Source organism: Triturus cristatus, chromosome 1_1 (genome assembly GCF_964204655.1).
Source record: "Triturus cristatus chromosome 1_1, aTriCri1.1, whole genome shotgun sequence".
NCBI lineage: Eukaryota > Metazoa > Chordata > Amphibia > Caudata > Salamandridae > Triturus > Triturus cristatus.
Window position 1 is genome coordinate 355,568,252 of NC_140579.1, and position 72,089 is coordinate 355,640,340.

A 72,089-nucleotide genomic window follows, 5' to 3' on the forward strand; every position below is an offset into this window, starting at 1 on the left:
ATGTATAGCCTTCTAATCATATGTAAAAAGAGTAATGTTTCAGAATTATGTCAATGAAACTCAGGTGGTGTTCAGATTGTCTTGCGCCCCCTAATCACAACAGCTGATTTAATCTAAATTATTCTAAGACATCATTCATCATTTTGAAATTGTTAATTTGAAAAAAAAACTTAACCTTTTCAGATTTTTGACTGAGTATATTTAACACTTGTACAACATGGGGAATGCAAAATGTTTCCTTTTCTCGCAGAGTGTCAGAGGGTCTTACCAGACTTCAGGATTGATCTTTCTAACTCACTGCTATTCGGAACAGCAAAAAGCATATATACAAACGCCAATTCATTACTGGTGTCCCAGACCTTCAGCTTCTGTTAAGCACTTATTGAATAAACATTGGGTGCTCTTTGTATACTTGCTTCTCCAAGGACAAAGAGTTGAACAAACCGGGTTTACTTCTGGAGGTGGAAGAGAAAAAAGGTCTTTGTTTCCATATGGTAAGGTAAGGCAGGTCAACTCAAGAAGTACATAAAATCGGAGGCCTTTTTCGACTTCTGTGATACCGATATGATCCAAAACGCTTTAATAGTAACTATGTATTAGGGTGATGTACTTAAAATAACTTTCTGGGACTTTATGGCTGATGTTAGTTTAAGGCTTGGGTGTCCTCGTCAACTACTGTGGGTAGTCAGCTTGACTACAATCTGTGTTTACTTGAAACAGTCATTGAAACACAAGTAGCACATAAATGCAGTATTAAGTTTACTATAACATGTCTGATCCCTATTCTAGTTTCCAGGAGATAGAGATTCAAACAGAACAGTTTAAAAAGGAACAGCAAAGCCAAATAAACTACCACCGAAACGAGTATGCCACCAGGTTCAAAGATTCAACAAGCATTGGCATAGCCAATCGGTCTCGCCTTTGGGACCTTATAAGTGTTTAGCCATGCAACAGTTAATGTTGTTGCAGTAAGGATATTGTGCTGCATAACTAAATACTTATAAGGTCCCAAAGGCGAGACCTATTGGCTATGCCAATGCTTGTTATATGTGGTTTGATCACTGCTCCATTTCAGCTACCAGATATAGTCCTGTCACAAGTATTTCCTGGAATAGGAAATGAAACAAGCTGGACCACCAAGAAGTATTTGACTTTATTGCTACTGTTGGTAGATTGTCTGGGCACTGGACGATTGTGGCACCATTATTATAGGCCTCCTCTAAAAACAATTCTCATGAGTTTTCTCTCATGGAGCCGGTTGTTTGTCCAGGGGACATTCCCATCCCACTTTGTACCATCCTCCCAAATTTTCTAATGTTTTTAGTTTCTGTAGTCTCCATCACTGCTTGCTGACATTTTGCATTTTTTCCCCTCTTCTTCTTAGTGACCAGATTTTTAAATTCTTTCTTTAAACTAAGCAGACGGAGCCCCCAACTTTATTTCTTGAGTATCTAGTGTGTCTTTCTAGATTTCGTATATTTCTTTTAAAAAGTTTACATTCATTATTCAACTAACTGTTTCTGGCCTGCTTCATGGATCAAAATTCATTTTGTGTAGTATTAACGGTTGACACTTCCATTTTTAAACAAGCGGCAATCTTTTTTATTACTTCATTGTACCAGGATAAAAAAATCAGACGGGACCATCCCGTGTTTTAGTCCTTCAAACTTGTATCGAAGGATCCTCAGTAATCTTAGCTGCTTCTCTGAGAGACTTGTTCTCAGACACTTTGAGCAACCAGCCTTTAAAGGGAGGTCTCTTGTCTGCCGAGGTACCATATCTAATCTAAGAATTGTACTTAATGGGTAGTGATCACTCCCTTTCATCAGGAGAACCTCAAACTGTATAATTAGTTCAAAAGTCCATACCTGTACAAAGACGCAATCAATTGAGCAATTCTGATTACCCTGCTGAAACGTTTTCTTTAGGGGGATGTCCCCGGGCACTCGCCCATTTAGGCTCACAAAGCTATTTGATAATAGGAAGTCTAACAATATTTGCTGTCTTCTAATTGACCACTGTATTATGGTTTCACTCCCTCTTGTTTTGTCTGGAACATTGACCAAGTTCTGATTGCTTCAGCTTAATTGCTGTCCTTTCAAATCAAACTGTGATAGAGGCACTACTAGTCTTTATTCTACCCTGTCGTCCATGTTGAACCTCTTGCCATTTGAAGCTATGCTTTACTATGTCACACGTACTTGAAAGTAGCCCCTTTCTCCTTTGAAATGGATGTTAATTGTGATTACAGATGTTATCTACTTTTATTGTGGTGCAGGTTATCTGCTTCCAAATATAAGACATGGGTGCAATTGCTTTCTTTATGTGGGAGGATTTCTTTGCCAAATGCCATATGCTTTTGTTTTTTCAAGCATTGGAGATTAACTGATTTGCTCAGAATCACAGGGGTGTTGTGCCAAGATCTAACAAGCATGGATAAAGCCAACAGCTCTTGCCTTTGAGACTATTGGCTCTGCTATTGCCTTTATTCATGCTGTAGATTATGGGCACTGCTGACTTTGGCAATGATTTGTAGCTGTGCTGTATAGCAGTGTGGGTGTTGTGAAGCAAGGCTACAAATATTAATTTAAAAAGGACTACGATGCATCCTGCGCTAATAAACTTTTTAATGATAAAAAAGCGCATTACCCTAGCTGTGTCAAAGGGCTTTTTTAAATTAGTTTTACCCAGACTGCAAAGCATCCGCGCTGCGAAACCTATTGCCAATGCTTGTTTTACCTAACAGTGTTTACCAAGAGAACTGGCGGTAGCCCTGAGCTACACATCAATCGTAGACATAAACTGCCCACCCATATTATCTTTATCCCCCCATGCAACTCACTTTGGGAACGGTTAAAGTGTACTCTGTAAAGTTTTAATTGATTCCAGCAAAATGCATTTTTGAGGTGGCTTATAAGTCCCTCCTCCTTCTCTACTCAAAACCAAAGCTGTGGTTTCCTATCTTGAAAATGTGGAAGCTGCTGCATGTCATGCTCGCAGACATTTACTGAGAGCTTTCTACGCTGGACAGATACCTTAAGAAGTGATGCTAACGCGCTAAAGCTGGCACACCCTTGCATTTCAGAACCCGTGCTTCCGGCCACATATCTTTTTCTGTTTTAAAACCCATCAATGCCCATTTGTTTGAACCGGCACCAAACTACAGAAGTCCATATTTCTAGTGCAATTGTTGGTGGAAGTTACAATTTACAAATCCGTTTGGATGCAGCGGTTACCACGTGGGTTCCTGACATCTGCTCAACAACAGCCATGGAGAAAGTTCCAGTTGATACTAGTTGCATGATGGCGCCGGCTATTAGCGTCTAAAGATGTCTATTGCGTTCATTTGGGATTAATGCCGAAGAGTGAAGCATCCCACCATTTTGGTGTGAGGTGAACGCCTTGTTTATTCTGCTCGTCCCCTAAACTCAAACATCCAAAAGCTCACACTCGGCACCTGCAACTGGGCAAATGGGATTTCCACCTGCCTACGACTTATTTCGCAATCTGGCTGCTACAGCACTCATAGAAAGGGGGCGCTAGTACGCCACAACAGTGCGCTGTAGATGCTTCAGACTGTCGCGTGCTCTCTCGAGGGACTATTTCTGACTGTTACTTTTAAACCCAGCATCGCTGTTGAAAAAGGATGAGCACAACAAAAATGTTAAGTTCTGGTGTTTTTTCTACACTTTTCGATGGGAATAGAACAAACACACTGTAGTTTCCCTACAGCTACGTGTTTTTTCTCAGTTCTGTCCCAAGCTTGCTGTGTTGTATCCTCTTTGAGCTGCTCTGTACCCACCAGCCATGGCCAACAGCACGGCGACCGAGAGCACGTATAAAGCGGCCTACATTACGGTGGAAACCATCATTGCCGGGCTCGCGGTGCTGGGCAACGCAGTGGTCATTGGGGCAGTGAAGCGCAACCGGGTCCTGAGGAACGTAACCTTCTGCTGCCTCGTGTCCCTGGCCCTGTCCGATATGGCCCTGGGGCTCGTCGTTATCCCGCTCTTCTTCGCGGTGGACAGCACGCTCCAGACCAACTTCTACGCCTGTCTTTTCATGTGCTGCAACCTGATCATATTCACCAACACCTCCATCCTCTCTCTCCTGGCGAAAGCCGTGGACAGGTATTTAAGGGTAAAGATACCCACCAGGTAGGTTTATTAAGCATTTTTTGTGTTATATTGTAATGTAACGTTTGGATAGCTCTTTCCTGCTCCCGGAGAGGCCGCACAGCGCTTTCAGGTGGTCGAGTAAGAAGCTGCTCCGTTTATTGCACACTGTCGGTAAATGTTGCATCGCCTTTCTTTAATATTTTGAGGAAGCATTCTTTCTTTTTAAGGGGCATATTATCAAGACAGGCGATAAAATTATCGCCGCTTTAGCGGCAGAAAACTGCCGCTAAAACGGCGATAATGGGCTTGATAATATGCTCTATGGAATTCCAATTGAAGCCCATCAGGGCCGGACTGGGAACTGAAAGCAGCCCTGGCAAAATTTGCTAGACCAGCCCTCGTCCGGCGCATAGTGAGCGAGCGCAGCGAGCATGCCCGACCGCTACTAGGGGGGCTTGGGGGGGTTTTGGAAAACAACAGACCAAAATGGTGAATTTTAAAGCACATTTTTCATTACATATTCAATTGTATCAACTTTCGAAGCACAGTAAATAGTAGATGATGACCTTAAAGAGCACCAGGTTACCCATTGTGGTCCCCGGACCCACGAAAACATCTGGCAGGCCTGAGAATCTGTGCATTTTATAAGGCCTCTACATGTTGGTGCATGCAGATAGAAACAATGCAGAGCTGCTGTGCAGTTGCGGTTGACATGCATGATTCGCTTATATTTAAATCAAAATATTACGAGGACTGCATGTCAGAGATTGCGAAATACCTTGCTGTGCGTGCTAGAAGTTGTGCTCAAGTTGTAACTACGATGCACACATTCCGAAAATTTCAATTGGAAACAACAGCAAATAAAAATGTGCAAGTATGTGTACAAAAAAAGCAAACAGAGCAGAGAAAACACCAATGGCACATGCTTTTGGGTTGTATATTGCTTTCAGTGGCATCAGTGAACACAAAAACTAAACCTTTAGATTAATTGTTCAGACAGTCCCTTTATAGCAGGCCCCAAGAGCCCTGGGTTCATTAGCTCTCATTACTTCTTCACTCTCTGACCACACTTCCACCCAGGAGGAATCGCGTTAGCACTCAGAGGCTGCAGAACATCGATCTCCTCCAGAGATCTGAAGGATCTGCCAGTCATCTTGAAAAAGGAGGACTGTCTCCCACATGAGGGAAGCTTATGTCTGGAGAAACTTTAAAGGGTGGTTCGTCATTCTCTTTCCTTGGAGAGATACTATGAAACACAGTAGCATCAAATTCCTCATAAGAGGAATTATTTATTTTCTCTGGGATTAGATGCGAAGGTGGTATGTGTAGAACCACAGCACCCACCTTTAGAAAGGTTTTCACCTTTTTCTTATATTTTTTGCCCGAAGGGAATATGTTCTGATGTCAATCGTGAAGACTATTTTGATTTAGAAGATTTCCTCTTTAATTTCATCAGGGGTGTGGAGGAGTAGTTTCATGTGTCCTGCGGTAGCAAAGCACCTCTGCTGCGTACCCCAATACTGATTGCCTAATACTGTAAACAAGGGCACAAGCTTGCACACCATTGTACAGTATTTGCCAAAGACTTGGGCTGTAGGTGCAGGATCATTTTCAGGACAGTTGGAGAACAGTTTTGAGAAAGGAGCAGTCGCCTATTGTACTGCTCAGGTTCAGTTAGACATGAATAGGCCATCCAATAACATTAAACCAGAACTTGGGAGGAAGTATGGTGGGGGGGGGGGTTGTACGATATTTACTAACAAAAGGATGCTCCCAGAGGTTTCGCTCCGAATCATGAAGTAGAAAGCCCTGGAACATGTGGAAGCTACCTTCTTAAAGGGCCAGACGTGTTTACGGCTATGTGACTGTCCCTAGTATAGAGTCTTCTTACATTGCAAGTTTTTGGAAGATGCAATCAACAACAGAAATGCCATTTAAAGAGTACTCTTTTGCAGCCTGAAGAATAACAAAAGAAAAAATTAGTTCTACTCAAAGCGAGGGATCACTGGAGAAGCCAATTACTATGTACTGATCGATCGATGGAGAAAGTGGTGAAGTGGCGGGTGACACATGACTAGGACGCAAAGCTCAATTGTCAAAGGGGACTTGCACTTTGAGGGCACATTTTTTTTTTCAAATTAACAGTGTTCATTATGGGGACTCTTTTTTCAAGCCCAGTCTGTTATTGCTGGTTATGCCCACACAACATTGAGCTTCTCTGTTATTGTTTTGTCTACATATGACTCTAAGTGAATCACTAGTCCTGTTCCTTACATCACTCTTCTAATTAAAGCACCACTCAGCCCTTTTACAATGTTACTATCATCCACACTGTGCACATGCACATAGGTATGCATACAGACCTATTTCCAATCACAGAATGTCCCAAATACGCTTAAAAGTGGAAGCACAAGCCGGGGGGTTACTGACAGCTGGGGGGGTATCGCGTATGTATGTACAGTCTATGCTGCCATTGTTAAAGTTCTGTTATGTATAATCTTTGGGAATTGTGGGTAATTTGCCTGTTTTTCAATACCTGAATGGGGCGGGAGGCACCCGCGTACAGACACGGAGCCTGGCTGAGGTACGGTTACTACTGTCACTTCTGATGTGACTACACCGGGACTGTCAAAGAGACTGCATCTGGCTCCGATGTGGGCAGTGATCACAAATTAGTCTGAATACATATCATGACGTAGTAGCTATTGATCCTGATACGGGGTGATCCCCTGCATATGTTTACGACTCTCTGCTTACCTATCGTGTCAAATGCCAAGGAATGTTCTTGTTCAAAACAATAAAAACAGATTTACAAAAGGAGCGAGACCGAATGAGAGGGAAGACTCGGAGCCTTAGATGCCGACACCGTGGCGTGTGCGCGCACAGCTTAATTTATGGGGACTTGGGGAGGCTGAAGAGGATTGCTTCCAGGCGCAGCCGTCTCCCTCGCTTAGAGTGAGGGGGCCCCTGGAGCGTGGGGGCCCCCCGCACCGCTGGGGCTGCGGGGGCCTGTGTTACGCCCCTGTGAATATGAAGCAAGGATATGAGAGTGACAATAAAGCCAAACAATGGTAAGCATTGGGTGGGATCTAAGACCACTGTGAGTTGTTGGTAAATCTACTATAGGTCTTTCGGAACCAGACAACTTGTGCTGTCTAGTAGGTGAAACATAATAAACAAAGGCTTACCGACAGAGAAACTCAAAAAAAAAAAAAAAAAAAAAAGTGGAAGCACAAGCCATTTGTCTGTGATCCATGGAGATTCTGTTATCATCACTCCTCCCTTTTTCCACAAGAGCAGTTCAAACATGAATGGGAAAAATATCCTAGTTTGCAAAAGTTTTCTATATAATTATGACTCTGCCATATTTGCCACATAATACAACATCTGCTACATTATCTGACAATTTTAACTTATAAATAGTTTTTAGCTCAAACGGATCAAATGTTACTCAAAAATGTGACTTGTGCTGCTGCGAAGTGGAATGCGCTTTGCAAAGGTTGACTGATCACCTTTCTCACTGCTGTAGTTTTATGTTACACTGGTACTAATAAGGCAAAATCTTTCCAAAGATTGTTAGCATGTGTAAAAATATCAAAATAATAAAGTGTCAGAAAATATACTGCATTACGTTGCAGCCTTTTTTTGCTGCATAATTTAGTCAACACTGCGGTGTCATTTTGTCTTCTTTTGCTGCATAATTCCAGTGGCCCCAATGCAGGCAGCACATCTTAAAAGTGCTTGTGCATGAAGCAGAGAGAATGTGAAGTTTGTGAACTTAGTTTAGTGTGCGTGCAAATCCTGTTTTGCCAATCACTGGTGAGTTCCAGCTACTACTGCTGAAACAAGGCCAATAGCGATACCAATGGGTGAGGCAGACTGGCCTCAAGGGCAGGGCCGGCTTTAGCGCTGGTGGTGCCCTGTGCAACAGTGTTTGTTGGTGCCCCCCAATGACCACCTCCGCCACAGAGTCCCTCAATTCCACCCTTTAATAGTGCCCCTCAAGTCTCCATAACCACACTCTCTCTCAGATGCAATTAATTTGATTTACAGCGCCACTCAATCCAGTGTAGAGTTTCAGAGCACTTTACATCACACAGAGACAATCAATTATATATGTGTAAATCACTGTATTGGAAATGTTAGATAAGACAAAGGACTACAAGGTGTAGAAGTCACGTGCTAACCATACTAGTGGGCAGTATAGTTTAATAGTGATTGGTCTGGACAAACACAAACTCAGAATTTAAAACGTAATACCATGGTTGGGGGTTCTCTTTAATAATCAGAATTGATTTCTATTCAAATGAACACTTTTTGCAACATTAAGATAATCAAAGACTGGGGGAAAAAAAACGCTCTAATTTGTACCTTGCAGTTTGGATGCAGCTGTTAGATGACAATAGCTCACTGTTCTATGTTAGGATTTTAACTTCTAAACTACAAGCAACCAAAGATCTGTCTTTCAAAATCAGTAACCCACTGACCTATTTACATTATTTGCACTTTGTGATCTGCATAGTACATGTTCTTTGCAGCAGACATATTAACTTTCTGCGCAACCTTTCCATGAATCAAAACTTCCACTAGACAAAACTCCGATCTCTCTCTAGGAAGAACATTAATCAACGTAGTTATCATAACATTTGTATTGTTGCCGAAAATTGCTGGAGGCCAGCAGCAAGCACTTTTAAAACCATAATATACTTGCCACCCAAAGTCAGCACCCGGTGCAAACACACCGGTTGCACCACCCTAGAGCTGGCACTTCTCAAGGGTCCTGTGACCTCAGTAACAAAGACACTGTTGCTCTAGGGTGTGCTACTTCATAAGCCTGCCCGCAAGACTAGATGTGAACTTCAGTATGGATTGTGGTGGACAGGCTGCCAAGGTTAATCCACACTTGCCCCCACTAGGGTAAACCTGCTGGTGGTAAGACACCGGGGCTTCTATGGCCTTGCGGGGCCTTCTTAGGCCCAGCATGGGAATGTGCTTCCTCAGGAGAATGGTCTGGGGGACTGGTCATGAAGGCAGAACCTGGTTCCTCAGTTCCAAATCCACAAGCTCCGACCATAGTGCCACATCCTCTCCCCACTGAACACCATTACTGCCCCACTGAGAGAAACTCGCTCTGCCTTCAGCTACAACCTAATTGTGCCCTGCTATAAATACCTGGATGTGACTCAGTTCAAATTACACACTAGACAAGAGCAATATATGCTGCGTAAAAAAACGTAACAACATCCGGAAAAAAGCAAACACCCATAGGGAATGCAAGATTAAGTAAAGCACGTAAAATGTAAGCAGGAACAACATAGATAACTTAAAGCATTTACACTCACTATTCAGAAATCAGTGTGTGCTTGTGCCTGAAAAGTTAAGGACATGACTACAGGGCCCGGAAGGGACCTGCTTCAATGTCCATTGCTTATAGTAGAACACAGGATACCCATGCACACATCAATGATTCAGTTCTTTAAGTACAGAATGTAATGGAGAGAACACAAGTTCAAGAAACACTTAGTAAGTCCAATGAAGACGAGTACGCCACCGGTTCAATGGGATTCCGATCGGAATCCCATTGAACCGGTGGCGTACTCGTCTTGCAGGTCCTGTATCAGAAGGGGTACTTACCCGTGTTACACGTTCTGAGTGTTCATCACTCACTTGTTTTCCCGCGCAGCCGGGACGGAAGTATAACCGGCGGAGAGCCCTGAAGAAGTCGTGGGTTCACACCCAGACGAAACACGTGTTGGCTGGGCAACGGAACTTTATTAAATCAAGAAATATTCACTTCATTGGACTTACTAAGTATTTCTTGAACTTGTGTTCTCTCCATTACATTCTGTACTTACAGAACTGAATCATTGTAGTGTGCATGGGTATCCTGTGTTCTACTAATTGTGACCTTGGTCTACTTGGGGGGTTTAGGGTTGTTTCCCCTCGCCCTTTTGCACCGTTGTAAATTTCATCGTAGACTAATTACGTACACACCGGTGGGCGCCACCACCTACCGTATACCTGAAATCCATTGCTTATAGCCTTACAAAACGCAAGCAGTGTGGTTTAAAAAGACCACATCCATGACCACCGAGCTGCAGTACGCATTTTGTTTTCCAATCCACCCATCAATCCAGCATTGCAGTATCTCCAGGAGTCTTGCACTTCCTCATTCAGGGAAAACAATGCTGTTCAAAGAAAAGATAAAGCAAAAGTAGCGCTTCACTGGCAAACTGTATAGTGGCGCTAATGTGTTTGGGTGTGAATAAAATCAATCTGGCTGTTTTGTGAATACTGTCTTGCTTTATTTAGTTATTTATTTATTTTTCATAGTTGAACCTTTTATTTCTCTCACTCCTGAGGCTGTACTTTGGAATAGAATAAAGCCAGAAAAAGACAACATTTGCAGCAAAAGTATTTTTCGTTTTTGGATCCATTTCACAGTGAAACAAATAAAGTGAAAGGAGGAAAGAGAGCGTGAGAAGTAGGCCAGCCCAGCCACCACCTCGCTCCCTGCTACAAGTGACACAACAACAAACAAAAGTCACTGCTCTGCTGAACCGGGCTGGGGCCCCCCTTGCCCCTTCCTTAGGCCCCGGCCCTTTTGCTTTTGATTCTGTCCCTGGCCCAGTTGCGACACCCCCTGCCCCCGACCCCAGACTGCGCCACCAGTCACCCAATAATCAGATCTGGCCAGGAACAAATAGCACTCACCTGCAGACTGGGGGAATTAAATCACGGGGTGCGATTCTCTTTCCCTGTTTCTGACGGTCTCCCTCTGGCCTCTGAATGCCTGCCTCGACCTCGCCTCAGAGTCACGTCACATCACCCGACCATGATGATGCTGTAGACGTGCACAGCGTGACAGGTCAGGTGGTGTGGGGGGGGTTTAATAACATTATAATGAGTAGGGCGGCGGGCGGCGGCTGATCATACTAGCCTAGTAGCAGAGAATCCTTGTCCTGCTCACACCAGGCCTCAGTCAGACAGGCTTAATGTAAGCACTGTGTTCTGTTGTTGGGGCCGATTTGGACCGACCATGACTCATGGAGTCACGTCGGTCCAAATCAGCCCCAACAACAGAACCGGCCCCCTGTCACAAAACCGGCTCCCACCCCATCCAGCCTACCGGGGGATTGCCCGGTGACCGGAATCACCAGTCCGGGCCTGAAGCCCATGTTAGATGTGAAGGACATCTAACCTGAGCTTCAATTGGAATTCCATAGAACATAATATCAAGCCCATTATCGCCGTTTTAGCTGCAGTTTTCTGCCGCTAAAGCGGCGATAATTTTATCGCCTGTCTTGAAAATATGCCTCTTAATTGTTTTTTGGAGAACATTCAACACTACAGGAACCAGGTTGCAGTGCAATTGTGCATCGAAATTTGCAAAGGCCAACTAGTTCAAAAATACATTTAAGACAACTTCGAAGTGTAAGAAGGCGCTTTTGCACTGGTTGGTGGAGGTGTACGTTCGGTCTGTGCAATGATTATTTTGCGGAAATACCATTTGTTCACCCTTTGAGCAGTGACTGTCTCTATGTACAACCATAAGGCACTGGTGCATATTATTGGCCTCATTATAAACATTAGTTATAAGACTGGATCACGCTGAATGAGTGCTGTTTTACTGTTTACCAATAAATAGTGGAGTGATATATGGTTTTCAAACTCACTCCTATTTTTTCTACTCATTACCTTTCTACCAGTGCTTAATTTATGTTAAAAAAAATGGCAGAGTCCTCGTCAGAAGGCCACTACAGCTTGCATCACCCCTGCCCCTGCAAGTGCTGCCAATGACAGCAATACCAACAAAACTACGAACTATGGGGCATATTATCAAGGACGCCGTTAAAAATTATCGCCGGTTTAGCGGCAGAAAACTGCCGCTAAAGCGTCGATAATGGGCTTGATAATATACCCTTGAGAATTCCAATAGAAGCCCATGTTCTGGTGTCAACATGGGCTTCTATTGGAATTCTCTGCGGCATATTATCAATCCCATTATCGCCGCTATAGCGGCAGTTTTCTGCCGCTAAACCGGCGATAATTTTAACGCCGTCCTTGATAATATGCCCCCAAGAGCGACAATACAGACTATTCCAACCCCCCCAATAGCTGTGTGAATGGCTTGTTCGCCAGGTATTAGTGCTGTTTATATCTATTGGATTGATAAGCAAGTATTGTAGTTCTCATCTCTAAGTTAGTCAAACAGCGCCACCGAGGGCATACTGTCAGGAGTGCCAGTTTTGACAATTACGAGCTGGCGCTGAATACCAAAAGCCACCGGCTCAAATTAACCGCTGCTTACTACATGAGCTTTAACTATGGCACTACATTAGATGTTTTCCAGTCCAAAATATTTATTTTCTACTCCATGCCAAGTTTGGGGGAACACCCTGTTTTATAGCAATTCGCCGATTATAGAAGCTTTAACAGTTGAGTAGTAAGGATTAACAGTATTATTACATAATGTGGCCACATCCTTGGAGGGGTGGGAAGATACACATGGCAGACGCGGTCTAAATTGAGGGAACAAAGTGTAGTGACTACTTTGCTATTTGTGAATCCAGAAGTCCCCAACATCATGGCTGGTCTGTGATCCTGCCAATTTATTTTTTCCTCCTAGGGCTTCATTTAGTTTATGGGGGCCATCTGCTAAATGGTGAAATGAAATGAAAAATTAATGAATGAAGCGCGTTAAACAAGAGGTATGTCACACCTGATTTCAAAACCCTAGGGGACATCATCAAACTAACATTCTAGAATGCCTATTGTTACCAACTGCTACAGAAGCAGGTCTGGGCACAGAGGACATTTTGTTCTCTACACTACAGAGGGCCCTTATTTGCCAAAATTAAGTAGGAACAGGCTAGTCCCCATTAGGCACAGCATACAGTGTTTAGCACTTGCACAGTGAAATGCTTTTTAAAAACGTGGTTTAATTATCCAAATTTGGTTAGAATTTCACAGAGTAAGACGTTATGTAAGGTTCCCTAACTTGTAGAGAATACAAACGGAGGGCAAATGCAACAGATATTGCTGCAGTGTGAGCTTTTTCAGAGGAGCACGAGACCTACATCTGGGCATGGTCATGGCACTCAGGATGTCTCACTGAGAAAGGCAACTATGTGATGGGCGTAATACTTTCATTAATCTCAGGCCATCACATAGTTGCAAGGGGTCGGCACCATCTTGCTATAGATGCCTATTGTGTGCCACTATCGGAGACCATTATGCCCAGGTCACCATTATGCGAGGGTTGGCTCTGTCATGCAAAAGATGCTCACAATATGCCAAGAACGCCCACCATTATTACAAGTGAGGGTCCATTGTTTCAGAGATAGCTTTAATATATCAAGAATGGCACTATTGTGCGAGGATATGCATTATTATACCAGCTGCGGTCACAGTTGTGACAAAGACTCGGATGTAGTGTTTACTGGGCCCCAATACTAAACATACAGAATTTTCAAGGATAAAGGATTTCAAGGACTCTCTTGGCCTTCCGATGGACCTTGCTGGGTTTCGAGGGGGGTTAGATAAAAAGGGTCGCAACAGTCATCCAATGAGGACAAGGAATTGGACAACTAAATTGCAACCTTGATATCAAGTTCATGTAGATTACTTTCAAGCAGTGGTCGAAGTGGGCAGGATCGGCAGGGCGCGGCGTGCCCCTACTTCTTTAATTTCATAGAGTCCGCTCCCCTACTTTCTTGATTTAAACATGCCTCCCGGATGGCAGAAATCGCCAAGGCCGATAGTTAAGGCTCGGCATTCGGAGACAGGCGGAACGGGCAGAGAAGGAAAAGGACTCTGTCTTTTCCTTCATGCCCAGAGAAGACAAGGACAGTGTCCAGTTCTCCTGCCGCTGGCAGCTGCCCCCACCCTCTCCCCTCTTTGTTCCCCCTCTTCCCTCTCTTTCTGTCTTGCTCCTCCTCATTTAATGAAAACCGAGACTTAAAGAAACAGGTGTTACCTTCTCTTTCCTACTTTCGTTTATTTGCTCCCCAGTGAAATGGATCCAAAAAAGAAAAACACTTTTGCTGGAAATGCCGTCTTTTTCTGATATTTTTCAATTTCTAAGTGCAGTCTCGGGGTGGAGAGAAATAAAACATTCACACTATGAAAAGTAACTAACTAAAGCAAGACAGAGTGGTTGCAAGGTGAACAGATTGATTTATTCACACCTAAACACCTTAGCGCCACTTTACAGTGTTTGCCAGTGAAGCACTACTTTTGTTTTCTCACCTCTCTTTGAAAAACATTGTTTTCCCTGGGTGGGAAAGTGCACTATTCCTGGAGGTACTGAAATACCTGCTTTTGCAGTTCAAAAAGTAAGTTTATTGAGGTAAGGGGAAAACAACAATACAGAAAATATAATAACAATGAAAAAGGAAAAATGTCAAACAATAAAAACAATCAATTATCGATGAACACAAAGGTGAACAATGTAAGTCATCCAACTGTGATAAAGGAAGGAGGAGCAGCAGTGACTTGTAAAAATACAGTGAACAAAAAAGAACTGGATTTTATACCAAAATGTATACTACAAAGTCAAACATCAATAAATCACATAATGCCAATATGAGAGAAGTCATGGAGGTTTAGTCACTTCTTGTTGAAAGGGGGTGAGGAACAGAGAGCACCGAGCCCTTGCATCAATAAATAATGTAACAGACGACCATAGGTGCAAACGCTTGGATGCCATATGTAGTGGGTAAACAAAAGTAGTGTCTAATCTGTGGTTGTAACAAACAGCATACCACCATGCTCGATATGACAATTGAGTGAGATCTTTCCAATTCTTAGTTATTTGCTGAAAGGCGACCGCCAGCAGTAAATCTAGTATTTTTACATTGGAACTACAATCTGCCCAAATAGAGGATAAACTACCTAAAAAGATATGTGTGGGAGAGAGGAGGTGAGAAGAACCAAAAATCAAATTAATTTGAGACCATACCTTTTCCCAGAAACTATGAACAAATGGACACGTAAAAATTAAATTATATAAATCAGCATGGGGGGAAGAACAAGTCCAACACACATCCGAGAGGTCAGAATATCTTGCAGCGAGAATGAGAGGGGAGAGTAGGAGTCTATTATATATGCAAAAGAGCGTCTGTGTAGTATTCGCAGCTCTAGAGGATTTCCTAAGTTTAAGCCAAATTCTATCCCAAAACTCCACAGACCAAGAGACTTCTAATTATTTTTCCCAGGATAGTTCCACTTTAGATTTTTCTCTCAGAGTGGAGGAGCTGTGTAAGAATTTATATATGGTTGAGGCTTTAGAGTGTTAAACTAAGAGAGTGCATAATTTCTCTGTAAAGGAAGGCTCACAAGGAGCGGATTGAGAAGAGATTGTGTAATGCAGAGACGCATCTCGGAGAGCTTGCGATAAAAGGGAATACTTAGAATGGAAAGATGCAGGCAAATGAAAGGAGCCCCTGGGGTGAGAAAAGGACATAATCTCGTTCCGCACATATTATTGACTTACCCAAATCAAGCCCCGGTGTCTCCAAGACTTCCAAAATATAGGCTTATTATTTATTAAAATTTGAACGTTGTGCCATATGGTAGAGTTAAGAAATGTGGTCCAATCATTAGAATGTGAGGAGGAAATAGGTGACAGAAGCTTAGAGGTGTGCTTAATTACAGGAGTGGATATAGATTGTGGTTTACGTGTAAAAGATAAATATCCTTGGAAGGAAAATGGGGAAATGAAGGACTAGTGTGGCCCAAAGAGGGCAATTAATGGGAATTTCAGAAAGCCATTTCGAGGCCGGATGTAATAAAAAGGACTTATGATAAGTAGGGAAATCAGGGAAATTTACTCCACCCTCCCATTTTGGACGAACTAGTTTAGAGATAGACATACGTGACTTCTTCTTATTCCATAGACAAGAAGACAAAATGGAGTTTAATTTCTTAAAATACTTTAAGGGGATAGACAGGGGAATATTAGAAATTGTATACAAAATTATAGGAGACAGCATCATCTTTATAGTGTCCAGACGACCCCACCAAGATGAATATAAAGGATGCCATTTCAATGTCAATCTAAAAGTGCAATTTTCCATGCAACGTGATATTGTTGCTGAAATTGAGGGGGTAAAATGCAAACCTAAATATTTGATGAATTGGGGACTCCATGTGAAACCTGAAGCAGTAAAGTCAGCTTTAAAAGTATATTTTGTTAGAGGCAGAATTTCGCATTTATCTCCATTTAATTTATAACCAGAGACTGATGCAAAAGAATCAACCTCTCCCAAAAAGGCATGGAGGGAGGTTTGGGGCTGCGAAAAAAATAAAAGAACGTCATCAGCATAAGCTGCCAGTCAAGGCACGTGAAAGATATTGGGTAGGGGAGCATCATCACCAAACCAATCTACTACTGATCTACACCTGCAGTGCTCTTCTTGCGGAAGTCTGTGACCACGTCCATTGCAGCATACTCAGTACGCAAGACCGGGGCATGCCTGACTGAGGTGGGCCCAGAGGCGGATCTGGTGCCGGAGCTCCGCTGTGGTCTGCGAAGGGTGAATGGCCGCGGGCGGCTGAAATTATCGCGGACGGTCTGCTCGATCGCCTGGGCTAAATCCCCCAGGCGTGCTGAAGTGAGGACCATCGGCAGACTGCCGAGCACTGGCCCGCGTTATACTTATTATGCGGTTTCAGCGTGTGGCCTGAGAGGCGTGGACCCGGGGAGAACACCTACGCTGGAGTACCTGGTAAGAGGCGCCTGCTACAGACAATTTGTGGCGCTTTCCCTGCAGCCCGCGTCAGCCAAACTCGCCAGCGAAGTGAAACAGATGTGGGGACTCAACGCTGCTGCTGTGAGCCGGTGAAAGGCAGCGCTTGCTTGTGGCCTGCCTGGGAGTGAACACACATGCTGTTGACGCGATCGTGATCGGTTTAGACGGCAGGGGCACGGGGAGCGCTGCTGGAGACCTGGATCACATGACTGCCCCCCCAGGCACTGACTAGGTCACAGAGGGGAAGTGTGGGGGAAAACAGCCCAGGACTGCAAATTTGGCTGCCATCTGCAGAATTTACACGTGGTATTGTAACACGTAAAGGGACACAACGATGCTGATCTCAGTATGTGGTAGAGAGGTATGATCAAGGCGCAGGTATACTACATGCTATCACTGCCACTATCCACCACAGCATAACTTACGTCCTGCTTTGGAACCATAGCCCTGTGGAATGAAAGACCAACATTTTCCCACTGCCAGACGCACGTGATCATACTGTGCCTCTGCAGAGCTGCACTTGCAGGTTAACCTGTACACGATCTTGCCAATTGTGCAGAGACTACGTGTTGTAACTGGTGCTGGCCAAGCCCAGTGGACTATGGAGGCGCTCTGCAATCACCCAATTAGAGTCTGATTGCGTACTACTGTGCCTAAGTGGGTGAGTAAATACCCCTGGGACTGAATGGTGTCACGATCCTCAACTGTCACTGCATCCTAGGTTATTGCAAACTTTGTAGGATATCGCAACTTGCCAAACTGCAGCTAGTAGAGACTCCCTGAGTTGAGTCCTTCCGGTTCCGGTACAGGATCGTCGGAGAGCCGTGTCGGAACTTTGGAGCGTTGCTGAAGCCTGCCTGCCTGCTGTGTGGTTTGAGCGGCTTGAACGATTGAAACCCAAAGCCGAAAGCCGAAGCCGTAAGCAGATTGGGCGGCGTTGAGCAGATTGCAGGTTGCAACTGAGCGGGTGAGGAGCAAGGAGCAGGCGGAGTGAGCGTGCGTGGAGGTACCTAACTACCTACGACCGCGACCTGTGCCCTGATGTTAAAATCCCGCAAGGAGCGGAAGCGAGTGCCTGGAGGTACCCGCGACCTTGACCGTGAATCGTGAATCCTTGACCTGTACCCTGAATCGAGACTGAGCGGGTGAGGAGCAGGTAGGCATAGCGAGTGGGCAGTGTGACAGGAGGTACCCGCGATCGCGACCTGTGCCCTGAAAGTTTGAAATACTGCCCTGCCCTGAACTCTGTCTCAGTGCCGAAGCAGCTGTGTTGAGCGAGTGGGCAAGAAATGGGAGCTGCCCAGAGTCCCTCGCAATCTGTGCTGATCTCTGTACCCGGAAAGAGCATGTGTCTGCGCCTGCACCTGCACCGGCGACTGTGCCAGTCCCCGCGCCCGGATCAATTCCGGACTAACTCCAGGTTCTCTGTCCTCCACTGGTGTTTTCCTGCCCTCACTTGGTTTCCTGCTGCCGTGTCTGTGTACGGGCTTGGTTGCCCCCCTCCCCCATCCATCCAACGAACAACTCGGGATTGAGGGACCGGCTGGGCTTGGCTCCGCTGGTCTCCTAAACTACATCACCCAGGATCCCCTGGGCCAGGCCGCCACCTTAGCGCCAGGAGGCGCCTAAAGGACAGCCTGCTCCCTCGCCCCAGGACAAGGGCGGGGCCGTCTGAGTCATTGACTTTTAGACTCGCTAAGTAAGACTTTTGTTAGCAGTTTGATTAAATGTTTATGTCCATGCTAGAACTACTCAGTGCCATACCATAGTGTTAATTTTAGCAATCATTTACACCGGAAAATGTTTTTTGTAACTTTATTAACTCTTTTAGGAGCATGACTGGTCGACGTAGTAAAACTAGGAAATCTCTGGTGGGCGGCTCGGTTCAAGGCACTCTTGATCTTTTTATTACAAGGGCTGCCTCCGTGCTCTAATGTGAGATCGAAAACACGGAAAGGCGTTTATCTTTCGAACTTTCGCATAGTAAACGTTCATCCCTGGGTAAAATACAGTCAGCAATAACTCCAACGGCCCAGATCCTTGATAACTCCCAAGAGGCTGACACCAGTATCCCACGTCAACTTCAAGATCAAAACTCCCTAACGCCATCATATATGAATGATACATCTTCTGACATGACTTTAGATTCTACCCCAGAGGAGCTAATTACTACTATTTCCTCTAAGGATTCCACGTACAAAGAAATGCACCGCAATACAACTGCCCCATGGCAAATAATAGGTAAAAGGAAAAGTGGGGGGACACATCAGGCTCGTAAACACACAAAAACGCCTAAATTAGCTAGGAACATCTTCAAGAATATCGAGAACACTGTGGGAAAGGGAACACAAGATAATCACATTCAACCTACCACTCTTACTAACGATTTAGTGGGCACAATGGAGAAATTAGTTAAATCGCTAATATTACCATTAATAGAGCGAATTAAAAGAATGACTGACCAATTGTTGAGCATAGAAAAAGCAACCACAATCAATACAGATCTACTTAATGAATTTGTTAAGGCCAGGCCCCACCAACAAGATCGCATGATACTAAATGTCCCAAAAATAGCGGCGAAAACATCTTGTAATATCATGTCAACAACACAAGTTAAGAAAACTGTAGTTTCCCCGATAATAGATAAAAGTCACTCTAGACTTCAGGAAGTGAGCTCGGAGAGCCAGGCAACACTAAAAGATAAGTCTAAGCTCAATGCCCTCAAGAAGTTTTCCCATACTGACCCACAAATGACGAACAGGGACGATAAAGCGGAGCAGCCAATTTATATGACACACAATACTCAGACTAGTGCAGCTAGGAAGCCCCTTGCCACTGAATTTCATATGTCACATCAGCAAAAAATTGACTTACCACCAGAAGCGGTACCCTACGTCGTGGTCTTAACTGGGGTCCCGGAACTACCAGTGGGAAAGACTGAGGGCCAACAGGGACTTAAAAATAAAGTCATATTTTGGCTGAGGAACAACAGACCGCTGCCCCCTAACATAAACGGAGAAATTCTTCATGTTAGAAGGTTAGGGTGGGTAGGATGTAGACCAAAAGACATTAGAGGGGACATAGTCATAATAAATTTTAGGGACCGTAGGGCAACTAAACATATCGTTGACTGGTAGTCTAAATGGCCTTGGCCTCGATGTTCCAACATTTAACCATTTCTCCTTGCTCTCAGGGCTGGAAGGTGTTGATTGACTGTCCAAACGAGATATCGGGGAGAACTATGTTTTAAGATGCACAGAAACTTTACCAAATCTAAAAGTTAATTCAAACCCCGATAAACAGTCCGAAACCCCGAAACCTATTTTAAATAGATCGATTAGCCACAATGAAGTAAAAAATCAATCTACCTTGACAGTAAAGCCACCATTGGGCATTAACACGCATGGTTTAGAAGATGTTGTGGAATCAACTGAAGAGTTCTCAACGCAACAAACTTTGGAGTTAGTGGAAACTTCCCCACCCAAGATAGACTCCTCGATCGAATTCCTATTTTGGAATATTGACGGATTACGCCGGAAATTAGAAAATGATACGGGGATAAGTCTCCTGGAGAAATTTAATATTATATCTCTCCAGGAGACCTGGTTAACAACCGAAATTCATCTGGTAGGTTATAAAACCTTTTTTTCCTCTGCAATACACTCAACTTCAGGTAGAGCAAAAGGTGGGTTGATAGTATTTATTTCAAATACCATAGGGGGCTTGGCCATTATTCCACTAGCTTTGGAAACAAATTATCAAGTCTTGCTCCTCCGTTTTAGTAAAGATGAGCCCGTCCTATTAGTGAATTTTTACAACAATTTGTCAGATAGGGAATTTCAAACTGTTATGCGACAGTTGTATTCCCAATTATCGACTTTGACTAGGGATTTTGGAAAAGGGGCCACTATCTTATGGGGGGGCTATTTTAATCAACATCCCTGTGAATTCTGTCACCACAACTTGTGTGGGCTAATGGACGAGAATGAAGAACCATTGGTCCATTTCTCCCACTCAAGTACTGGAAACTGCCTAAATGAATCCTTGCTCAATCTGGATTTAAAAATTGTAAATAAAACTAACGCTCTGACTCAGAGGTTAGATCCAACTTACATTGGAAGAGGCTGCCAAACTACCATAGATTTTATTTTGATTTCTAATTTCTCAGGGAACCGAGTTACCAACTTTCAAACCCTCGTCACCACACAAAGTGACCATTGTGCCCTTACCATTAAAATCCATCTTTTGCGAGAGGACAGTTCCCAAACTATACAAAGTGCACTGAGAAATACTTTACACTTGGATAGACTTAATGGTTTCTCACTAATATGGGGAAAAATTGATCCTCAAAAAATTATAAGAAAAGTCATTCAAATGGCTCACAGCTCGATCCTTTAATGCCTAGATCTGTCAGTAAACAGTAAAGAAGTAATAAGCAACTTTGAGGAGGTTACAAAAGTAATAAAAGCAGTACTGTTTGTAAAAATACATAACGCCCAAAAGAAGAAAGTGGGATGGTTTAACCACTGTTGTACTGTGGCGTATTCTAAATTGAAAGTTGCCTTACAAAACCCAAATAGGGAGCCCCACGAAATAGCAATCTGAGGCGGGAATATAATAAAGCTTTAAAGGATAGGAAGTTAGAACTCAAACAGGCCCTATGGGACCAATTGCACAAAAGCTGTTTACTCAAAGATAGCTCTGCGTTTTGGGCTGTGGTAAAATCCACATTTCTGTTAGAACAAAAGAATCAACCATCCATTGAGGTGGCAATCGATGAATTGACCTGGGTAGATTACTTCTCAAAAATATTCGGAGAGGGCCGAGTAGACATAAGCGCAGACTCAACTGCTCTTTCGTCCAATACCACCTATCCACTAGAAATAGATATTGACATCGGCAAAGTTCAACGAGTCATTAAAACCAGTAAAAACGGCAAAGCCCCTGGCCCCGACTGTGTCCCGATAGACTTATTTAAGTCAAATGAAGAGCTTTGGGCACCACTACTTACAAGGGTACTTAGGGCAGCCTGTGAGGTGGGATTACTGGACTCATGGTCCAAATCAATTTTGGTCCCAATTTTTAAAAAGGGAGGCATCGTGCTACCGCCCAATCTCCTTGTTGGATTCTCTGGGTAAAGTTGCAGGTAGGATCATCTTGGAGCGTCTCCATCAGTGGGCGGAGGACGGCGGGATACTTTCGGATATCCAGTTTGGATTCCGTGAGGGTCGGGGGACAGTTGAACAGGCCCTGAATCTAACCTTGCTCCTGGAGAAATACGTATGTGCAAAAGCAGGCAGTGTCCACATGGTTTACGTGGATCTGTCCGCTGCTTTTGACTGTGTTTGCCATGCTAAATTGTGGTCAGTACTGTTGGATATGGGGGTGGAACTATCTATAGTAAATTTTCTGCGTGAAATGTACACAAATGCATCAGCGAGGGTGAGGTACGGGGCAAATGGGGAGTTATCGGTGCCGTTCAAAGTGGAGAGGGGTGTGAGACAGGGATGTGTCCTGGCTCCCTTTCTCTTCACGCTTTACACCAACGGCCTGGAGCAGGCCATGTTGAACGGGAGCCAGGACCTTCCCCAAGTTAACAACCGTCCGATTCCAGCGTTGCTCTATGCGGATGACGCCGTGATATTGGCACGCACCCCCCTAGAACTTCAGAAGGCCCTAAACAGGTATTCCCATTTTATGGGAGAGCTGAATCTACGCATCAACATCAAAAAGTCTTTTGTTATGAGTGTAGGTTTGGCGAAACTAAGGTCAAAGAGTATATTTCTATATAATGAGAAGTTGGATGTAACAGCGCAATATCTCTATTTGGGCATTACTATTGACCACAAGTTAAATTGGTCCCCCGTAATAGAGTCTAGAAAATTTCATCTAGTAAGAACTACTATGGCTCTTGTGAACTTTTCGGAAAAATTGGGCAGAAGACCACCAGCAGAGCTCATAAAGATATACAGAGCTAAGTGTCAGTCAGTAGCATTATACGGAGCAGGAGTGTGGGGGTATGCAAATATTAAAAACTTACAAATGGCAGAAAATGCATTCTTCCGCTTCCTCTGAGCGGTGCCCAAAAGCACATCTACCTTTGCATGCCACACAGAACTGGGAATTTCATATTTAACGGACCTAGTAAAAATTCAGCCACTTCTTCTTTGGTATCGTATATGGTCCGGGGATAAAAATACACTCACCCAGCAAATTATTGTAGATTGTATGGCTTTAGATCACTCACTTAAAATTGGATGGTTGGCTTATATTAAAGGGTTCTTACTTGATTTGGGATTGGAAAAATACTATTTGGCCCCCGCTACAATCCGGTCACTATCTAGAAAGGCATTACAGGCGCTTTCACTTGCAAATTTAGAAAAAATTCGATTAACGAAAGACGACTTTAAACCACCTGTGCAACATTGTGTTGCTGTCCAAACAACCTTATCAATTCAGCCATACTTAACCTATGATCTTACCACTTTTGAGAGATTTCTCTTAATAAGATTTAGGTTGAATATTTTCCATCGTCTGGTTGCTTTTCCGGAAAGGAACTAATGGGCTACAGTACCATTAATGTGCCCGTGTGACGAGACCTCAATTCAGACCACTATTCATACCTTTTTCTTCTGTAAATTCTACAGAGAGCATAGAAAGATCTGGCTAATCCCGCTATTAAAACATGTTGGAATAAGACAATGCCGTCCGGCTATGTTATTGTTACAATCATTGGGTGAGGAGTGGATGTCGAAGTGCATAGTTAAATTTCTGAAATGCATCTTCCGACATCGACTAAATTTGTAAATGTGCCCACTCTAGGGTAACCTATCTGAGCAAAGCGATAGTGTTATCTCGCTACTATATTGTACATATTAGCAATGAACTTTTGCTGACACTAGAAATATAACATGGTGAAGCAATTAAGCGATTTTTACGTTTTTTTATAAGGATAATTGGAGATAGTATTTTTATATTTGTATTTTTATAAATCGTCAGTATTTCGTTTTAAAATTGTTATGAATTGTAAATGTTTTTTGTGATTGCTTTTATGGTTTTCTATCTGTTAAAAACCAAATAAAGAAATACTTGACTTGATAAGCTGCCATCTTTATGTGAGTCTCTTTGAAAGTGACACCATGGATATTGTCATTTTGACGGATTCTTAAAAGAAAAGGCTCCAAGGCGAGATTAAAAAGAAACGGAGAAAGTGGACAACCTTGTCTAACACCCCTACCAAGCGGAAAATAGGAAGACATACCACCATTTGCACAAACAGCCGCTCTCGGATTAGAATACAAAATAGAAATCAAAGCAATAATTTGTGGGCCAAAGTCAAACCATTTAAGTGCATGAAAAAGATAAGGCCATTCAACTCTATCAAATGCTTTCTCTGCTTCTAAAGCTATTGCAGCTAATGAGTATGAGATGTGTGAAGCCTTGGAGAGGACGTCAAAAAATAAACGAGTGTTATCTGTAATGAGTCGACCCTTGACGAAACCAGATTGTTCTGTTCCTAAGAGATTGGGTAATTGAGGTTCCAAACGTAAAGCTAGGGCTTTTGATTTTTTTTTATAATCAATATTAACCAAAGAAATGGGTCGATAATTTTCGCAGTGTTGTGGATCTTTACCATCTTTAGGTATATGGCAGATAAGTGCATCAGAAAAAGAGCCAAAGGATCCAAGTGATTGTAAGAAAGTAGTTATGAGAGTATGTAATTTGGGTATTAGTAAATGTGCAAAATGAGTGAAAAACTCAACAGTAAAACCATCTGGACTAGGTGCTTTGTCCTTTTTAAGTGTGTGCAAGGTAGCAAGAAGTTCCTTTTGTGTGAGGTCTAATTCTAAAAGTGAAAGATCTGGGCGCATAACAGAGGTGTGGTGAATGCTAGAAAAGAAGTGCGCAATAGAATGGTCAGAAGAAGAAGTCTTAGATGTGTACAATGTTTTGTAGAATTGAAGAAATTCATTTAGAATATCCTCGTCCTTGAACTTCAATGTGTGAGTATTATCAAAAATAGAGTCTATATTAAGTTTATTATGTTTAACCTTCAAATAATTAGCTAAAAGTTTTCCAGCTTTATTCTGGCTACCATAACATTTTGCACTGGACTTCAACAAAATGTTGGAGGCATTGTTAGTGGTCTCCTTGTTAAATAGAAATTTAGCATTTATAAGTTCAGACAAACAAAGTTTTGATTTGGAGGAATAGTAGGAATGCCCCAATCTCTTTATATTGGCAAAAAGGGTGTTAGTGATTTCTTGTGCTTTTTTCCACTTTGAAGAGATATCTAATAATAACATCTCTAGCAGAAGCCTTGAAAGCGTCCCAAATCACACGAAAAGGCAAAGTATCCGCGTGATTAAGGAGGAAGTATTCACTAAAGAAGGAAATGAAAGAGGTCGTGAATGTCGAATCCAAAAGTAGAGCATTGTTAAAGCGCCATTTCCGAGGGAGATTGGGTTTCTGCAAAACATCCAGCTGAATAGTGGCAGGAGCATGATCAGATATTAGAATAGAGCCAATATCTGCTGCCACCAGTGATTGAGATATGTTGTGGGATATAAAAAAATAGTCTTGATTGGGTGTGATGAGTCGGAGAGTAGTAAGAGTATTCTCTCAATGTAGGGTTGCGAAGCCTCCAAGCAGCAACAAGTTTGTGGTGCTTAATGGTATGTGTGAAAGATCTATGTGATTTACGAGAAACATAAGGGATTGACGAATGTCGATCTAGAAAGAGATCGAGGACTTCATTACAATCTCCTGCAAGGATGAAATTATCATCGAAACAATGTGTGATCTGTTGGGCTAAGGAAGTCCAAAAAGAGGCATCTCCAGCTGTGGGTGCATAAATATTCAACAAAGAGACTGGAGCATTTCCCACCATTAATTTAACAAATAGCCATCTATCCTCCTTATATGCACACTGCGATAACATTTTGACAGGAATGGGTTTATGGCAATCAATCAATCAATCAATCAATCACGACATTTGTATAGCGCGCTACTCACCCGGAAGGGTCTCAAGGCGCTGGGGGGGAGGGGTACGATACTGCTCGAACAGCCAGGTCTTGAGCTGCTTCCTGAAGGAGAGATGGTCTTGGGTTAGCCGAAGGTCGATGGGGAGGGAGTTCCAAGTCTTGGCTGCCAGGTAGGAGAAGGATCTTCCTCCGGCGGTGGCTCTACGGATGCGTGGTACGGTGGCGAGGGCGTGGCTGGTCGATCGTAGCTTGCGGGTGGGCGTGTAGAAGGTCATGCGGTCGTTGAGGTACTTGGGGCCCAGGTCGTGGAGAGCCTTGTGTGTGTGGGTGAGGAGTCTGAACGTGATTCTCTTGCTGACGGGGAGCCAGTGCAGGTCTCTCAGGTGTCTGGTGATGTGGCTTTGTCGGGGGATGTCCAGGATGAGTCGTGCGGAGGCGTTCTGGATGTGTTGGAGTTTGGCTGTGGTTCCGGCGTAGAGGGTGTTCCCGTAGTCCAGTCGGCTGGTGACGAGTGCCTGGGTAACGGTCTTCCAGGTTTCTGTGGGGATCCATCTGAAGATCTTGCGGAGCATGCGCAGGGTGTTGAAGCATGATGAGGAGACGGCGTTGACTTGTCTGGTCATCGAGAGGGAGGAGTCCAGGATGAAGCCCAGGTTGCACGCATGGTCCGTTAGTTTGGGAGTGGTGCCCAGGGCAGGGGGCCACCAGGAATCGTCCCAGGCGGAGGGGGATGATCCCAGGATGAGGACTTTCATCTTGTCTGAGTTCAGTTTCAGACGGCTGTTCTTCATCCACTCGGCGACGTCTTTCATCCCTTCGTGTAGGCTGGCTCTGGCGGTGGCGGGGTCGTTGGTGAGGGAGAGGATCAGTTGGGTGTCGTCGGCGTAGGAGATGATGTTGAGGTTGTGTTGGCGTGCGATGGCTGCGAGGGGGCTCATGTAGACATTGAAGAGGGTTGGGCTGAGTGATGATCCTTGAGGTACGCCGCAGATGACTTCGGTGGCCTCGGATCTGAACGGGGGAGGCGGACTCTCTGGGTTCTTCCGGCGAGGAACGAGATGATCCACTCCAGTGCCTTCTCTTGGATTCCGATGTTGCTGAGGCGCTGCACTAGGGTGCGGTGGCAGACAGTGTTGAACGCAGCAGAGAGGTCCAGGAGGATGAGGGCCGCTGTTTCCCCGTTGTCGATCAGGGATCTGATGTCATCGGTGGCTGCGATCAGGGCGGTCTCGGTGCTGTGGTTGGCCCGAAACCCGGACTGCGAGGAGTCGAGGGATCCGTTCGTCTTGAGGAAGGCGGCGAGCTGTCTGTTGATGGTCTTCTCGATGACATTGGCAGGGAAAGGAAGGAGCGAGATGGGACGGTAGTTCTTGAGGTCGGTGGGGTCCGCCGTCGGTTTCTTCAGGAGGGCGCTAAGCTCGGCGTGCTTCCAGCTCTCCGGGAAGGTGGCCGTGTGGAAGGAGGTGTTGATGATGTCCCGGAGATGGGGTGCGATGATGGCGTCGGCCTTGTTGAAGACGTGGTGGGGGCAGGAGTCGGTGGGGGATCCGGAGTGGATGGTGTTCATCGTGCGGGTGGTGTCTTCGGTGCTGATCGGGGTCCAGTTGCAGAGGGTGGTGGTGGCGGGCGTTGGTTCGATAGGGTGCGTGGTCTGTGCGTTGAAGCTGTTGTGTATGTCGGCGATCTTGCGGTGGAAGAACGAGGCGAGTGAGTTGCAGAGGTCTTGCGAGTAAGAACGCCATTGCGTTTGCCATCACCCGGGGAAAAAAATACCTCCCCCACCCAACCTTTCTTTATCTTAACAGATTCCTCAGCCGTCAGGTGAGATTCTTGTATGCAAGCTATATCTGCTCCCAATTTGGCCAAATGAGTCAAAACTCTCTGTCTCTTGATAGGTGAGTGTACACCTCTGACATTCCATGACACAAGTTTTAAGGACATTATACAAAACTGAAGATAAATGGTAAACAAGAACTGCAGCGAATCTCTAAGCAAGTCAAACCGCACCGAACATTGAACCAACTATGAAGACATTGAGTCAGATACGAAGAAAGATGAAGGAGAAAGGGAAAGAAATAAAAACGAATAAGCATCATTTGAAATGTAAAAGAGAGGCGTAGCGAGAAGAGCAGTGTTAAAGTAGAAGGATATTGAAGGAGAGCTCTCGAAGCAAAGGGAATGCAGAAAAGAGAAAATGCAATACAAAATACATAAAAACTTAATACAACGAGAGACTTACATATAATCCAAGACAAACGAAGGGTGGGGGGGGGGGTGAGGCCACACGGAACAATGACGTGTCCAGGACCCAAGCAGGAAGGCGGGAGGGAGGGCTGACCCGACTTACGTTGGAACATGAGGAAAAGAGTGACACGAAGACATAACCTGTATGGAGAAAAGAGGTGATTAGTTATGTAAACGAAACGATATGAGTGAAAATTTGCACTAATGCCAAATATCAACATGTCAACAAACCAGAACTAAATCTAAAACATGCAAAAGAACAAAGGCATTTCAGAAACCAAAGTGTCTATTTGGTGCGTGATGAGGAAGTATCCATGAAGTCAGCGTGATAAGAGTAGAAGAAGCTCTTAAATTTTACTGGATCATCATAGGAAGTGGTTTTGTTGTTGATAGTCACTTTAAATAGGCAAGGATGAAAGAGGCCATATCGTGCGCCTGTGGAACGGAGCTGTGGTCTCAGCATAAGGAATTCTTTGCGTCGATCTGCAGTTGATTTGGCATAGTCTTGGGAAAAGAATAGGGAGTTCCCCGACCAGGTATGCGATCAATTGCCCTAGCCGCAGATAAAATTTTGAGCAAGTCAGTATACTCCAGAAAATATAAGATCACTCCCCTGGGTTTTTTTGCCGTAGAGGAAGACGGGAAAGATGACAACGGTCCCAACCGATGAGCTCTTTGAATGTTAAGAGAGGTATCATCTGGCAACTTGAGAATCTTTGGGAGGAAGGATTTGAAGAAGACAATTGGGTCTGATCCCTCCGTTCCTTCAGGCAAACCGTAAATGCGAAGGTTATTTCTCCTATTCCTGTTTTCCAAATTCTCAATCTGTTTATGCAGCAGGGAAACTTGAGAGCACAAGGAATCCACTTTGGGAGTAGAAGAATTTAAAGAGTCAACGTTTTGTTCTAAGGCTGTGACACGGTCTTCTATATTTGACCACCTATCAGTGAGAATCTGCAGCTTAGAATTTGTTTCTTCGATAAACGGACGCAAGGCCCATATTTCTTCAAGCAACAAGTCCACTGTGACTGAAGCAGGCTGTTTAGGGGGAGAAGGAGGGTCCTTCTTCAACTGCTTACTCGATGCTATGGTGGTTCCAGATGACAGCGATGTATTAGATGACATCACACCTTTGGGTGAAGTGCTCGCTGAGTCCTCCATGGAAAGACAATTATAGCGGGAACTGGTATGAATTAGAAATCGACGTGCTGAAGATTTGGGCTTAGAAAAGTCTTTAGTTAATTTTCCCATAAGTTGAGACAAAGACTTAAATGGCAGACCAATGAAAAAGAAATGTCGCCATGCAGAACGACAGTATTCAATTCCTCAGAAAAAATGCAACAAGATGTATTTGCAACAAAAAAAATTTAACAAGATGTAATAGTTACACCCTTATGAAGATACCTTATTTGGTGTCAGAAGGGTATTAAAAAGAGACCATAAGATAAAGGCTACACTGCAGTAACCAATGAAGCGGCAAGGGCGAGCAGCAGCACAACCGGTATTAGCTTAAAAAAAACACCAAACACATGAAGGAAATAGTTGCCTTGGAAAATGACAAGTATGACATGAATATTGTAAGAAGTAAAGTTCTCAATAATGCAGGGCAGCTCTAGAGTGTACAGGAAATAAGGTTTATAGTTCATTGTATCCAGCACTGAGGTAAACTTTGCTGATAAAGCTGCAGAGAATGACATTCAGGCACCATAACATATAAATAGTCCAAGAAATGGGAACAAAGGTCATGCAATACGGTATTTTCCCCATCCCTGCCTCCGTCAAGAAATGTGCAAGTTACAAGCGGTAAAACGTTTCAACCGGGAATGCTCCGTCAGCGCGAGCATACAAAATGGCGGCCGCTAATACAACGGAGCCGCGTCACAGCCTGTGAGAAGAAGAAAAGTAGATAAAAGTGCCTACGAGTCTTTTATCAGCGCAAAAAGGAAATCCTCCGACGCCGCATAGCTTCCGACAGATGCGCTTCCGTTTTCATGTCAGGAAATGCGAAGAGTGACGCATTTAGGCCGCCTCCGCTCCCGCAGACACGGGAGAGCTACAGACGAGCCGCCACGCCCCCCCCCCTGAAATACCTGCTTGATGGATGAATTGGAAAACAAAATATGTACAGCAGCTGTGTGTTCACGAATGTGGTCTTTTTAAACCATATTGTTTACGTTTTGTAAGGATATAAGCAATGGGCATTGAAACGGGTCCCTTCTGGGCCTTGGAGTCATGGGCTTAACTTTTCAGGCAAAAGCACTCACTAATTTCTGAATATTGAGTGTAAAAAGAAAAAGGTAACCATGTTGTTCCTGCTTATATTTCACATGCTTTACTTAATCTTGCATTCCCTATGAGTGTTTGCTTTTTCTAGGATGTTGTTAATTTTTTTTTAGGCAGCATATTGCTCTTGTCTAGTGCGTAGTTTGAATTGAGTCACATCTAAGTGTTTATAGTGGGTCAGTGCAGTGCAAGTTTCTCTCAGTGGGGCAGTATGGTGTTCAGTGGGGGAGAGGATGTGGCACTATGGTCAGAGCTGCTGAATTTGTAACTGGGGAACCAGGTTCAGCCTACATGACCAGTCCACCAGACCACTCCCTCTGAGGGAGGACATTCCCATGCTAGAACTTAGAAGGTCCCGCAAGATCTTAAAAGCCCTGGTGTCTTAGCACCAGCAGGTGGACCCTAGCAGTGGCAAGTCCACCACAATTCATTCTGAAGTTCACCTCCAGTCTTGCAGGCAGGCCTATGAAGCAGCACACCATAGAGTGACATTGACTCATGACTGAGGTCACAGAACCCTTGAGCAGGGTGGCTCTAGGACAGTGCGACCGCAGCAGGCGCTGACCAGCCGCGATCCGTGCAGGTAACAGTGGTGGGGCAGAGGGGCCGGGTAATGGGTGATTTCGAGGGATGATGCTGAGTGAAAATTAAATAAATAAATAATTTTCCCTCTGCATCGTCCCTCAAAATCCCCCCTTACCCGGCCCCAATGCAGTTCCCTGCATGGACCGCGGCTGGCGCTGACTTCAGGTGGGGGCATCGTGTTGGCAAGTATGATATGGTTTAAAAAACACTTGCTGCCTCCTTCCTGGCCTCCAACAATTTTCAGCAACAATAAAAATGTCATGATAACTCCAGTGATTAATGTTCTTCGTAGAGAGAGATGGTGTTTTGTCTAGTGGACGTTTTGACTCATTGAAAGGAAGCACAGAGGGTTAATGTGCCTGCTGCTAAGAACATGCACCATATAGATGACAAAATGCACATAATGTAAATAGGTCAGTGGGTTACTGCTTTTGTCAGAGAGACCCTATTGTTACTTGCAGTTAATAAGTTAAAATCCTAACATAGAACAGTGAGCTATTTACTGTCATGTAAGAGCTGCATGCAAACTGCAAGGTATAAATTAGAGCGTTTTTTTTCCCCAGTCTTTGATTATCCTAATGTTGCAAAAAAGGATTAATTTGGGTAGAAATCAATTCTGATGATTAAAGAGAGCCCCCAACCATGGTATTACTTTTTAAATTCTGAGTTTGTGTTTCTCCAGACCAATCACTATTAAACTATGCTGCCTACTAGTATGCTTGTCATGTGACTACTACACCTTATAGTCCTTTGTCTTATGTAACATTCCCTATACAGTTATTTACACACGTATGATTAATTGTCTCTGTGTAATATGTGTGATGTAAAGTGCCCTGACACCCTACGCTGGTATTAGCGGTGCTGTACATTTTCGAATACTTTATTATTTTAAAATTTTTACACATGCTAACAGTCTCTGCAAAGAATTTTCCTTATTAGTACCAGTGGAACATACAACTGCAGCAGTGAGAAAGGTGACCAGTCAACCTTTGCAAATGGACCTCCACTTCACAGCAGCACAAGTCACATTTTTTAGTAACTTGTGATCCGTTTGAGCTTTAAACAATTTATTAGTTAAAATTGTCAGATTATGCAGCAGATGATGTATTATGTGGCAAATATGGTAGAGCCATAATTATGTGGAAAACATTTGCATACTAGGATATTTTGTCATTCATGTTTGAACTGCTCTTGTGGAAAAAAGGAGAAGTGCTGATGACAGAAACTCCATGGCTAGGAGACAAATGGTTTGCGATTCCACTTTTAAGGATATTTGGGACATTCTGTGATTGGAAATGTTTCCCACTTTGTGAATGTATTTTAATGTCAATACCTCATATTAAACCTTAAATAAAAATGTGTATCCATTGGTTAAATTAAATAACGTAATAAGCTGTAACCGGTTAGTGAAATGGGAAATAAATACAAAAAATTGGGATATTTTGCTCTTTCTGCCACACCTCTGACTCCGCCCACTGACCCAATCCACGGGTTATTCCCGCCCTCTGATTCTCTGCCCACAGTTCCCCTACTTTCTTCCCCCCACTTCGACCACTGCTCTCAAGACAATACTATATAGGTATAGAATTATCACTGCAAGCACAAATCTCTTGAAGAAATGTAGGCGAGCCAAAATCATACATTCCATGAGTTCAGCTAAAGGCATACAGAAAAATAATATTAGAATTTGATGATCTGACATCTCCCTATTAGGATCTCCTCTAGTCATTTGTAAGCCCAAATTGGAAATGTTCTCACACTTATATAAGGATAAAACATGACAGTTGAGACAAAGTAATATTAGAAAGATAAGTGCATCAATAGACCACATGGGGCAATAAGACAAATAAAGAAAGGTCAAATGAGTACAAAAAGCTCAAGAGTTCAGAAAAGGGAAAATTGAGGCAGTTTGAGTAGTCCCCAAAGGAAGAGACCACAACCACATGTAGCATATGTGTCAATTTGGGAAAGAAGCCAAATGAGTCTGCATCAGATGGAGAAACAGGTCGGAGGTAGTAGCAGGGGACGCCATTACTTCGTAGTCCGGATATAAACAAATGGGGACGTATGAAGAGTCAGAAAGATGAATAAACATCACCATTAAAACAATTAAAGAAGAAAGAAACAGTGGTGTATGAAAATATAGGATCCCAAACTTCTGCTACACAAGTCTAATCATCTGTAAACATGTGTGGACAATAAAAACAGTAAAAATACTAAGCATGGAAATGCTCCTGATAATGCTAGAAGATATATATATATAGATTCAATAGACCAGCGAATATTAGAACTAGTCAAGGAATACAAGATAAATGGAATAAGGATGGCGGCATAAAAATACAAGTACATCGAACCTACTTGTGGATCTTGAACAATATTGCCAATATAGAAGAAACACCTCCGTTAAGATAAAGTATTCACTGGTAAAGAAAATCCTGAAGAAGGCATTTGCCGAAACGTTTTGGTGGTATTCCTCAAATCACTACCAGTTTTTTATAAATGATTTCAATTTTATTGTGAGTTGTGTTTTGATGGCATAGAATGTGAAAAATACAATATGTTGTTTAATTGTGTACTTCATATAAAATTAAGGTTTGATTTGTGCAATATATGTTGTAATGTATTTTGAAGCAAATCATGTATAAATTGAATTTATTTGTATATATATTTTGCTAAATCTATAAAATATACAAAAAAAATCAATAAAATTAACTATATATGTTTTCAATGCTGTGAGTTAGAGTGTATATTATGTGGTTGATTGTCTAGAGTTTGCGTGCTTTCTTAGTGTCAATCAGCACTGAGTCCGTTGCTACAGCTTTTTCAAAATAATAACTCATATTAAACCTTAAATAAAAATGTGTATCCATTGGTTAAATTAAATAACGTAATAAGCTGTAACCGGTTAGTGAAATGGGAAATAAATACTAAAAATTGGGATATTTTGCTCTTTCTGCCACACCTCTGACTCCGCCCACTGACCCAATCCACGGGTTATTCCCGCCCTCTGATTCTCTGCCCACAGTTCCCCTACTTTTTTCCCCCCACTTCGACCACTGCTCTAAAGACAATACTATATAGGTATAGAATTATCACTGCAAGCTCAAATCTCTTGAAAAAATGTAGGCGAGCCAAAATCATACATTCCCTGAGTTCTGCTAAAGGCATACAGAATAATAATATTAGAATTTGACGATCTGACATCTCCCTATTAGGATCTCCTCTAGTCATTTGTAAGCCCAAATTGGAAATGTTCTCTTGCTTATATAAGGATAAAACATAACAGTTGAGCAGTTGAGACAAAGTAATATTAGAAAGATAAGTGCATCAATAGACCACATGGGGCAATAAGACAAATAAAGAAAGGTCAAATAAGTACAAAAAGCTCAAGAGTTCAGAAAATGGAAAATTGAGGCAGTTTGAGTAGTCCCCGAAGGAAGAGACCACAACCACATGTAGCATATGTGTCAATTTGGGAAAGAGGCCAAATGAGTTTGCATCAGACAAGTTAATTTGTCAGGTAAGTTCTGCAAAATCTCTGTTAGCAGTTTGTAATCAGCATGCAACACAGGACAGCAAATCTTCCATCACCACCACCATTGCCATAATAATATTTGAGAGTGAGAGAGAGAGCGAGCGAGAGAGCGCCAGCCAGCCATTAGGTCAGACAATAATATATTCTAAGCATTTCCAGGGCTCACACCTCTCGGAGTCACCTCAGCTGGTCAGACCAATCAGTTCATTAGTCAGTTCATATGGAGTGTGTGTCAGGCTACATAAAGAAGACGCAACATGCAGCGAAATATAGGGGACATTTATGCATTCCTTAATCCATCCAGTATGTGAAACGTTAGAACAATGCTCTTTTAGTTAGAGTATAGAAGAAAGTTAAAGAGGACACTTTGCCAGGCAGATGTCCTGAAATGGTAACATAATTGTAGCAGAATCTTTCAATACTTGTGAACTCAGTAAGGAAAAACACTGTTGCACATAATTTGTTATACTGGTGAAATTTTTCACAAACAGTGAGCTTATCAAGGCAGAAAACTTTGTGAATGTATTCAGGGCTATATTAATTTGTGCTAATATATCGCAGTATATAGAATTATAAACATACATTCATAAAAGAATATGAAAATGTTTTAGTATACCTTTTGATGCACTTAGCAACTTGTAGTAGGATTACAAATAGTATGTATCAATATAGGGTACTCATAACTTTTGTATGTACTAACTTGTAAATACATTTCAAATTTCAAATCACACAATTTTAATATTGTTTTGGACAAAAAAGACTGTTGCATATATGGAGTACATTCTCTATAAGATTCATGGGAGCTTCATCAAATAGGAATGGGTAGCACCTCTTTTCATTTGTCATTTTCGGTGCACAAGGTTACACACACACAAACAGATAGACTTTAGTAAAATTTACTACCATAATCAGGATTAATCAAGCTATTTGATAAATCTTATTAGTTATTCTTTCATATAAATGATGTTCAGAAAATTTAAGGTAAACTTCATAACGCAAGGGTTCATCATTTGCATGTTTTCTAACACGTTAATAAAATACAGTTCTTTTTCTTTAGTAAATCACAACCTGTGTTACTTATACATATGACATCTTCAAAACTACTCTTTTTCTGTATGCTTTTATGATGCACTATCTAAAATTCTTTATTTTTGCCATCTTTTTTTATTCTGTATATTTTCTCTAAAAAAGTGTGATATATTCGGTTTCTCTTGTCATTAATGGTAAACGTGATTTTTCCTTTCCAACAATTCCCCCTTCAAGCCATCACACTCTCATCTTTAGCACATCAGATTTTACTTTATAGTTCTGTTGTTCTCATTCGTTTTAATCTAGATTGTTCTAGAGCTTTCATTGCCTCCTAATAAACACATTGTCTATCTTCTAACCCTATCTCATTTCTCTTTCCTTTCACTCCTCTTGTCTCTTCCCTTGTTTTTGTGCATTTGTAGATTGTAATAGAGATAATTAATATTAGTATGCAAGCAGCAGTTGTTAATATGGGCATCAAATCTGTCCCACTAATCTATTTCTCAAGTTAGTAAACCATTTTCCCATTGAAGAAATTCCCTTCCCAATCAATTCCCAAGCACCATCAGTTTTTAATCTGCTCAAATCTTATCCAGGTGAATAATGTTGGTAATATACCCCTTCAAATCTTTACTTTTGTCAGGGATCTACTTGCAACATTTTTTAACTGTCAGCATTCACAGACTACCTTCTGTTGTGGAAAGGATGTCTAATGCAAGTCTAGTTTGGAGCACCAGAGATCTCATAGCAATAATTTCAAAATCTATGGCTAAGAACTCTCCTGCAATATCATTTGACAATCTGTCAACTACAGTAGAAAGTTTCGGAATTTTTTATGTGAGAATTTAAATATCGCCCCAACTGATGGAATTATTGCGCCAAATGTATCTCCAACAACTTCAGCAGCAGCTGCACCTCTTTTGAGTCTAGTATAACATAACATAATGTGTATTTGTAAAGCGCACGTTAACCTGTAGGCATCTTGGCACTGAATAACATATTTTCTATTGTTACCCAACTCAATGTGAGTATGTTTTACTTCATTGGCTTCATTCAACTGATCCACATGATACCTTTTTGGAAAAACGATTCCCATATAGCAAGATCAGCACCACTTTTATAGGCAGATTGTGACAGGCATTTTTCACACAAATATAGTAAATCCCTGGAGATACAGGATCTATGCCAACCAAGTATGATCCCTAACCACCTACAATTTGGAATGTGTGACTACATTTTCTGGAACTAATAAAGATATTACTGAATTCAGTTTTCCGCTGTAATATGCATAGCTTCCATTCATGTTACTAGTCCAAAACAATAGCAGCTTGTATTCCTGCCTGTTTAAATGCAGGTTCTCTAAGGACCCCTGGGTGAAACTTTCGTCTGTTAGCAACATTTACCATGATATCTCTATGTGTATTCTCTATAGAATCTATAAATTCCTTTTCTACTTTATGTAAATGGCAGTTTGGATTGTGTCGATGTGCATATGCAATATCTAAGCTTTGATTAGGTAGGAAAAATTCACCCATCGTTTATGCAGTCTGAGTATCAGGCACACGATTCGATGGCTTTCTAATAGATACTTCAGAAAGGACCAGGTCATAATTAGAATAATAATATTGAAAGTGTATTTTGCCATAGTACACTGCAAGAATTTCAAGCTAGGGAAGACCTGGTTTGGCAGTTTGGTCTGGACCGTTCCCATGAGGCACTGGGTCAAGACTGATTTGCATATGGCTGGGTCTGAACTGGGTGTCCGAAGTGAGCTAAAGAACGATGATGGATTCAACCCAGATCAGTGACAGGGGATGTGTGTCTGAAAAGTTTCAGCACTCTGTCCATCATCTCCTTGTGTTTGCTTTTTCGCCCTAAGTTTGCAGGGAATGCCCAGAAGTGGGTCCCTTGCTCACTTTGCCACTGGACTCAAGCTAGCCGGGCTGATGAGGGTTGTTACCCCAAAACAGGTCCCAGGATGCTTGTTTCCAGTCCAGGGAAGACCTGGCTTGGCAGTTCTGTCTAAACTGTTCCCATGAGGCACAGGGTCAGGACTGATTTGCATATGGCTGGGTCTGAACTGAGGTGGTGAAGTGAGCTAAAGAACTATGATAGATTCAACCTAGATCTGTGACAGGAGGTGAGTGTCTGAAAAGTGTCAGGAATCCGTCCATCATCTTATTGTGTTTGCAAACTATACATCATTGACACATGGCTTCTGCTACTGCTTTGAATCTGGGGTTAAACCATGTTTGTCTAAAGAGCTACATCATACCATCCCTTCAAATGTGCAGGACCATTGTAGTGACGAGCCGTAGAGGACTGGCCTCTCATCTATGTATACTCATACCTCATCTTCTTGTCTCTGGGTGCAACCCATACTGACTGTCAAGGAGCGGCGCAAATTCCTCCCTGCCAAAAAAAAGCTACATCAAGCCCAAATAGACTATGCGCTATTATACCCGGCCCGTCTGAGAATTACTCACCAAGGCAAGGAGACTTTCTTCACTAAACCACAACAAGTGGATGAATTCTTGAAACGCCTTAAATGCCACAATGCAACCTCTGCCTCTCCGGTCGCTTCATCCAGATCGGCATCACTGTCTACAGAGTAATTTGTCACCTGCGGTAAGTGGGGCACATCTCCTGCTATGTTCAGAAAGCTGCGGTGACATGCCACCTCAGGAATGCTGAACTGTGCGTCTACCGGTGTGGGGCACTCGCCCCTGCAAACCACATAAGTGATAAACTGGGCCAACTTGCACCGAGCACCCTGAGCCCAGTTAGAGGTCGTCGTTACCATCCCACTGACTCTTAGAGGGTGAGGAGTGTACGTACATGCACCTAGGAGATCCCCCCTTGAGGGTGCTCCCCCCTTGAGTTATGCTGCACAGTTGCATGCAGCCTGTTCGGAAGTACTTGGGTGTTTGGGTGGGGGGTGGGGAAGATATGTCTGTCATGTTTGGGATGCGTCAGTGTGTGGGGAAGTGGGTGTTCCTTTTTGAGTTCTTTACCATATGCATGACACAGTATGACAGTGAGAAATGTGGTTGCTTTCCTATTCTCTCTACATATGTCACAGGCTTACACTGTTGCCTATTGCATACCAACAGGGAAAATGGCTAACCTGACACCTCACCAGAAATTGCAGATCATCACTTGGAATGTTTGGGGTTAGCGATCCACGGAATATACCGCCAGATACTGGCCTATTTAGACACCAGATCTGTAGTGGAGACGGAGTTCCATGTACACACATTGTATGTTAGCATAAGTGGCTTAGATGTAAAACGCCATCTTAACACTTTTGCTGCTTTTGCACACGACACTGCAGGTAGCTGTTATTACAAGAAAAACTGCTTGCTTGCTTTTTCTTCACATGAGAACGGTCTGTTGTTCACATCCCTAGACGTGCACCGCGACCTTAGTCTGAACACTGTGTGCAGAAGCTGTCAAGGTCAAATAACAATGTATGCTTTTCAATTCATGTTGATCGGCCCACGCTCTAGCCATAACACGCACACAGCTGCAAATATCTGAAACTCGCATGAATTTGCATGCATGATTCAGACACTTTGGAGAAAACCTTTTCCAGACGCAGAGCTGATCCTGTGATGTGATTCACTTAAGCTGAAATTTTCGCTATGGGGTTCCCCATTCAAGCCTAGAGACCTTCTATTAGTTTCATAAAACTAGCTTACTAGTGAAGGGAGGATGGTTGTATTCCACCATCATTTGTAATGTGATTTATCGCTTCATCTTCTATGGTATTGTAACAATGCTGATGGTTTTGTTTTTAATCATTTGTCTGATTATGTTAGCCAAAGTACTGCACCTTAGGGCACGTAGTTAAAAATAAACATTTTAAACTTTACCGTGTCTCTGATTACTCTTGTTGTGGACTGATATGAGAATAATAACGAAAAAGTGTTTCTGATTCCCACCATTCCTGAGAGTACTCTAAGTCGCTTGTTCTGGGTTGTCTAATCATTGGTAGCTTCGAGATGATACGGAGAACGAATGAGACACTGATGCTAGTCGGATAGGGGTTCTGGGTACTGAGGTGAGTTTTTGGTACACCACAATTCACTGAGGTCCTGGTTTCCTGCGCATAGTTCTTTTCATGAGCAGAATCCCTGCAACAGATCCATGTTGCCCTGCTCCAAGAATCACACATTAATCTCCGACACACCACCACTTTGGCACATAAATGGGCTGACCACAGGATATTCTCATCGTACTCCTCTTATACCAGAGGGACGGCCATACTTATTTAAAAAATACCCCTTTTGCCCTGGCAGGGACATTACTAGATCACCATGGGAGATATTGCCTTGCATGGGGACGGTTGGGTATGGAGTCGGTTACTTTGGTATGTTGCTATGTCGACATCCCTGATTTTTTTACCATGCTGTGGGGCAAGATCGTAGAGATCGGCTCTACACACATAATATGGGGGGGGGGAATTTCAATGTTGCCCTCAATCCTGCCGTAGATAGGTCCAACCCGGCACCGCATCATTATAATAAATTGCATGAAGTCCTACAGGGCATAATGGCGGATAACAGATTACTTGACCCCTGGCGTCACATCCACCCTCATATGATGGAAGGCACACATTTTACTGCGCATGCTGCGTCTTGGGCCCGCTTAGATTATTGTCTACTCTCACGTGGCCTAGGCCCATCGATAACAGATACAATGCATTTTGCTAGAACATACTCCGATCACTCCCCTCTTAAACTTACACTTGCGCCCCCGGGATATGGCATTCCGCGCAGAAGCTGGAGATTGCAACCTTTAACACTGCTTGATACGGTGTTTCATAGCGAGCTGGGAGAAGAAATTCAGGCTTTCTTTCAGAGAAACAGGGGTTCAGTGGACAGTGTTGAAACAATTTGGGAGGCATCCAAGGTCACAATTCGGGGATTCTGCATATCGAAAAGTTCAGGGGTACTCCGAAATATACAGGGTACACTACGGAGACTAGAGACTGAGCTCAAGACACTGGAGACATGTCTCTCTGCAGGTGGTGACAGCTGTGCTCAGCATGAATTCCCTGATAAACTCTCGGAGTACACTGCCACTGCTGATCGTGAGACGAAGTTTAGGAGTAACTACTGGGTGGCGTCGCTTGACAAATCTTTATGATATTTTCAAAACTTTTGCTACAGTCAGATCAGCTGCTGTCTTGAAAGTTTTGGGGTGATCCGTCAAGAGAGGTTAAGAAAAAAGGGGGGTCGCAAAATACATTTTCCCGATGCATTTTTCCGCACAGATTTTTAACACGGTTACAGCCCAAACCACTGAACGGAATGACACCAAATTTGGCAGAAAACTAGATGTTGGTCCAGAAAGCGTGCTTTTTGTGATTTGGTGTAAATCTGTTCAGTGGTTTTAAAGATATTCAAGTTTGAAAATTATAGATATCTGGGGGCGGGGATCCTTGCAGTGGACTTGCGGATCCACAGTCCCCATGCTGAAATTTGATTGGCTGACAACACTTCAGCCAGGAAGTGTTGGTGGCCCTTTTGGGACTTGGCTTGAAGCCGAGTCCTACAAAGGCAGGATAGGAATACCATGACCCCCCCAGATTTGGTGGGGGGATCCCACCGTGATCGCACCGGGGTTTAAACGCATTTTTGTTTCAATTCAATGTCTCTGCAAATTTGTGGATAGACCCATGGATCCATGGAAAAATTGAAAAAAGAATTTCGTGCTTGCTCCCACGCGTCTTTTATAGCAAGCCCCCAGGTGGGCACAATCCCGGGTACAGTGTATTTTAATTTTGTGAGGTGTGCCCACACAGCAGCTCACCACAGCTCTGGGGACCGCCACCTCCCCAGGGCTATTTCTAAAATTAGTGCAAGGAAGGAGGACCGTATGGCCTCACCTGCAGCCACAGGCACCACCACCTCCATGGGGCAAAGTGCAATGAAATGGGGGGCCTCGCAGACCCCAATGCCCTAGGGACCACCACCACCCCGGGGCTGTTTAATTTTTATATGGGGGGGTTTCATGGACCCCACCCAAGTCTTGGGGAACACCACCTCACTGAGGGCAAAATTATTTTAATTAAATGGGAGGGGGCCACAAGCCCCCCTCCTGGGCTAGTCTCTGGCCCAGGGACTGCCACCTCCCCATGTCTGGCCCTGCCTAAAAGAAGAAAAGGTGGGGGCCATGCGCCTCCCTCCTGGAGTCATAAATGGCCCAGTGGACCGCCACACCCTAAGGGCCGGCTCCTGCTATGTCCCAGGGTGCCCAGCCCCAGGACATAGCTGTGTGCTATGGCTTGGTGGGAGAATTACTACTTCCACCAAGCCATACATAGCAAACTGTGCTCGGCTTCCAGCAAGCGAGAGCATACTGCTCTCGCTTGCTCAAAGCGGAGCACAATTGCTTTCATAGAGAGGGAATTGCATGTTCAGTAGCTCCCACTCTGTCAAAGTACTGCCGGCTCCCGCAGGAGGCGAGGAGACAACAGGAACCGTGGGGGCCTTGACGCTCCCCCTATGGTCTCCAACAGAGTGTGTGTCCTGGGTGGAAGAACGGTGATGGATCAAACCCAGATCTGTTGACTGGGTGTGAGTGTTTGATTGGTTCTGATGCTCCATCCATCACCACCTCTTTTTGTACCACTTTGTTCGCCATAAGTTGGCAGGGTATGCTCAGACGTTGAGTCCCTTGCTCACTTTGCCACTGGATTCAAGCAAGCCTGGCTGAAGACGGCTGAAATTCCAGAAACCGGTCCTGGGAAGCTTGTTTCCGGTCCAGGGAAGGCATGGCTTGGCAGTTCGGGCTGGACTGTTCCCATGAGGCACAGGGTCAGACTGATTTGCATATGGCCATGTCTGAACTGGGGTGGCAGAGTGGGCTAAAGAACGGTGATGGATCAAACCCAGATCTGTTGACTGGGTGTGAGTGTTTGATTGGTTCTGATGCTCCGTCCATCAGCACCTCTTTTTGTACCGCTTTGTTCGCCATAAGTTGGCAGGGTATGCTCAGACGTTGAGTCCCTTGCTCACTTTGCCACTGGATTCAAGCAAGCCTGTCTGAAGATGGCTGAAATGCCAGAAACCGGTCCTAGGAAGCTTGTTTCCGGTCCAGGGAAGGCATGGCTTGGCAGTTCGGGCTGGACTGTTCCCATGAGGCACAGGGTCAGACTGATTTGCATATGGCCATGTCTGAACTGGGGTGGCAGAGTGGGCTAAAGAACGGTGATGGATCCAACCCAGATCTGTTGACTGGGTGTGAGTGTTTGATTGGTTCTGATGCTCCGTCCATCACCACCTCTTTTTGTACCGCTTTGTTCGCCATAAGTTGGCAGGGTATGCTCAGACGTTGAGTCCCTTGCTCACTTTGCCACTGGATTCAAGCAAGCCTGTCTGAAGATGGCTGAAATGCCAGAAACCGGTCCTAGGAAGCTTGTTTCCGGTCCAGGGAAGGCATGGCTTGGCAGTTCGGGCTGGACTGTTCCCATGAGGCACAGGGTCAGACTGATTTGCATATGGCCATGTCTGAACTGGGGTGGCAGAGTGGGCTAAAGAACGGTGATGGATCAAACCCAGATCTGTTGACTGGGTGTGAGTGTTTGATTGGTTCTGATGCTCCGTCCATCACCACCTCTTTTTGTACCGCTTTGTTCGCCATAAGTTGGCAGGGTATGCTCAGACGTTGAGTCCCTTGCTCACTTTGCCACTGGATTCAAGCAAGCCTGGCTGAAGACGGCTGAAATGCCAGAAACCGGTCCTAGGAAGCTTGTTTCCGGTCCAGGGAAGGCATGGCTTGGCAGTTCGGGCTGGACTGTTCCCATGAGGCACAGGGTCAGACTGATTTGCATATGGCCATGTCTGAACTGGGGTGGCAGAGTGGGCTAAAGAACGGTGATGGATCAAACCCAGATCTGTTGACTGGGTGTGAGTGTTTGATTGGTTCTGATGCTCCGTCCATCACCACCTCTATTTGTACCGCTTTGTTCGCCATAAGTTGGCAGGGTATGCTCAGACGTTGAGTCCCTTGCTCACTTTGCCACTGGATCCAAGCAAGCCTGGCTGAAGACGGCTGAAATGCCAGAAACCGGTCCTAGGAAGCTTGTTTCCGGTCCAGGGAAGGCATGGCTTGGCAGATCGGGCTGGACTGTTCCCATGAGGCACAGGGTCAGACTGATTTGCATATGGCCATGTCTGAACTGGGGTGGCAGAGTGGGCTAAAGAACGGTGATGGATCAAACTCAGATCTGTTGACTGGGTGTGAGTGTTTGATTGGTTCTGATGCTCCGTCCATCACCACCTTTTTTTGTACCGCTTTGTTTGCCATAAGTTGGCAGGGTATGCTCAGACGTTGAGTCCCTTGCTCACTTTGCCACTGGATTCAAGCAAGCCTGGCTGAAGACGGCTGAAATGCCAGAAACCGGTCCTAGGAAGCTTGTTTCCGGTCCAGGGAAGACATGGCTTGGCAGTTCGGGCTGGACTGTTCCCATGAGGCACAGGGTCGGACTGATTTGCATTTGGCCATGTCTGAACTGGGGTGGCAGAGTGGGCTAAAGAACGGTGATGGATCAAACCCAGATCTGTTGACTGGGTGTGAGTGTTTGATTGGTTCTGATGCTCTGTCCATCACCACCTCTTTTTGTACCGCTTTGTTCGCCATAAGTTGGCAGGGTATGCTCAGACGTTGAGTCCCTTGCTCACTTTGCCACTGGATTCAAGCAAGCCTGGCTGAAGACGGCTGAAATGCCAGAAACCGGTCCTAGGAAGCTTGTTTCCGGTCCAGGGAAGGCAAGGCTTGGCAGTTCGGGCTGGACTGCCCCCATGAGGCACAGGGTCAGACTGATTTGCATATGGCCATGTCTGAGCTGGGGAGGCAGAGTGGGCTAAAGAACGGTGATGGATCAAACCCAGATCTGTTGACTGGGTGTGAGTGTTTGATTGGTTCTGATGCTCCGTCCATCACCACCTCTTTTTGTACCGCTTTGTTCGCCATAAGTTGGCAGGGTATGCTCAGACGTTGAGTCCCTTGCTTACTTTGCCACTGGATTCAAGCAAGCCTGGCTGAAGACGGCTGAAATGCCAGAAACCGGTCCTAGGAAGCTTGTTTCCGGTCCAGGAAAGGCATGGCTTGGCAGTTCGGGCTGGACTGTTCCCATGAGGCACAGGGTCAGACTGATTTGCATATGGCCATGTCTGAACTGGGGTGGCAGAGTGGGCTAAAGAACGGTGATGGATCAAACCCAGATCTGTTGACTGGGTGTGAGTGTTTGATTGGTTCTGATGCTCCGTCCATCACCACCTCTTTTTGTACCACTTTGTTCGCCATAAGTTGGCAGGGTATGCTCAGACGTTGAGTCCCTTGCTCACTTTGCCACTGGATTCAAGCAAGCCTGGCTGAAGACGGCTGAAATGCCAGAAACCGGTCCTAGGAAGCTTGTTTCCGGTCCAGGGAAGGCATGGCTTGGCAGTTTGGGCTGGACTGTTCCCATGAGGCACAGGGTCAGACTGATTTGCATATGGCCATGTCTGAACTAGGGTAGCAGAGTGGGCTAAAGAACGGTGATGGATCAAACCCAGATCTGTTGACTGGGGGTGAATGTTTGACAATGTTCAACATTCCGTCCATCATCTTTTTGTGTTGCATTTTCACCCTGGGAGGTGTATGCCCCGACGTGGGTCCCGTGCTCAGTACGCCACTGGAGTCAAGCTATCCTGGCTGATGATGGCTGAAAGCCCGAAACCGGTCCTAGGATGCTTGATTCCTGTCCAGGGAAGACATGGCCTGGTAGTTCGGTCTGGACTGTTCCCATGAGGTACAGAGTCAAGACTGATTTGCATATGGCGATGTCTGAACTGGGGTGGCATGGTGAGCTAAATAACGATGGATTAAACCCAGATCTGTGACTGGGGGTGATGTTCCGTCCATCATCTTTTTGTGTTGCTATTATTATTTGGGCCACATACAGGGTTTACATGTTAATTGTCTTGCTTCTTAGTGCACTAATTGTTTATCTTTAAAAATGATCATTTTTAACAAGTACTTCTCAGTGCAGCGGTATAATATGAAATATCAATGTCAAAGCTTCACATGTTAAAGATATAGACTTTTTTTAGCTGTGAAGTAAATTTCTCGTATTTTCTATGATGCTGGTTGTGTGATTTACATAGCAAACTTTTTCAGGACTAGGCTCTTGCAGGGGCTCCAAGATACAAGCCAGACCCTTGGCTCGACTCTTCCTGTAACTTTGACAGCTCGCCCACCTCTAGCCGAAAGTGACCTCCTTCATGTGGGCACAGAGACCACAGGACAGTGCCGTCTTAATGCATGGACAAGCTGGACAGTTGCCCGGGGACCCCATGCAGATCTATTTTTTCTGATTTTGTTTGTGGTACCAACAAATGTAAATGTATTTTATCGATAATTTACATTTTTCTTCCTGTGAGTGGTTGTGTAAGCAGGGCCCAGTGCACTGCTTTGCCCGGGAGTCTGTAATGCTGTTAAAATGACCCTGCCATGGGATCCTCCCCTCCATTCCTCCTCCATTTGCTTCTCATTCCTTCCCCTTTTACTTTATTTCTACAAACTCTTGACTTTTTGTACTTCTTGCACTTCCTTAGCCTATGCGGAGGTTTCTTGTGCCCCTCCATTATTACCAGTGGCATCTGGCACAGGTAAGAGCGGTGGGTGTGGCGGAGCAGGGTGGAGGGGAGTCAACAAGCAACAGGATAGATGAAATTAAATTCAAAAAAATATTAAACCACTTACCTTGCGCTCACCGCATCACAGAGTCAGCGATGCAGTGAGCGCAAGTTAAGTGGTTTTATTTATTTTTCAATTTAATTTTACCTATCCCGTCATCTCTCAACTTCCCGTCCCACCCCGCCCTGCTCCCGCCCCACTCCACTGCCCTACCGCTATTACCTGTGCTGGCTGCCACTGTTGATTACTATCACGTAAACACTTCCCCATGACCTGTGATGCTCTTGCTTGGCACATACTGGGCAGTTAGTTTTCAAGGATGTATGAGCTAGATGCTCTGTTTTAGAGCACTGGATCAGGGAAGCTAAAGCTGTTTTCCGAGTTGGGTACTGAAATGATTTAACTATAAAAATGTAAATCGGCAATCACAGCCCTCAGGTGATATGAGGCTGGGGGTTCCCCTGCACTCCATCTTCAATCTTCACTGCGCTGGTTTTGGCACTTTTTTTGACAAGGTTTTTGGGCCCTGATAGTCTGTTTTTGCATTGTTTATGTTAAGGTTTTGTGATAAGGGTTTAAATATCATGTCTCTGGATGAGAGATATTGTGCAATGGGGTTGGAAGGAGAGGCTGCTTTGGTTTGGGGTTAGGTGATTCGGGTTTAAATCTATGTTTCTGTGATGCATCTGGTATGGTTTGCAGCCATAAGTTGTTTTGGTTTCAAGTAAGGGTGGTCAGGTTTGGCGGTGCAGGTGATACATTTTTTGATTGAGGGCGATCTTGTTTGTGATGAGATAACTATATTTTTGGGTGAGTGTGACATGGTATGATATAAATACCTCCCATTCCCCAACTCTTCATGAGAGTTGGACTGGTCTCACCAGACTCACAGGCTCAGCTCATGTGTAAGCTGCTTCGCTTGTCGATGTGGCCCACCCTATGAACCCTCAGAGAGTGGGTTAGGAGGATATTTGGCAGGGCCTCCTGCAAGAAGGGAGATTCCGTCTTAGACACTTGGGGGCCTATTAGTATGTCGGGCGAATCGCCACCAACATATTCCTCCGCCTGCCACCCATTTCCCCCCACCATATTAGTATGGCGGGGGGCACCCCGGCGGACAGAAAGGCCGTCCGCCGGTTTTCCGCCGGTCGACCAGTCGACTGGGCAGAAAAGGGACTGCATATGGTGGCGGTATCTGCTAGACACCGCCATCCATATTAGAATGGGCAGCGGTGCAGGGCTTTCCATGGTGGAGACCCCGCCATGGAAAGCCAGGCGGAGTTTGCTTTCGGGGGCCCGTTGCGGCCCCCAGGGCATTGGGGGGCTGGGGGGGGTGCACATGGGGGGTACCTATGGTACCCCCCTACATTGTCATGGACACGGTGGCAGGCACCGCGCGGTGCCTGTCACCTTGTGCATGACAATGCACAACGTGCATTCCCAGCATTGTGGCGGGCGGTGCTGTGAGCACTGCCCGCCACAATACTGGGAATAGGGGATGCCACCGCCAAGGTGGAGGTGGTATCCTAATTGCCGGTGCGGAACCGCAGCACCACTGGCGGCCGGTCCCAGCACCGCTAGGGTGGCGGGTGGACTAAAGTCCGCCCGCCATCCTAATAGGCCCCTTATTTTGGCATGTGCTAAAGGCAGAATCACTGCCTTAGGTCTCAAATCTCATTTTCGATGTTTGGATGGTTTATACTGTATATTTCCCCATGTGTCAAAAACAGTATGAAACCCTGAGGTCTACACAAACAAAGTTAATAAGGTGAAGTGTAGAAAACGGACTAGGCCCAATTGAATAATTCAAAGGGCAATCCCTTTTTAGGACGTAATCCCTCACTCACCCTAGGTGACATGCTTCATCATTTGGGATTCTCCTCCCAGAGAAAAAACCTAGTTTCTCTGGGGGCTACAACCCCCTCTCTGAGAGGGAGGAGCTCAGGAATGTTTTAGTAATACACTAGAGGATGAACTAAATCCACAAATGATGAGCTAATTGTACGAGTGAGGGGTGCAGTGCTATTAAACAAATAATGCAGTGAAAAAAGTGTGATAAAACTAGTTCAGGGACGGCAGACGAATAAAAGGAAAATTGCTGAAAATATTCCACAACCGTACATCATCAGGATTAAAATAGTGTACACCTACAGTCAAAAGTGTAGACTGTGGTGATTAATCAAAAGATAATGGTCGACATGTTTCAGCCACAACGCCTAACAAGGCTAGGCTTTCATCGAGCTACTGCACAGAACAAACCTGTGTGACTACCACACAGGTAAAGGATACAGCGAACACACACAAGATGCTTGATATGTGTCCGTCAGCAGTGCGTTTCAACTTCACCCGTAAAAACTGGGTGGGACAACAACCTCCACCTGGCAGCCGCTCAGGAAAGGAACACCGCTCTTTCCGTCGGGGAACCTAGGCTTGTATGAGCCTGAAGCCCTATTATGATGAGGTTATTTCTTCCTTCCAGTGCAGCTAAAGCGCTTGAAATTTTTCTATATATGCATCCAGCCATTAAGTTACATTTCCAACCCTTGACCAGATTAGCTGTCTTTGATAAAGCAGTGGCCTAGTGGTAGCTTGGCAGTGGATAGACTGTTTGCCTATTGTAGTATGTATCAAAGTACCAATAACAGTATTATATCATATGCAAATAATGTTGTTTCTTTCTACAGTTTTTCATATTCCAATTGCCTGTTGTTTAGAAAAACCTCATTTGTATTCCCAAAACCCTGCATGAAAAACTCTTCTCTTCCTTTCTCACGAGTGACCCTCTCTATACTTTCCATCCTCTGCCTGCCTACTCTCTCTGACCACAGCCTATTTGGGTGTTACACCCATCCAGTAAATGTATTTTAAGGTAAATAATTAGGTACAGGTGCTCTCAGTCGTGTGTAGTGTGGTTTCTGTCGGATTTCACCATGAATTGTTCCATACGCACAGATAAAAATGCACACACTCTCTCCCTCCCTGTTCTAAAAGTCTTCAAAAATGTTCGTTATTTTACTAAATATTGTGTTTTCTCTCACTTCTAACCCGTACCCATCTGCATTTGCCTCCCTTTCCACTTCCCCTTTAGCCCCTCTCATGCACCCTGCTTGTCTTATTATGTATTTGAATATTGTATGCCAGCCTGATTGTTGCAAATCTGAGACCCTCCCCAATCTTACTGACCAAGCAACGCCCCTGCTCCTGTTAATATAAACCACTGCAACGAAACTGAAGTGAATGCATTGAATAGTTAGTCTAAGAGAACAAGACTAATCCCAGTAACTTCTGCATTAACCACTAACCTAGGATCCGGAGCACCACCGTAAAGCTCTTAAATGTCTTGTCAGGGGCAGTAAGCACTATATAAATGCAACTACAATACAATAAAATACATAACCATCTTGGCCCACAGTAATACTATGAAACTCAGCATTCGGGAAGTTGATTGTAGTTCATACAGGCTGCATAATAATTCCCTTTTAATGGTTAACAATTTTACTCTCACATAAGACAGAACTACAATGGATTATGTTCATTGTCCGGTGGCGTACCAGTCCACAGCAACTGAAGTGGTATGGGATAGCTGCCACATGCAGTTGGCCAATGGAAGACTTTATTCAGTCCACCACTGCTGGTCCCGAAATGCTACGTACTATGACCTCTCCTTGACATCTCACAGTATCACTCAGACATGGGATGACATTAACAAAGTGTTTCTCAACAGATCTCTCCAGCATTTCTCCCTCCAACCTATGGCTGCTCAGGATCATAAACTTTAAACAAAATGTTGCTGAATGGACAACCAGTGAAGTAACCAACCAGTTAAGTCGTCTATGATAATAAATAACACCATAAAGAGACATAGAGAGCTGCTCAAAGCTGTGAGTTTACTATAAAACCATAAACTGTGCACCTGTCTCACACAAATCATCATCTATCACATTGCTAAGCAATGCATCCCATGACACGATAACTGCACCTGAGGGGGTCATCACACATGCCTAAAAAACACGTTCTACTTAGGACCAAGACAAAGACACCACACTTCCAACCAGACACCATGCATGGTGTAACATCCTACACATGTAGACAAGCACTTCAGAGCCCCATATTGCAGTAGTAAGCATTATATACATTTTGCAATACAATACAATGTGCCAGTAACAAAGTAAAACCTTCAACATGTCTGTGCCACTCCAAACCCAAATTTGTTCCACAAATGTGAAATTAATACAAACACTAAGGCACTTGTTACAAGTTTGATGGATTTTGGGTGAGGGGTATTGTGGGCTGTAATGTCCAATTGTGGCCAGTATCCCCCCACCAAAATCCAGCAATTATGAGTGTAATCAAAAAGAGCTGGGAACAACGGATCCTTTACTGGTCGTTTTTCCACAATTCCAGGTAAAAATCAGCTGCCATTTTCCACCTGTTCAAGGGCAGGTGGAAGATATCAGTGAGAGGATTGTTGTCATGCCAGGTTGGGCGGAAACTAGTCCTCGGAAGCGTTAGTCTATTTATAATGGTCCAGGGTGGAGTTCCTTCTCCCTCTCACCACCAAGAAAGTTAAAGGTCCACGTAGGACTTCAAAATTCGAAATGAGAGCTTAATAGAGGAAATCGGGTTTCTGCCCACTCTTACCATTTGTATCTAAACAATGCCTGTTTATTAGCATGCTATACTCATTCTTCATCACGGCCAAAGATGGCGAGAAAACCAGATATGATATCATGTCACTTTCCATTGGCGTAGCCATCATCAGGTCAACAGGTGCAGTGTCGCTGCGACAAAGGGTCCTGAGGGGACCGCCATCCCAATAGCCACCATCCTAATAGTGTCTTTCTTTTACTACCTCAATTGTACTTTTACTAAGTCTACATGATTCTGGTGTTTTACTCACCCTGACTTGACTGAATAACATTCTTGTATTAATGAAGACTCTTTTTTCCCCACAGGTTCAAGACTGTGACAACTAAGACAAATATTTGGCTCTGCCTCATGGCCTGTTAACTAGTATCTTTCGTCGTGGGACTGGTACCGATGTTTGGCTGGAACACAAGTGCAACCATACAAGCAAACGACTCGTCCTTCATTCAATGCCGCTTCACCACTGTGATGAGCATGGATTATATGTTCTACTTCAATTTCCTTGGCTGGGTCCTCCTGCCTTTGCTTCTAAATTCAGGCTTGTACCTTGAAATATTCTACCTGCTCCGGAAGAACTTAAACCGAAGCATGATATCAAGCAGAAGCGGCACTTTTTATGGCAGGGAATATAAAATTGTAAAATCTCGAACATTGGTCCTGTTACTCTTTGTTCTCTGCTGGATGCCCATGTCGCTCATCAATTGTTTGTTATTCTTTTGGCCACATATTTGTCATGGTAATGCTTTCAGTTTTGCACTTTATTGCAGCATCCTCCTGACTCACGCCCACTCGGCCATGAACCCTGTGGTGTTTGCTTTCAAAATACAGCAGTTCAGAGAAACCTACAAGGACATTGTCTGCAAGGGCGTCTTTAGGAGGGGTGGCGAATCCATGAGTTTTAGTGAAGAGAACTCGTTAGAGCCAATATCTTAGCTGTGAACTATAGACGGACTTTCGGTGGTGACCACTTCACATGGACAGTGGATGATGCACTTAGAGCCTAGATTCTGGGCGAAATCACTTTGGGGCATATGTATCAACATCTCCATTTGCGATTCTCAAATAGCGATTTTTAAAGAATCGCTATTTGAGAATTGCAAAACGGGATGTATTTAAAAAATCGCAAAACTTTTGCGATTTCCTAAAATTCCTTAGTTGCGATTAGCAAATTGCGAAATCGCAATTAAGGAATACCTTCCCATTCATTTCTATGGGCCAGGAGACCCATAGGAATGAATGGGAAGTAATTCTCAAATTGCGATTCGCAATTTGCTAATCGCAATTTGAGAATAATTTCAAAGGTGCAAGGGTGTCATGGTGACACCCTGATGCACCCCTGAAATGAGCATGTGTGTGCATATGGCGCACATACATGCCCCAAGGGCATGTATGTGCGCCACGTGGCACTTTGTAAAATTCCAAAAAGTGCATTTTTAACAGAAATCGCAAATTACCACCAACTAGAAGTTGGTGGTAATTTGCGATTTCTTAAGGATAATTCGCAATGCTTTGGTGCGTGTTACATGTCATTTAAGAAAGCGCAATTTGCGATTTCTTAAATGCTTACGCAAAATTAAGAAATCGCTAAATTAGCGATTCCTTAAATTTGCGATGAGAATTTTCCTCATACATCCCGTTTTGCAAACGCTGTTTTTTGCGAATCGCAGCGTTTGCGATTAAAAATTCAGTTGATACATATGCCCCTTAATCTCACCATGCCTGTCAAAAATGAATGTGCCCTTGTGTAATGCAACTAGAGTTTGCACTATATAAAAACTGCAACAACAAAAATCTTGCAAAAAATTGGAAAGAAAAAAAAGAATAGTCAAGTGCATTCAGCGATCAATAGTTTACTCCCTCCGGAGAAGGAGATCAAGGGAACTCCCTTACATAGTTCCTCTACATCGAAACAAACTTCATCCAGTTCCTGAGAGGGCTGAAAGCACGGCTATTTCACGGAACGCTCATTAACTATACATTGACAACAGTCTTGCAAAAGCCTCTGCCTGCCCCCTGACGGAGATTTGAACCAGACCAATCGGAGACAATGTGAGCAGCAGACACAAATGACGAATTCAATAAAAAATAAAAATAAATCCTTTAAAAAGTACGTCGGTTCACAACGTAGTAACAGCCGCACTGTGCCCATTCCCGGAACCGTACCCTACCAGTGTATCTGTATTACTACACACAGCCAACAGTCATTGTTTTTGTGGTGGTTGTTGGCCGCAGTTTTATTTTACATTACATACGTCATATTGGTACAATTCCCCTGGACACCTTCTCGGGCCGGGGTCAAAAGTCATTATCATACATTATCACAATTGGTTATCACTCTGTGTCATTTGGACATCATAAATCATGGGTCATAAATCATAGGGTATCATAAATCATTCTGTCACAAATCCGTCATCATTTGTTGCCATAGATCATGGTCATAAAGCATCAGGATGTCATAAATCATTCCGTCACAAATCTGTCATCATTTTGTTGCCATAAATCATGGTCATAACTCATCGGGATGTCATAAATCATTCTGTCATAAATCTGTCATCCTTTTGTTGTCATAAATCATTCTGTATGGGCATCATGAATCATCAGCCATAAATCATCGGCTGGCCATAAATCACTGGTTTGTCTTTTGCTCATTTGCATATCCTAGGGGTCGTAAATCACCCTGACCGCTTGTAGATTGTTCTTTGTTGTTTTCCATGCCCTTTGTGTGTGGGTGGTAGCCTTTTCCCAGAGCCAGGCCACAACTCGCTACCTTGCTAGTCTCTCCTGCGCCCTGCCATCTGGTGGGGGCTGGGCTGCGAGTGCCGTCTCCGTTTGCTACCCCGATTTTTTGTCAGGCGTACTCACCCAGCCGTAAGGCATCCCAGAGTGAGTGGCCCTCCTTCTACACACCGTTCTGTCAGTGTGTTTCCATTATCAAACCAATACACCTTTTGTTACCGCCACACCGCCAGGGAGGCTTCCGTCTTCCTGCGGCTCCCTCTACCCTGTGTCGTCTCTTTACGCCTCCGTTGCTCTTTGTGGGCCCGCCCATGCTGTTGTACCACTCAAGCGCTAGGATACCCACCTCTAGCTGTGTCTCCGGGAGGCTGACGTCTGGTAAGGTCTGATGGCAATCTTCCCCACAAACACCATGGTGTGCTCTGCTCCGCCCTTGCCCTCATGTAGCGGCATGCTTGTGTCCTGTTCGTAGTCTTCTGGCACTGTATTCTCTCGCCATGGGTCCCACATGAAATCAAACAAAATTGGGAGATAGTCAGATACCGCTTGTGGAGGCCTGATACAACATACATTGCTTAATTACACCCTCTACTTCGTCCATGCTCCTGGCAGGCTCCCCCGGTAGGTACCGGTCTGCTCCTGTCTGGCGGCCAAGTGTTTAGCGTCCGGCCTGCCTGTAAGCCTACTATGCTGCGCATCTTATTTATTTATTTATTTTTTCAGTATCACTTCCCTTCCCTCCTGCAATGCGCAGTGGTCGCGGGCGCAGGTCCCTCTAGTAACCTGGCCACCCCAGGGGGCGCTCCCAGCCCTTGTCCCCGGGAAGCCGGCCCCGAGAAACTGACTGTGGCCTTCCCTCTTGAAATACCGTACAAATAGGGGACACTGGCGCTGCATAACAGATGTTTATTGTTACCCATTCAATGGTACTGATTTTATTTATTCACTTTTTTTTTTTTTTTTTGGCCCCGTGGACCAGGATATCACCAGAAAATTGTCTTTGTCATGCTCTACTGGTGAGCCGCTAACCTTCTTTCTTCCAAAATTTTGTAACCCTACTTTAGAGTAGCAGTTACCAGCACACTGGATGCAGTCATTACAATAACTCTAATACATTTGAAGGGGTTGCTCATGTTGCTGCGCTAAGAATATATTTTGATGAAATCCTCTGCCATTCCGGCCATGTGGATTGATCCACCCTGAATGGCCCATGTAGTGGCACCTCAGAAAACTAAATATTGTGGTCCTTGCTAATGAATTCCCCTGGCTATGACTATTACTATGACTATTATATCCTATAACTCATACAATTTTTTGTATTGGACATTTCCCGCTTAAACTTCGAGCGGGCGCCCCGTGGAATGCAATGTTTTCAAAACATTATCCCCGTCGCATACCAGAAGTGCTGCTGCTTCATTACTACACTGGCTTCCTCATTACAACGCGACTGTGTGTTCCGTTGAGGTGCTTTCCCCATTGGATATTTTCTTTACCTCCTGTCTACAGAACTGCCCTTATTTCATACTGGACAGGTGAAATACCGGGTTGGCCCTGCCTGGGGGTGCGGGAACCTGCCCTTCGTAGGTGCGAGACATGAAACAACCATGTAGGGGTTTGCATTCGGAAAACCGATCAGTGTTTGTATCACCATTTGTAATACAGGCTGCGTTGGTAAATGGTCTGTTTAGCTGAATGGCCTCAATTGCATTTGAGTGACCCCCCTCTCGGGCCCCGTGCTCTGCGCACCGGCACGCCTGCCTGCAGCGCTTTCCAGGGTACTAAGTGGAAATACCATGTGAGCATTCTGCGAGACCACGCAAAATTTATTTATTTATTTATTAAATTCCTCTTCTGTCCTGCCCATCTGGGCATGTGTAATGGCGCAATTCCCTCTCATGGTGTGGGTGCCCTAGATTGCGCTCTTACCCCTGTCCCAGGGGACCAGGATACTACCAGAAAGCAGCCTATGAACTGCCCTATTGTGTTCCGGTCAAACCTTTCTATTTAGTAAACGTTGCATTTTCAACAGGTTTGTTCAGGTGAGAGTGCCCGCTACTGTCCCCTCTGGACTCTGGCACCTTTCAGGCCCGGCTGACAATCTATTTTTCATTAAAAACCTGGCACACTTCAGTCTCAGCCAAGATCTATCTTACTTTACAGTGAACATAGCATAGCATAGTCATCCAAACGTACTCAATTTAATTTAATGGGCTAACTGTGCTGACAGACACGTGCAACTTTGTAGCTGGTCTGACATTCACTTGTCACCCATACGGGAAGGCAGTATGGTTGGAGATTACTGGGTTTGGGACAGCACAAAGTCTGGATTTATCATGAAACACACTGGTTTGGGCCTCTCTTTCATAACAGGAACTGATTTGAACCCCACTGAACCCTTTTGCGACCTTAGACCAATGAACGTCTGGGGGGAAAAACCATATGCTCTACTCCAAATCTTGAAATCTGCACGCAGTTCTTTGACAGTTCATTGCTTACTGTATACTGCTATTAACAAAAAGGAAGTCTCTGACAAAAGTGGTATCCCACTGACATGTTGACCGTGCATTCCCTTTGTGATCTGCATGGTCCATGTTCTTTGCAGCAGGCATGTTAACCCTCGGCACTGCTTACTATGAATAAAACAAAGAACTTCCCCAGTTAAAACTCCTACTACACAAGACTCAGCTCTCGCCAGCACGTTAAGAGTTTTCTTGTCTTTCAATTGTTTCCTGAAAATTGCTGGATGACAGGAATGCGGCAGCGTGGCGTTTAGTCACAAAATAAACTAGTGAAACGGGCGCCCCGCTGCGGTTGCACTGCCCTAGAGCCGGCCCTGAGCTGAAAAGCATGCATTTTCGATCTTACTCCTGGTAACTCGAGCCTGCCATCAGGCTAACCTACTCCAGGCAAAAAGCCTTTGCGCCACCCATGCTGCGATTACTTATATAATTTATCCGAAGTATGCTATTATTGCCCCTGGATGTAGCGTGAGCGCGTGTAGAGATGTTAACGGCAACCAAAGCCAAGGAGCAATCCATGGGCCGATCGTTCGCTGTTCTGCGCGCCACTTGGTACCCACATGCAGCGCCCGCCCTTGGTCGTTAGCCTTGCCGCCTCAAAAAACTCAGCTGGTGAGACATGCCTTATTCATCCTATATTACGTTGCGATATGCCCCAGCAACGCAGCACCAACCTCAAAACAAGCATTTGCAATGCAATAGGTCTCGCATTTATAAGATTGTCATTTACAATGTGAGTAGCTTAAACTCGCATAGAAGCAGTGTGTGAGTGCAGTAGTGTGAGGCGTGCAGCAGTGTGAGGCGTGCAGCAGTGTGAGGCGTGCAGCAGTGTGCGGCGTGCAGCAGTGTGAGGCGTGCAGCAGTGTGATGCGTGCAGCAGTGTGCGGCGTGCAGCAGTGTGAGGCGTGCAGCAGTGTGAGGCGTGCAGCAGTGTGAGGCGTGCAGCAGTGTGAGGCATGTGTAACGCCCTGAACGTCCCAGGATCGTTTAACAGACACGATAATGAGGACGCAACCACTTGTGAAGGGTTAGTTATTTTAATGAAGGCAAAACAATACAACGAATAAACAAAAGTTATAGTCACTGGAATCCTCCAGGCTAAGTACGTTACCAGCCCACAGCACGGATGGTCCTAACCGTCCTCTGCATATACGCCGATCCCGGCGTATGCCAACAGAGGGCAGAAATGAAATGGCCGACAATGCCAATCGGTAGGCTGTGAGGGGCACGACGAGTGTTGGGGAGAATCGAGGAGTCAGGGAAACACCCAGCCGGGGTCTCTACCTGAAGGGAGCAGCCGCTCAACCTCTTCCTCAGACTGCACCGGGACGCGGAGTCACCTCCTGGTGATGCGTCACCGATACCCCAATCAAAAGCAAGAAGACTGAACCGAGAGCAGCCGCTCGATCGATCCTGTGGACTTCCGAGTCTGTAACGCGGCAAACACCTCCTGGTGTGCGTTACAGCTGGCAGTCCCTGTATCTCTGGTCGGGCTGGGAGTTACGACTCCAACCAGCAAAAGCGCCACTGCGCTTTGACTCAGCCGAGTCAAAAAGCGAAGCTCAATGGTTGACCGGTAGAGCTTCCGGGTCCTTAACAGGTGACGATGGGGCAAGACACGGCCCAGGGAGTAACGACTCGACCTACCTCCGTTCTTGCCTTACTGGAGCACCACTCCGGAACACTGCTCTTCACGAAGCAGGTACGTCGGTGTAAACACAATATCCGACAGCCTTGTACCTCCCGGTTCCTCCCTTTATAGGGCGTGTTTTCCTTGAGTTATGTAACAGCTCTCCTGTTTACATAAGGGCGTGTTTTCCCTTGAGTTATGTAACAGCTCTCCTGTTTACATAAGGGCGTGTTTTCCCTTGAGTTATGTAACAGCTCTCCTGTTTACATAAGGGCGTGTTTTCCTTGAGTTATGTAACAGCTCTCCTGTTTACATAACCTCTCAACCGCTAAGCATCCTGGGAGATGTAGTCCGTTTACGCTGGTTACCGTTTTCCTCCCCTCGCATGACAGGAATTCTTGACAGTACATCCTCCCTCTCAGCGGCTCCCCACGGGTCCAGCGCTGGCAGGAAAACGCCGATGGAACAAGGAGACCAAGCGCGGAGCATGAACCCCTTCAGCCGGTTCCCATGATTGCTCCTCCGGGCCATAGCCTTTCCACGCAACCAGGTACCACAGCTTCCCCCTGCGCCATTTGGACGCCCGTATGCCCGACACTTCATACTCCACCTCCGACTCCACGCATACCGGCCTAGGTGTCCCAGACGGCTTGGAGGGTGCTGGTTTGAGCAATGATACATGAAAGACAGGGTGTATCCGCAATGACTGGGGCAAGCACACCTTCACGTTCACGGGACCCAAACACTTGGTAATGCGATAGGGGCCCATGTACTTGGGATGGAACACACTGTTCTTTCGAAACCTCATGTTTCTTGTGGATATCCAGACGTAGTCTCCAGTGCGGTACAGTGGCCCGGGCCTTCTCTTCCTGTCGGCCGCAGCCTTGTATCGTCTCTTGGCCTCTATTAGGACAGCCCTTGAGCGCATCAACGTGTCTTTTATGTGTGCCACCCTGTCCGCTGTGGCGGGAATCCTGTCCTCTCTGAACGGATGTAGAAATGGCAAGAACCTGGGATGTTGGCCATAGTTGCTATAGAACGGAGATGACTGTGTGGAGCTGTGAGTGGCGTTGTTATAGGCTATCTCTGCAACCCATAGCAAGTCGACCCATTCTTCCCTGCCCTGGTCCACAAAACATCGCAGATACTGTTTGAGCGTTTGGTTCAGGCGCTCGGTTTGGCCGTCCGTTTGAGGGTGGTAGCTGGTGGACAGGGCGGTCTTAACATGCAGCGCAGTGCACCAAGTCCTCCAGAATTGCGCAGTAAACTGCGACCCCCGGTCCGACACGATCACCCCAGGTAATCCATGCAGTCGTACCACATTCTTTAGGAGTAGTGACGCCAATTCCCCGGCCGTAGGGACTCTCTTGCAGGGGATGAAGTGCCCCATTTTCGTCAAGTAATCCACCACCACCAGTATTGCCGTCATCCCCTGGTCTACCGGTAGGCCCACCACGAAGTCCAGTGATATGCTATCCCATGGTCTATCCGGGGTCGGAAGTGGATGTAAGAGCCCTTGGGTTCGGCCATGGTCGGCCTTCATGGTAGCACACGTAGGACACTCTTGTCCCCACCTCCTGACATCCACTCTCATGGTTGGCCACCAGAAATGCCGTCCCATGCTAGCCACCGTTTTTTCAAAGCCCAAATGACCTGCGCATGGAGAGTCATGGCACCAGATGAATGCTTGTTTCCTTAGCCTAGGCGTGGGTATCAACAGGCACCTGCCCTTCAGGGGTATCCCATCCTTCAGCTGCCATTCTCTGTGACTGAGGAGCCACCTCCGCCATGCGAATGACCTGATCCCTCTCTTTATTCCCCTCAGGAAAGTATCCGGTTGGATAACCCCCAATACCATCCTCGGGGAAATGATGGAACGCTCGGTCGCAGGCAATGGTTCCTTAACTGCAGATTGACGGGACAGGGCGTCCGCCTTCCGGTTTTCCGTCCCCGGCCGATATGTGATGCAGAAGTTGAACCCCGCAAAGAAGATCATCCACCGCAGCTGCCTGGGAGAAAGGTGTCTTGTGGCCGTCATGAACTGTAGATTCCGATGGTCCGTGTACACCGATACCACATGTCTTGCCCCCATCAACCAATGCCTCCATTCGGTGAAGGCGTCCTTGATTGCGAGAAGCTCCTTCTCCGCAATATGGTAGTTGCGTTCGGCGTCGTTGAGTTTGCGGGACATGTACGCAACGGGATGAAGCACCCCTGTGTCGTGGTTGCGTTGGGACAAGATAGCCCCCAGCGCCACATCCGAAGCGTCCGCTTCCACCACGTAGGGGAGATCCGGATCGGGGTGAGCCAACACCGGAGCCTTACCAAAGGCGCTTTTCAGGGCCTCAAAGGCTGTGTTCGCTTCAGGGGACCAGACAAACTCCTTGGACTTCCTCAGTAGCTGTGTGATTGGGGCCACCAATCCTGAAAATCCATCTATAAACCGCCTGTAAAAGTTGGCGAAGCCAATGAAACTTTGGACGTCCTTCACGCTTTGGGGCACCGGCCATTCTTTCACCGCCTTGATCTTTCGTTCTGCCATCTCCTGTCCCTCTGGACTCAGCATCACTCCGAGGAATTCCACGGACGTGACGTGGAAGTCACACTTGCTGAGTTTACAAAACAGCTTGTTTTCCCTCAGCTTTTGGAGCACAGCATTGACGTGGTGTACGTGCTCCTCCACACTGGACGAGTAGATGAGGATGTCGTCGATATATACGACCACGTAGATATCCAACTCCTCTCTGAATACCTCATTCAAAAAGTACTGAAAGGCTGCCGGGGCGTTGCACAGACCGAACGGCATGACGAGGTACTCAAAAAGGCCGAACCTGGTCTTAAAGGCGGTCTTCCACTCGTCTCCGTCCCTCATGCGCACCAGATGGTATGCCCCTTTCAAATCCAACTTGGTGTAGATACGAGCTTTCTTGACCTGTTCCAGCAGTACACTGATGAGAGGCAAGGGGTACCGATTCTTTATGGTTATCGCATTCAATGCCCTAAAGTCCACACAGGCTCTCAGCTCCCCATTAGCTTTCGGGATGAAGAAGAGTGGCGAGGCGGCCGGAGACTTGGACGGGCGGATGAATCCTAGCTTGAGGAGTTTATCCAGGTACCCCCGGAGATGCACGTTTTCAGGCTCCGTCAGGGCATACAGCCTGCCGCTGGGAACGCTGGCCCCTGGCACCAGGTCGATCTGGCAGTCAAACTGTCTATGTGGTGGTAGCACGTCCGCCTTCACCACATCAAATACATCCTCAAAACTGTGATAAGCCTGGGGGAGAGCCACATCTTTTTCTGCCGCTGTAGCCACCGTCTGACTCCCGCTCTCATCTGCGTCAAGGGATTCCGTTCTTTTTCCACAATGCAGGATGCAATACGGTGACGTCATTTCGACGCGATGTGTTGGCCAATCCACAGAGGGGTTGTGTTTCTGTAGCCACGGCAATCCCAATATGACGCCATATTGGGGCGCTCGGATGATGTTAAAATCGATTTGTTCCAAATGGTTCCTCCCATATCTCATCGGAAGGACCCCCGTGTGCTGCCCGATGGGCCCCGTCACCAATCGCCTTCCGTCTACAGCATAGACGTCTTCGGGTACAGCTTTGGGAAGAAGCACTAGCCCTAGCCTGCATGCCTCGTTGTGGTCCATAAACATGCCAGTGGCCCCTGAATCCACCATGGCCACAACGGGTATCCACTGGTCATGCACTCCCACGTGCACCGTGAGAAACAGGTGTCGGTGTCCCTTAGTGACCGAGTTGGAGAGTGAAGGGATGGATGAGTGACTCCGAGATGCCCCTTCTTTGGTCTGGGAGTCCTCTAGTTTTCCGCCGGTATGTCCACCACGGCTGTTACCGACCGGTTGGCCCGATAACGTGACGTCTTCGGTTTGGCAGGGCATTCACGTACGTAGTGGCCTTTTTTGCCACAATATAGGCACAATCCTTGTTTACGGCGTGACTCTTTCTCCGTGGCTGTGAGGCTCGCTCGTATTGCGCCGATGTCCATGGGTTCTCCCTTGGAGGCGGTGGAAGTTTCAGGACTTCCCACCGTCACATAGGATGGAAGGGATTTTCCTTTTCTCCCATGATCCCCTTTTCTTTCACTCAGCCTATGTTCCAGCCGTAATACCAGGTTGATAAGGCCCTCACATGTCTTGGGTTGAGGGTCAATATGAGCCACGGCGTCTTTGAGCTCATCGCACAGCCCGTGATGGAAGAGCGCCGTCTGTTTAGCAACAGGCCACTTGGTTTCCGCAACTAGCCGTCGGAACGCGTTGAGATACTGCACCAGGTCGTTGGATCCCTGTCTCAACTCAAGCATTTCACGGTCCGCCGTGTACGAGTCAGCCCTTCTGTCGAATACCTTCAGGAATTCCTCGCGAAAAGCACCCCAATCACATAAGATGGGGTCGTCCCTGCTCACCAGAGGTACGGCCCATTGTGCCGCGTTTCCAGCCAAATAGGAAATAAGGAAAGCCACACGAGCCTGACTCGTGGGGAACGCCTTTGGTTTGCACGATAAATGTAGCGCCACTTGTGTGAGGAATACCTGCACTGTGTTAGGATCCCCACTGTACCTCTCTGGTGTTGCCAAGGGCATGGCTACCGGCATTTCCACTACTACCGCAGGGGTCTGGTTCGTGAGGGAGGTGCTGGGCGTGAGCGGGTCCAATTGGATAGCATCCAGTCTGGCTTTTACATCGGCTGTTTCTTGCCTAGAGGCAGCCACTTCAACTTGCACGGTCGCTAAAGCAGCCAGCACATCATCAAGTGTTGCCATGTCTGTTATCGACCGGGAGACAGTTAGTGTTATTACGGTCGGATATTTTGTAACGCCCTGAACGTCCCAGGATCGTTTAACAGACACGATAATGAGGACGCAACCACTTGTGAAGGGTTAGTTATTTTAATGAAGGCAAAACAATACAACGAATAAACAAAAGTTATAGTCACTGGAATCCTCCAGGCTAAGTACGTTACCAGCCCACAGCACGGATGGTCCTAACCGTCCTCTGCATATACGCCGATCCCGGCGTATGCCAACAGAGGGCAGAAATGAAATGGCCGACAATGCCAATCGGTAGGCTGTGAGGGGCACGACGAGTGTTGGGGAGAATCGAGGAGTCAGGGAAACACCCAGCCGGGGTCTCTACCTGAAGGGAGCAGCCGCTCAACCTCTTCCTCAGACTGCACCGGGACGCGGAGTCACCTCCTGGTGATGCGTCACCGATACCCCAATCAAAAGCAAGAAGACTGAACCGAGAGCAGCCGCTCGATCGATCCTGTGGACTTCCGAGTCTGTAACGCGGCAAACACCTCCTGGTGTGCGTTACAGCTGGCAGTCCCTGTATCTCTGGTCGGGCTGGGAGTTACGACTCCAACCAGCAAAAGCGCCACTGCGCTTTGACTCAGCCGAGTCAAAAAGCGAAGCTCAATGGTTGACCGGTAGAGCTTCCGGGTCCTTAACAGGTGACGATGGGGCAAGACACGGCCCAGGGAGTAACGACTCGACCTACCTCCGTTCTTGCCTTACTGGAGCACCACTCCGGAACACTGCTCTTCACGAAGCAGGTACGTCGGTGTAAACACAATATCCGACAGCCTTGTACCTCCCGGTTCCTCCCTTTATAGGGCGTGTTTTCCTTGAGTTATGTAACAGCTCTCCTGTTTACATAAGGGCGTGTTTTCCCTTGAGTTATGTAACAGCTCTCCTGTTTACATAAGGGCGTGTTTTCCCTTGAGTTATGTAACAGCTCTCCTGTTTACATAAGGGCGTGTTTTCCTTGAGTTATGTAACAGCTCTCCTGTTTACATAACCTCTCAACCGCTAAGCATCCTGGGAGATGTAGTCCGTTTACGCTGGTTACCGTTTTCCTCCCCTCGCATGACAGGAATTCTTGACAGCATGCAGCAGAGTGAGGCATGCAGCAGTGTGCGCCGTGCAGCAGTGTGCGCCGTGCAGCATTTTATCGTGTAGCAGTGTGAGGCATGCAGCACTGTGTGGCGCGCAGCGGCGTGCAGCAGTGTGCAGCGTGCAGCAGTGTGCGGCGTGCAGCAGTGTGCTGCGTGCAGCAGTGAGTAATGCAGCACTGTTCAGCAGTGTGCGGCATGCAGCAGTGTGTGGCATGCAGCAGTGTGTGGCGTGCAGTAGTGTGTGGCGTGCAGCAGTGTGTGGCGTGCAGCAGTGTGCGGCGTGCCGCAGTGTGCGGCATGCAGCAGTGTGTGGCGTGCAGCGTCATGCAGCAGTGTGTGGCGTGCAGCATTGTGTGGCATGCAGCAGTGTGCGTCGTGCAGCAGTGTGCGGCATGCAGCAGTGTGAGGTGTGCAGCAGTGTGAGGTGTGCATCAGTGTGAGGCGTGCAGCAGTGTGTGGCGTGCAGCAGTGTGTGGCGTGCAGCAGTGTGTGGCGTGCAGCAGTGTCAGCTAGCTTGTGTTGTGTGTGGCTGTTGGAAGGGTGCATTGGTGGCAGGTGTTGTGTGTGACTGTTGAAAGTGTGCACTGACTGCTGTTGTTGTGTGAGTGGTGAAAGGATGCCCTCCCCAAGGCATTACTTTCCTAATTATGAAGACTGTTCCAAAATGGCGACCGTAACAAGCTCCTTCCCTACACTGCATTGACTGAGGCGGGTCATGTGACTCACGTCAACGCATAAGTCCTTCCTCCCTCTCCACCACGCCACCTCCCGGACTCGGTGGAGAGGGTAGGTGAACGCGCTCTACTAGGGAAGCAGACATGTAAGTACACTCTGTACTTGGTTATTCGTCTTTTTTCCGGTTTCCACCTAGCTTAACTCAAGCATCCTGAGATAGCCACTTTTAAATACTACCGTACTGTTTGATTTTACAATCGCTATAACTGGGTTCACGCTTCTCTGACACCAGTTTTCAAGTACCTCTACACTTCGTTTTAGATCGAGTAGCTGTTTTCTCATTTAACCGTTAACCTGCACAGTTTTTGACGATAAAATGTTTTTTTTAATCGTCAGTACTTTGTTTGGTCCTTTCTACAATCTGTAGTGTAGTGTAGTGTAGTGGGTCACTAACAGAAGTTTGGGACTGTCCTAATACACACTCCGACAGCATTTCATTCCCACCCCATCCCTAATCCTGGAGGCACCACTTACAAATGTAACTTTATGCACTACCGCAATGTGTTTTCCATAACTAAGGACGTACAGTTGCCTACCCTTCTACCTATTTGTAGCCCCTCTGACCCCTAACATACATGTATGAACGGTTGGTACTGAACCTCACTGTCTATAGACACCGTGCTCAAGAGACAGGCTGTCACGTATCCCAATAGTTCTCAGGTTAACTTCTCCTACACCAGTCCTCCTTTTGTTGTTGTACCTACTGCTCTATAGCGCTCTATTTTCTCTTTTTTTCTCTTTTGTTCTCTTTTGTTCACATAAACTACAACATTATAGTATACGTTTTATGCATCTCTCATTTTAATCCAGTCCTATCACTTCGAGGAATACTATCCCCTGTACAGTCCACCGAGTACTGTTGATGACAGGCAAATGACCGATTAGGGTGAGTCTGCATTGTACGGATGCCTGCTGCTCTGATCAATTGTTCCACTTTGGCGAGTAGTCACTATAGCTCACCAAGGGATCCACCACCTTGTCGTTTTATAAAGCTTGATTGATGTTGCGATCCTGCACCACTTTTTACTTAAGCCAGAGTATGAGTGTCACACTGAAGGTTTTCATACGTACCATCATACATTAGTAGCACTTGCGATAATATTTGACCATACCTTTTTTCTTTTCAGGTAGTTCCTGACTCGAACACGTATTGAGTCTAGATTTATAGACTATTTACAACCACAACCTAAATAGGTACAGTTATTGTAGATATAACAGTTTTTGATAAGGTCCTGAAGAATCGCGAGTAGAGATACTCACTGCGAGAAACATGTTGACCAAGTTTTGACTACTACATGCCACTTTAATCATGGACATTACACCTGTATGAGTGCCATGTACACACGTTTTTAATCCCAGGCAGGAGGCCACCAGAATAAAATTTGCTTTCACCTGGTACTCATTACCTCCTTTTAATCACACTACCTCATAACTACAAATACCAGGCCCCATACCCGCACTTCACCTATATGGCAGTCGGATTAAAGATCTCCGCTAAAGTGCCCCTTCGTGGGAGCCCGTCGGGCATTGCACCGCCGGCCCGACGAGGAGCAGCCCATATGATGAAGCATGACACCTGCAAGGGTGTGTGAGGGCATTCAAATCCAACATATGGATTTTCCATTTAGGTGCTACTAACTTATGTCAGCCTTCTTGTTGACACTATTCTCTCTTATTCGAGGAACTATAGGAAAACTTGTTGTTATTTCAGTGGTGAAAGGATGTTATGACGGTTGTTGGTGTGTGTGTTACTGGCCCAATTGTGCCCTGACGTCTGGTGCTGTGTGCCTGGTGATAGTGTGTAATTATGTTTTTGTGCGTTTGAAAGTGTGCATTGATGGCTGGTGTTCTGTGCTTTGTGAAAGTGTTCCCTGACGGCTGGTGGTGTATGTTATTAGAAATTTGGCACTGATTGATGGTAATGTGTGTTCCTAAAAAAAACTGTTAAAGAGTGCAACAAAATAAAGTGTCACCAAAAGCGTAGAGTGCTAGATAATGACATAATGCAAAGAAGAAAGGGGTCCCAAAATTAATTTTGCCTCCACAATGAACTAAAGTAGTGAGTGTATTCCAACCCTCCCTACCCTACACGTCCCAATATGTAATCTTATAATATTTTTGTTGGGTTTTTTTCGGGCAAAACCAAATGTGAGTGAAGGAATCGACACTACTATGTAGTGTACTGTGTAATTAGCAAATGCTGTTGAACTGGCGTGTAATTGAACCAATACAAGAACTCCTTCATGTTGTGTCTGATTATTACAGAAAGAGATTTTGCGTTTTAGGAGTGGAGCATAGTTGTAGAAGAGGTGTTGGGGTGTAGAAGGGTACATGAGTGCTGGTAGTGTATAAGGTCTTGATGTGCATTTGAACTTGCGAATGTTATTTTTAAGCAGTTTTTACTAAAGCTTGTATCCATTCCGAAATATAAAACCAAACTTCTTGTGTGTTAATTTTGCAAAGTATTTTATTGCCAACAACAGAAGGTATGCTATTTGTTTACCCTTTTAATTAAAATATTTACAAAGTAAATATTGCCTTGTTGTTTATTGTAGTTCGTCTTCTGTTTTTTCCTTTACTATTCTAATAATTTGTCCATTGCAAAAATGACCTCACATGTTTGTGGGAGGTAATGTATCAGGGCATCTCCAATGTTTTCCAAATCTTCATCCAGCATAAACCAGTCAATGAGAATTTTATTTTGGATGTCCATTGACTGAAAATTGTCTGTGTTTGCCACTTGAGTTGTTATAGTACTCATGTCTCCTTGTGTGCTCTCAATTCCATGTATAGCAACTTCGATAGTTTCTGGTGGTGCTTGTGTTACCTGTGAAAAAAACAGAAATGAAAATGTTAGTTTTGTGGAGTTGTTGAAAAGTGAGAGAGATCGAGGAAGGTGGATGTTTGTTGGAGGGATATCCGAAGTGTTGATTTTTAGTGTAGCGTTCTTGTTATTGTTTTAGGGTTATGAGAGTGGGATTGAAGTATTTGAGGTGTAGTGGCCTGTAAGTGTGAAAGTGTGTTGTATGAGAGTTCTAATGCGACTATTTTTCTTATAGCAGAATAGTTGCTTTACAAGTGAGTCCTATTGTTTGTAGAGTGTTAGAGTGAGGGTAGATTTTTTTTTGGGAGAGAATCTAGTCTAAGTGTGTTTGAGGGTTATATAGTTTTTGTTGTTGGTGTGTTGACTAAGTGTTGAAGAGGTATATAATAGGGCTATGTAAGTTGTCTAAAAGCAGTAGAAGAGTGATAGATGTTGTAAAAGATGTATAGTGTTATTGCGGGGTACTATAGGGGAAGAGGTGTATAGGGTAGGGGTAGTATAGTATTTGGCTGTTGTAATTTGAGTAAGAGGAGACGTGTGCTATAAAGATTTTGTTAGGTGTGTTAGAGGGGTATAGGACTGTTATAGGTGATTAATGTAATACATACTTGTATTTGGCTGTGCCTTGTTGTATTTAAAATCTTTTCCCCATTAAATTGATGCACCGTGACATGGCTTAATGTTACGTATTGTCCAATATTTGTCTGAAACAGCGTTGCTTCTCTCCATAGTGTGACTCTTTTAATGTTATTGATTTTATAGCAGTTTGTTGGCCGTTGATGAAGACAGTCTTTTTATCTTCTTCCTAAAAGAGAATCCAAGTTTGTTATTAATGTTTAATTTTAGAGAGAGAGGTGTGTTGCAAGAGAGAGAGTGATTGAGAGCTAGTCAGACGGATATAGAATAAGAGAGGTGTGTGTGTAGCAGAGGAGGTGTGTAGTAAAATTTGGAGGTATTTTTTAGAGATTGTTATTTTTTTGTGATAAAGTGAGGAGAGAGAGTGAGAAATGGAGATGTGTGTCTAGAGAGAGAGATACAGATGTGTACAGAGAGTGAGTGGTGTGTAGAGAGCAAGGTGTGTTAAGAGATTGTGCATAATATTTGTGCAGATATATAGACAAACCGTGAAAGTTGTTTATAGATATTAAATGTGCTATGTGTGTGTGCGTATATATCCTTGTATATATATATATATATAGAGAGAGACTTAGAAATGGAGATGTGTTTTGTTATAGTGAGAGGTGTGTTTAGAGCACAAAAGATGTGTGTGTATAGAGTGTTTGGTGTTGTTAGCGATTGAAGTGTGTATATTGATTTTAAAAGAGCGATAGAGATGTGTATAGAGAGAGAGGTGTGTAGAGAGAGATTGAAAAAGAGAGGTTATTATACATACTGTTCTAGAAAGATGTGTGTATAGATCTTGATGATAGAGGTGTGTCGAGAGATTGATAGAGAGTGTTGTGTAGAGATAGAATGTTATGTGTTTATAGAGAGTGTGATAGAGAGGTGTGTAGAGTTATAGATAGGTGTTTCGGGAGCCAAACAGGCTGAGTGGGAGAGTGAGGTGTAGATAGATTTTGTTTTTTAGAGCAATTTAGGTGTGCAGAGTGTAAGTTATGTATGTAGAGCTTGAGAGAGTTAGAGAGAGGTGTGTATACAGAGAGAAGAGAGCTAGAGAAAGATGTGTATAGAGAGATCGAGAGAGAGTTGTGTGTTGTTTGAGAGCGCGCGATGTTTTTAGAAATTGTGAGTGAGGTGCGTACACCTATGGATATTTCTTGAAATATATACCTTTATATTTTTCTAGCGAGAGAGAGAGATAGCTATGCTTAGACAGAGTCTGAGTGGTGTGTTTAAAGTTCTTGCTATAGAGAATAGTTAGGTGATAGTGAGATGGAGTGTAGTGTGTATTTAGGCTGATGTTTTGATGTGTGTTTATTGCGAGTGAGAGCAAGGAAAAAGTTCGATATATTTGTTTTTTTTTGAGAGAGTGATATAGAGATAGTTGTTTAGATCGCTAGAGATATGTGTATACAGAGAGACCGAGCCTGAAAGAGAAGTATGTTGAGAGAGATAGATCGATAGAGGTAGAGCATAGATATTGAGTGGTTTAGTGATACTTACTTCAGAAATGGTGCCGCACACAGTCATTAAACTTTTCACTGTTGCATGTTTAATTTCTTTGATAGGTGATGCTGGTGGAGCTGGGGGTTGTAATATTTTCTCTGCTTCTTTCACTATTACTTCTGACAATGGCATAGCAGGATATTTAGTTACTTTTGTTTGTTTTGTGATTAGTATTGAATTGTTTTTGATTAGGAAATTGCGAATTAGTAGTCCACAGTTTTCTTTTGTTTGTTGGTACAATTGTTCTTGATAGCAAGTAGCTTTAATGGTTCCAGTCGTATCTGCTAAAGCTAAATGATATAGTACTTTGTTTTCTTGTTTCGCATTTTTGTAGTTGGTTTTCTCAGAGCATTTGATGACGTTGACTCTTTTTTTTTTTTTTTTCTATTTTTTTGTCCTCATTTTGCAATACTTGTGTCAGGTTTTGATATTGAAAACCAGTGCAGCTGTTTCAACTTTCCTAGGCCAACAACTCAGAGTTTTTTCAACGAAAAGTTTTTCCTTGCAGCTGGAAACCGGTTATCACCTAGGCACAACGGAGGAGGCCGACGACCCTTAGTTGTTTAGAGTATTGCCTGGATTGAAATCATTGGACTTGTCTTTAGTCACAAGGATTAGAGAAATGCTCCCATATTTCCCAAAAGTTATATTTTTTTCTGGGTCTTCCACTTCTATCTAATTTGTTCACTCTACCGATTGATTTCCACCAATCTAAGTGTTTGGGTGGTGTAGTACAAACCCAGTTAATACATATTTCTCTATGTGCCAAAAGGATTAACACAAAAAGTAAATTCTCTTGTCTTAAACCTAAATTACTTATATTTACATCTGTTTTATAGATCCCAAAAATTACCAGTTCCATACTTACAGTTATTTGTTGGCCAAAGAGGTCCGTCAGTGTCTTACCAACTTTTAGCCAGAAGTCTTCGAGCTGGGGGCACTGCCAGAACATATGTATATCATCCGCCTTGTCTTCACCGCATTGTGGACATTTTTTCACTTGTTGTTGACTTTTGAACTTTGAAAGTTTCTTTGGAGTCCAATAGGCTCTGTGAATGGTGAAAATGTGATTTCTCCTTAATGCGGCAGACTGAATAATACCCCAACATTTCCCCATTGATACTTGCCATATGTCCTGAAGATCTGTAGTAGGCAGTGAGGTCCCCCAGGTCGAATCTGGAGTCGTAAAATTTTCTTCTCCAGCTGTTATTAGAGTCCAGTACCACAATGAAACTTCTTTTTTCTGGAAACCAACTCCGAGCAGCTTAAGTTCCAGTTGCTGGTTACCCTTGAGTGGTTCTGTTATTGAATTTATCCAGCTCAATAGTTGGTAATATTTGAACTTTGATAAATGAGCTTCTGTAATGGATGTTAACAGATCCCAGCTTATCAATGTGCCATTTAGAATTAGTTCCCCCCAGTTCAGGATTCCTGCTCTCCTTAACGGTAAGGCCAATTGATCTTTGAGGCAATCCGGAGTTCCGGGGGAGTCCCAGACTGGAGCATATTGACTATAATAGGGGATCTTTATAGTTTTCCTGATTTGCAGCCATAACTTAGCTGCCGACAGGAGGGTTTTCAGTTTGATCTTTTTGAAGAATTTTTGATGACCAAATTTATATAGGAAGTGTCCCCCTGTATCTACCATCGCTTGTAGGTGTGGTGGATATACCTCATAGTTTTGCAAGAGTATCCTAGTATATTTAAATTGAAAGGCCTTACAATACTCTAATATGTCTGGACTTGCTATACCACCTTGGATCTTTGTTCTTCTTAGTTTTTTCCAGGCTATTCTCGGGCATTTGGAGTTCCATATAAAGCCATTTAGTTCTCCCTGTAATTTAAGTATAGAAGACTTGTTAAATTCCAGGGGGATTGCACTAAAAATAAAGGTGAATTTTGGGAGGACAGCCATCTTGATGATGTTAGATCTACCTAAGAAAGTTAAGGGGAGCCCGCTCCATGTTCTCAAGAGTTTCCTTACTTCCGTTAAGACTCTGTTAAAGATTATTTGTGGTAATACATCAATATCCTTGACTATATCCAACCCAAGGTATCTGATCTTTGATTTCACCAGCTGCGAGTTACTCCTAGTGTTCCACTCCAGGATTTCTGATTTTGTTTGATTTATCTGGTAGCCTGAAATGTTTCAAAAGTCTTGTATCATTTGCTCAATTTCAGGGATTGCTTCAGCGAAGTTGTTGGTAAAAATCATTAGATCGTCAGCATACGATGCAATCTTTTATGTCCAATTTTTGTGGCAGAAGGGTTTTATCCTTGAATTATTTTTAATAGATAGAGCAAGGGGTTCTATATATAGATTGAAACGTAGGGGAGAGAGCGGACAGCCTTGTCTAGTGCCTCTTTTGATGAAACATTTTTCCGACAGGCTATCGTTCACTAAGATTTTGGCTGAAGGGGTGCTATAGATGTTTCTTATAGCCTACAGGAAATTGACACCTAACTTAAATGTCTCTAAGACGGCATGTAGGAAAACCCAGTTGACTCTGTCAAAAGCTTTAGCCGCATCTAGAGTTATAACAGAAAGGGGCACCTTTTGATGGACTGAAATATCTATTGCTCCAATGAGTTGATGTGTAAGGTCTTGTAACTGCCTGCCTTTTATGAAGCCTTTTTGATCTTCATGAATAATATTCTCTGCACATTTGCTCAGCCTCTTTGTGAGAATCTGTGTGTAAATTTTATAATCACAGTTTAAAAGTGATAT

General features: G+C 44.7%; 1 pseudogene across 1 annotated transcript; it reads left to right on the forward strand.

Moving 5' to 3' along the window:
• The first annotated feature begins 3,694 nt into the window (after positions 1–3,694).
• On the forward strand, positions 3,695–51,802 carry LOC146870206 (adenosine receptor A3-like; annotated as a pseudogene). The gene is made up of 2 exons (XR_014959354.1): positions 3,695–4,157; positions 51,178–51,802. The product of XR_014959354.1 is annotated as an adenosine receptor A3-like (transcript).
• Positions 51,803–72,089: the final 20,287 nt, after the last annotated feature.